Here is a 72,089-nt window from a genome sequence, read left to right as displayed (position 1 = left end):
CAAGCAAATAGTTCAGTGCTCCAGGTGCCAACAAATCAGCTTGTTCATGTCAGTTGATCTACATTCAATTTCTGCTCTAAATTGCTTTTGACTGCCATAGCATATACATATCCCCTCATGAGGCAGAAAATAGTTAAGAGTTCACCATGGTCAAACTGTCTCTGACTCACATCTTCCTACAAAGGCAATGGGAAATTGAGAGTGGGATTGTGGTGGTTTGAATATCTGCCTACAAGCACAGCATGCCGTGAGAGACAATTAGGCTTGGTCTGTCGGTTAAAGAAAGAAACCTTAGTCATTTTTTTAAACTGAATATTTAATCAATTAAATATGTATAAATTTGCACATGATGGTTCTAAAGGGAAAAAAACATCTAAACTAAGTTTGTTGACCTTGGAGTCCATTGAAATGAATGTGAAAAGTTAGTAGTGACTACACTGCGATGGAAGGGGAACTAAGTGCAAGTAGCTTAGTCTTGCTCCAACCCTGATATCTTTGAAAAATGCCAGCCGAAGGCGACCCACCTTCTGCCCCTGAAAGAATTTGTCTTGGACATTGAAGATCCTCCAGAAGGGGGCCTGCTGAAGTGAAAACAGCTGGAAGAGGGGCACCAAATATCAGGGAAGAGACACCTTCCATGACTAGAATTCCCACTCACCTGATTTTCAGCAGTGCTCAGCCTGCTCCATTCAGGTGGGTTTCCTGATCCTCTTGAGTAGCTTTTAGAAAGGATTTGGGGTATAAGGGAGAAGATGAGTCAGCACTCATCAGCTCCCACCAACCATCTTCTGCTGGTACTTCTAAGGAGCCAAATGATTGTGATTAGATGATGGACACAACATGCATTCTTTTTAGAAGTGGCATCCTTTGTTCTCTTATACACAGGAGTGAATGCTTGGGTTAAGCTGGCATCACCCATCCACCATGGAAAATAACTGAAAAATCTGACTATGGGGGGGATAGTTAAGTAAAACACCACCTATTTGATGTCAATTACTGACTAAACATGGCAGTTCCAGTCAAAACTAATTAAATAGGTTTCACAGAGGGCCCATATTAGACAAAAATCCTGGTGCCACACTTATGTAGCAAGAGCATTTTGATTCCTTTCCCTGTTTTCCCTTTGGACAGAACTGAAGCAAGTTTTAATTCCTGTGGAATACATTCAGACATTTAATGCGGATAAATTTATGTCAGTCAATCAAATGTCTCTTACGGTTGACCGACCAGTAAGGATACAATTGTGTAACAGGATCCAGAACCGAATTACTCGAGGCATCTCTTGTTCACTATTGTTAGGAGAGGCAATTATGTGTTAGCAGGTGCCTTTGAACAACATAGTAGAAAGGGGCAGAGGCACTCAGAAAACAATGTCACAGCCCCTAGAGCTTTATTTATGACAACATCCAATGAGTGATCTATGCTTGCTTGGGGTGGAAGTATGGTGTTAATTCGACTCTTGACATGAAGATCAAGCAGTGTTGTCAACACATATCCCTGCCTTTCAAACATTCCTCTGAATCTGGAGTCTGCCATCAGGCCAACAAATTGGATTCCTGCCAGTGGGATTCCATGGAGCTGGGTTGCCTTTGGTTTCAAATTAGTTTTTCGCATATTCCAACAACAGGTGCAAAGAGTAGATGAGTAATAAGCCTGGGGCTCAGATCTGCATGGACACCATGCACGGTATATGCAGTACAATGGATAAAAAAATATATGTTGTTCACTGGAGTGAAGTGATGACTATTCTGATGCTGTGATGGTTGCTAGATCTTTGCACATCTTTATTCCTTCTTTGTGTCTTCGGTCTCAAGAGGGAATTTCTTCCCAGTGCAAATAGCTGCTTCAGATGAGTGATATTGGTCAGGGCCACAGCAGGAGGGAAGGGTTAAGCTCCCCATCCCTGTCTGCTGTTCTCCTAATAACTATCCCACACACCTCAGCAGCAGCTACGGTATTTGAATTTTAAAACTCACGCACATTCAATGCAAAGCAATTTTGTCCGATATAGTTCATTTTAGTGTACTATCACGTATGTATGCATTTCTACACACACTTTACCCCAGTATACATTATTTAGCTGGAGAATTTGGAGCAGTGGCATAGCGTGGGGGGTGCAGGGGGGGCTGGCCGCACCGGGCGCAACATCTGGGGTTAGGGCAAATCCACGGGTTAGGGGGCGCAAATTACTTGCCTTGCCCCGGGTGCTGACAACCCACGCTACGCCACTGATTTGGAGCATTGCAGAATTTGGAGTTGTGTTTTGCTTCGCACATTCTTTCAGAAATTGGAGGGTTTGTCTCTAAAAGGGAACTGAATCAAATTTCCCCTCCATCCCTAGATGAGAACAGCACACAGGTGTGTCCCCAGTTTCCTATGTGACAGATTGAGAGGCTCTGTGAGGCTCTGTGAGAAAGATCTCCAACTACAAATCACTTTGGGCCAAAGAGGAGACCTGTGTATTTGATCTGCTCCATTCACAGATGAAGTGGGGAATGGAGGTTGGATTGTTTTTCACATAAAAAGGATGGCACATGAGAGGGGAATTAAACCCTGCTCTTCTCTCCCCACCCCCACAATATGGGGTAGAGCCAGCCTTCCAACACTGCAGCTCACCTGGACAAGGGCTGGGCAGTTGTGAGGTGGGGTCCTGCAGCTACACCAGTGGAACTGCCACCAGCCAATTCAGCATGGCTGCCACTGAAGCCTCACAGCCACAACCTCACCATTACCCCAGCTCAGCTCTGTCCAGGTAAGCAGCAGCAATGCCAATATCAGGAGAGCAGCACTGTGGCTCCATCACACCACGCCTTGCCGTGGCTACTGCCCTCTCCCCCCTTACCCCACTGCATGCTGTTGGGACAAGCTATTTCTTCTCCAGCTCCATCCACTTCCACTATTAGTTCCCCTCACCTGTATGGTCCAATTCATTAAAAAAATAAAAGGATCTAACCTGCCAGAAAGGAAACCATGCGGATAAATACTTGGGGCTGCCTCAATCGCATCTCGCTGAGCTCGGGCCACCTTTTCAATAAACAAGGTCCTGCGTGGCTTCCTGTGCCATTCATATATTTGTAAGTGTTTTACGCAATACTTTGATTTCAAATAATCTGTGCTTATCCAAGTCCCTTTGAATGCCTGGTGATATCTCTGCTGATTAATGGGAGCAGCCTGCGAAGAATTACAATACAAGTCAAATATTTGATATCTTTGTTCCCTTTTGTTATAGGTCATGGCTGTGCTGCTTAACCTTGTGAAAAGCCCAGCTACTGGGCTGAACTGCTTTCTTATGCCAAGCCATCTCAATGGTGTTGAAATACGAAAAACAGAGACTGCCAGGAATTTGGGTTCCTTGGATGTAAAGCACAGAAATGAGGAAAGAATGAACTTTAATAAAAGGAGGGAGTAGGTTCAGCTGCAGCAGCTCCTTCAGTTAGCCGTGCTTTCCTTCTGCAGCCCATCATATGTATCAAGCCTTTCTAGCGCTTGTGAGGTGGCTGTCATCTTAGATTCCCCACATAACATTCTGCAGTGACTATGAGATCGAAGACAGCAATGTGCATTGCCAGTGCTATTTTTCTAGAAAAAGAGGTGCCAGAACTCACCATGTACACTTCCCTTGTTCTTTTATAATGACAGTGGTGCCCACTGAGTTCAGGTGAGTTCCGGCTGAAAAGAAGCACTGCATAACATATGTGCATAACATTGACACATGCTAATTTCATAATTTCATTGAAATAATCAATTGTTATAATTTAAACAGAAATTGATGTTCCCATGGTGGCAGCCCAGTCGAGTTGCCATCCCACCCACCCCACCCCACCCCCATATCACCCCAGCGTGTCATCAGAAATTGCAAATAGGGATGGTGGCTTCCACAAAAATTAATATTATTATTTTCTTCTTAATATATTCTTTTAAGATTTGGACAATTATCTGAAATTGTGTAACTGCACCAAAACGCCAATAACTTAAATGGCTATTCTTCCTAGATTTTCACTATGCCCAAGTAAAATTCCTGAACTTGTTTCGCTTGAAGGGATGCAGTAGAAGTTAGCCTCAGGTTTGACTAAAATGTGAACCTACAAAATTCACACACCATAATATGCAAATTAAAATGCAGCTGTGCTTTGAAATCTGCACTTTCTTGAATTTTGGGGTACAGTTCTCCAAATAATAAGCAAGATATGCCTGCCGAAAAATGCATATGTTAGGGGAGAGTGGGCATGAAAACATATTATAGAAAACAGCAAACAAAATGTATTATATTAGTGGAAATCATTTGCAAAAAAATATGCATATCAGGCAAAATTGCATATAAAAATGTGTATATTAGGAACAATGTGCACTTTAGAGTTTTGTGAGGACCTTTCAGGGTGGGGTGAAATCTGCAATTGATGAGAAAGTACAGTGAACTGAAGTTTCAAACTGGGGAAAAACGAAGGAAACACAAAGCAAAACAAAAAACACACATCATGGACATGGTAGATATACAAAGAAAAAAACAGTATAAGAATAGATTATACAATACTGAATGTACAGTGGAACCTCAGTTTTCGAACGTAATCCATTCTGGAAGACCGTTTCAGTTCCAAAATGTTCAAAAACCGAAAACCCAGTACAGAAGCCTCAAAACAGAAAACTCAAAATGGAAAACTCAATATGGAAGTTGTGTGGCATGTTCGACTTCTGAGGCGTGTTCGAAAACTGAAGTATTTACTTCCGGGTTTACAGTGTTTGAAAACCGAAATGTTCATCAACGGAGACGTTTGAAAACCGAGATACCACTGTATAGCTAATGCACATTTATATGTATATAAACCAGTGAAAGAGAATTAACATCTAACTGTAAGGAGCACAGTGGAGTGGGGAGGGAAGAGGCAAACTAGAGATTTGCCTTTTCCTATTCATTTGATAACTGCAGACCATTTACACAGATGCTGTATCCGTTGGGCAGAAGTCCCACACATTTAATGCACTCAGTGTGAGGAAACAGCTTCCTTCTTCTGTGCTCTCTTACTGTTGGCAGACACTTCCATCTGAGGGACACACCTTTCCCCAAACACACTGTGGTGAGCGACGGCTGCCAAATGCAATCACACCAGCTTTAAAACCTACCCATCCTGCACAAGCTTCCTTATCGCTCCAGCCTGTCGAATTTGATGGCTCAATAAATCTCTCTCGGATATCCAAGAACAGCATTTCCTTTACACGTCAAGTACAGGAACACTAATGACACTTTCACTTCCAGAAATGCTACGGGGCACCTTTCAAAATCGGAAATGAATACCTTGTCAATCCCAGGCAAGGCAGAGGTGGTTTGGAGAACAATGATTCAGATGTTGCTTGTTGGGTAATATACGCTAGGCAGCACAAGCCCAAAGGCAGGGAGGCGGGGGTGACAGTCAAGAGGCTGTAAATGACTCTGGCAGCAAGAGAATGCCTTCCGCAGTGGAGTCGGAGGGGAGAGGTCATCACCTTATTTGCAGAAGGCAAAGGCTGTGCCACACACATCACTGACATTCCATTTCAGCAAAGGATTATTTCACTCCTTTGTGAAAGGATGCATTTGCATGTACAGACCCAGAAACCTCCCCCCTAAATAAATTCACACTTGACTCAAATTTTAGTTTGGTTTTTGGCAGAATTTAGGCCACAACTTTATTGATTATAGAAAGTGACTGGTTTCATAGGCTCTGGTTCGACTAGCTCCCTGCCATGCAGGTAGCGCTGACCCAGGGCACCAGCATAGGTCAGCCTTTAACGGAATACCCTTCACATAGGGATGTGAGAGTGTTCTCCCATCCCTATCACCTGAACCAGAGCCTATCCGCAACCTTACAAGTTGTGACGATTTGCTACGCAGCAGGTGAAACCCAAATGGCAACAGCCAATCAGCCAAGTGGGGAAAATTCCTGCCATGCCCCTCTCCCAATGACAGACGACACACAACAGCATAGCAAGGTCAAGCGCAAGCCCTAAAAGTAGGGAGAGATGGGCAGGTGTTCTGAATACACATGCCAAAAGAGGAAGCTCTGGGTCACGTGCATGGGCATAAATAGGTCCCTTGAACTGTTTGGACTGCGTCCCATTGGCCAGATTGCACCCAGCTTTGAGGGACCTACCAATCGGGTGTTGTGGCTGACCAATCATACCCACCCACAACACAGGATGTCGGTTGTCCAGGTCTCACCACAATATGTGCCCTCTTTAAGGGAGGACCCAATTTCACACCTATGTGCATGGACCCAAAGTGTGCAAGAAGTCCATCCGAACCCTCCATAAGTAGTCCTAAAAGATAAAAGCCTTTTAGCACAACACTTACCCAAGAGAGAGTAGTTCAAGGCACAGCATGGTTTTGACAAGCCAAAGTCAAGGATAGAAAATCAGTTTTAAGTCCAAAACATGATCCATAGACTAAGTCAAGCCACAGTCCAAGGTCAACTGGTGAGGGTGCTCGGGCAAGGCAGGGAACCCAGATTCAGGCACCAGAAACCGTTTCCAGCATCTGTAGAAGCTTCAAAAGGAGATCTTATGTACTGTGCCCTCCAAGAACATACCCTAACCCCAACTGATGGAAGGCCAGGAGTTCCAGGAATTGCTTACTCATGAGTAGAACCCTTCGCAATGGGAAGACTCTGTAAAAATGGGAGATGGGGTTTCCCCACACACACATACACTAATGACAACATGAGAGGGTAAAGGCAAAAGACATTCAGGTTGCAGCCAGGGCAGAGTTTCAGTTTACCACCTAATATTATAAAAAAGTTCAGAAGGCAAAACTTGGAGAGAGGCGTGGTGAGTAGCCGTGGAAAAGAAGATAAGGCTCAGAAGCCTGATCAAAACTGATAGAAAGGAGTGGTTTAGAATGAGTTCATCGTGTTGGAGGAAGTGTTTCCTCTTGTTTCATAGAATATTTTGAAGGCACAACTGACCTGCAGCCAGTATGAATTTTCTCTGTTAGGTTTAGTAACCAACTAAAATGCTTTTGAGGGAGAAAAGGTTGGAGAAGTGGATGGACACATCACTGCAATATCACTTAAAATGTCTTTGGCATCGTTCCCTTTAGCCAGGTAGTGAGTGCTGAGAGCATTTGAGTTCATTAAGCAAATAATTAATAAATAAGCCTACCCTTCACCCACAGGTCCCAGTGTGAGTTAAAACCATTTAAAATTCAGAATTTAAGACAGTTTGCTATTAAACAGATCATAGTCACAGGAATAGATTGTGCCCTGAGAAAACCCATCTCGGGTGTCCAAAGGCCAGGGTAAAGAGGCAAGTCTTCAGCATTTCCCAAAAGCCAAATAGTGAAAAAGCCAGATCCACTTCTGTGGGGAGGTAATTCTACAACTAAGGGGCTGTCACAGAGAATGCCCTCCTCTGGGCCACACACACAAACTTCTGAGGGAGGTGAAACTACCAAGAGAGTCCCCACTGTTGATTTTAACATCCAGAAGTGTCCACAGGGAAGGAGGAGGTACTTCAGATATTTGGGGCCTAAGTAATGAAGGGCTTTAAACATTAGCATCAGCACCTTGAATTGGAACTGGAAACAACCTGGCAGTCAATGCATCTGAACGGGGTTTTTATGAGTTCTGAAGGCAACCCTACCATCTCTGAGAATGATGGTCTCTGAGAAACAAGAGGAAGATATTGGGCAGTTCAAGGAAAACTTGAGCGGTGCAGAAATATTTCATTAAAATATTTTTGAAAGCCTAAGGGAGCAACCTACCCACAAAGTAGTTCATTGCAGTTTGAGGTGGAATCTATGCACATATATAAAAACCATTCTGAAAATGCTTTTTAAAAAACATTTTTAAAAATACATTGAATTTTCCATAAGGCTCATCATCGCTGTCTAGTGTCACATTGTATATTGCACTTAAAACGTTTTGTGTGCAGATGTACAGCTGAGTCCTTAGTATGCTCAATAGTTACAGAAAGTTCAATGCCAACTGAGAAAGGAAAGTAGTAAACCAAGACTTACTTGCACAGAGCATAGCTGACCTTCTGGAATTCTGAACAGAAGCACTCCTTTTAGGAGGTACAAATAAACTACAACCTTTTGTTGCACGTTCCACTTAAAGACATGTAATATTGCTCAGGTACAAAAACTGGTTCTTAGCCATTTTAAGCTGATGAAAAAGAAACATGGCAATCATTAGCTGGTAGGTTTCAAAGCTATTCACTGAGGTACAATCAACACAAGACCTGCCTTTCCATTGCAGCAGACTTTTCATTTGAAATGTAGGACACTCAAGTAGTTTAGAATTCTATTTCTGACTCAGGGAATTTCCTTCATGTTCTGGCAGTTTGTCAGAACAGTTAGGCATTAATTGGTATGGTTTTATAATTGCTATACATTCGCTGAGAGATTAGAAAACACAGGCGTTTATGACATAGCTGTAGAATGAAAAATGCTCAAAGGTTCTCTCAGCCAATGCCAGGAAAGAGCCATTTGAATCCACACACACACACACACACACACACACACACACACACCAGACAACAGAAGCTTCTGGGTAAGATGTTGGCATTATTTGGAGATGTTTCAGTAGCTTACGGCACTGGGCAGCCACCTTAATGCCTGGGGGCAACATGGCCTGTTCCACTGCTTGAGACAGACTCTCCCTGCACTTCCAAATGCTCTCCCAGGGTGAGTGCAATGGCAGGTGGGATTGCCCACATTTCCCCACCTCTCCTGCCCCCTTTAAAATTAGTTTTATTTGGCCAAGCACATCAAGCTGCGTTCGTGCAAATTAAATGTGCATAAGTTGCGAGTCGACTGTACAATAATGTTAGCAGCCTCTGAGCCAAGGTGGATATAAGAAAAAACTGGTGGGGCAGAGAGAACCAATGGACATGGTTATCTCTGGATATAAACTCTATAGGAAGGACAGGGAAGGATGAACTGGACGTGGTGTCGCTTTGTATGTCAACGACAGCACTGAGTCTAGCAAAGTAGAAATCCCAAAAGGGGCAGACCACCTCCATAGAATCATGGTGGGTCATGAAAACAGGTCCTAATTGTCATTTGGCTCTGGGGACATGCTATCGCTCCCTCCCCCCCCCCCCGGATAAAATTGCTCAAGGAGATCTTGTGATAAATAAAGACCAAATCCAGTAGGAGGCAGAGCTAAACTCAACAGGGCCACTCTTTTCTCTCAGTCTCTCTTCTGCCACCCCTTCTCTCTGTGAGCTGCTAAAAGAAAGACAGATCTATCTGTGCTGATTCATTGCAGACAGCTTTTAAAATTAAACAAAGGGCTGCACCCACTCTGCCACTGGTGTTGGTGAGGAGAATGGCCTGGAGTGCCTGCACTATGCTGGGTGATGTGCAGTGCATGTTCATGCACATGCAATTTACACATATGCATTTTGTACTTGAACAAAAAAATGAAGAAGCAAAGTGCTAGGGTGGTTGTTTAAAAAACAAAGCTGTTTAATATGTAATTTAACTATTACAAAAATATAACCTATTTATAATTACTAATAACCATCCCCACCCTGAATCGCCTTGTCAGCATTAGTCAGCAAAATTCCTGACAGGGAATCTAGAAAACAAACAATGTTCTATGTTCCTCGGGGAGAGCAAACACGAGCGTTTGGGTTGGCTCTTGGACTTCAGCTCAGTCTCCAGCTCGCAGTTAATTTGAGAGCTGCTTGGTTATGCTACTTGATTTTCATAACCTCCTGTTTGTCTCACCTTTGATCACAGCCTCTGTTTACAGTTCAACTGTTCAGGCAGGAGCTGTGTGTGTATATATAGCTCGTAAGGATTTGCTGAAGGGGTAAAGGTGAACTCCTGCTGGAGAGACCAGCGCAGGTTAAAAAGAGGGTGTCATTTTGGGGCAGTAGGCTTGCCTACTGCTTGTTCCAGCAGATGATCTAGCCAGGTAGTCAGTGATGCCAACAAGCTTACTATGAAATGTCCCGGCCAAACAGAAACTCTTGCTGTGGTGAAATTACTCTGTAGCTCCAGTTGGAGAAGCCATATGTCCTGTTTTCAGTAGTAAACTCAAGTGGTAAACTCTTTCTCTGCCCCCCTCAGGAAAAGGTCTGTGAAAGTGTTCCCAGCTGTGGAGCCATTTCGCAGGGCAGTCCTAGGCATGGCTACTCAAGTCTCATGGAGTTCAATGGGACGTGCTCCCAAGTGAATAGGAATGCCGCTCAAAGGTCTGTCACCTCTCGATTCTGAAGAGGAAAACACCTGTGCTTCCCTCCACACTGCGGCTGGTGTGGCACTGGTGCAAGAGGAATGAGCCCTCCCTCTCTCTGTGGCTATGTGCATGTGGACATTGGCAGAGAGCAGCCAGCTAATGGAGGTCTGCCAAGGCCTTCAACCTTGCCCAGCTTGAAATGTGCATGCAGTTCGCCTGTTTATTAAGTACGACAAGGCTATTATGTGTATTTCTTCTTGCGATATTTGTGCCAGCGAAGTGCATTGCTGCAACTAAATTTGGGCTCAGCACCTATTTCCATCCCATTTCAATCTCACCACCAGCACTGAGTCATGGGCCCACCCCACCCGTGTTTCATCTGTAGGATATGCATTTTGCATACATCTATTACATAAAACACATAAATGCCATTAGTATTACCCCCCCCCCTATTTTGGACATACTATCCATGAGGAAAAACATAGAGAGAGCCATCATTTTTGTGAGGAAAAAGAATGATTGGGGGGGGGGGAAGCCGGCTATCCCAAGAATTCACCTCTTATGTCCTGCTCTCACAATCAAAACTTGACCCGTGTGAGGAAAAAATCCTTTTATTTACCTCAGCATTCCTCTTCCCCAAACTACTCTGATTGAAGTGGCCTTGGAAAATGACCCATGCTGATTAAAAGCTAGTCCTGTCCACCAAAATAAGAGCTTCCCCAGAGACCCATACCTGCTCCCAACATGCCCAGTCTCCCCCACTACCAGAACACTGCTGGTAAGGAATCTACATCAGGGAAGCTTTTGTCAATGTATTAGGGACCTTCAGTGGGCTGAAATTGCAAAACCTTAATGCACACTATAATAATAGTTTTATATTGGGGGGGGGGGGCTGTTCTGCCAATCTGATATATTAAATAAATGGATCCCAGGTAAGAAGTTTATAGAAAGAGTTAATAGCAGTCCTGCCTATTTTCATATCATTCTTCACTAGGAGAGTCCAGAGGGGTTTTTTTTGTTTTGTTTTTTAAATCACATTCTCTGTATAGTGAGCATGTCGAAAGCTGAACTTTACTCTCTACTCTGCTAGCATTTATGAACACTAGCATGCCTCCTCCCCAACTCCTTAAAGAGCCCTGACACAAGCTCTGTTTATCCCAGTAAAAGTTATATAGGCGTTTTCTTGCCAGAATGGTCCCACTAGCCTTAAGAGTTACTGAAAAGTGCCTCATTTCCTTTTATTGCCCCCTTAGAGTGATTTGCTTCTGTGTATAGAAAAAAGAAACGAGCTGTGATCCTACCATAGCTTCATAAGATAACACCAAGGGTCTATGGAAATGAATTATGGTATGGAATTATACAGTGTATCTTGACCTTTTAAGACTTATAAAATGTTAATGGCAGGTATTGTCCCCCTCCCCCTCTTTAATACTTACTGGTGTGGATAACCTACCTTCAGTCAAGTGATACAGTCCAGGAAAGATTGCATGCACTGTGTTCCTTTCTGGTATATTTGAATCAGCGCCAAGACTGTCACAGAACTCTAGCCAGGTGCAGTAGAATCAGGACCAAACTGGATATGATGTTACTTATGTGATTGCAATTAGGTTTTTTTGGAGGGGAATTAGAAGTCAATACTTGTTGAAACATCTCAGCCAAGGAAACACATAGGATGATCTCCAACATTAGCCAGGCTCAACAGTAGATCTATTTGGGACATGGGTGGTGCTGTGGTCTAAACCACTGATCATCTTGGACTTGCTAATCAGAAGGTTGGCGGTTTGAATCCCCAAAACATAGTGAGCTCCCATTGCACTGTCCCTGCTCCTGCCAACCTAGCAGTTCGAAAGCACACCAGTGCAATTACCACGCACTCTGGTTTCCATCATCGTGTTCCGTTGCGCCAGAAGCGGTTTAGTCATGCTGGCCACATGACCCAGAAAGCTGTCTGTGGACAAACGCAGGTTCCTTCGGCCTGAAAGGAAGATGAGCTCCGCAACCCCATAGTCACTTTTGACTGGACTTAACCATCCAGGAGTCCTTTACCTTTTACCTATTTGAAATTAATGAACTTGAGTCCATTGATTTCAAGGTCTACTCTGAGTATGACCTAGTTGCTTGTTACCCATATTGTTTTTGGTTTTTTTCAAAACAGAGAAACATTACCAGTTCCATCAACTCCATCCACTCTTAATGAAGGGGCCATAATCTGAGGGAGTCCTAATCCTAAAGAATCCATGGTATTTGCTAAAAAATGCACATAGTTGAGGATTTTAGTGATTTTCCTAATGCTTCAGCTGTTCTTTTTAACTCCTGTGACCTTCTAGCTACTTAACTGCCATTTTTAATTTTAATGGGCAATAACACTTCGATCAGTGAGAGATAGAACACTGCATATTATTGGGTGTTATTTCAGATTCAACATCTTCCAAATCAGCCCTTATTTTGTAACTGCTGCAGTGGTAAACTGATACCTAATTATATTAAGGACCGAAGAAAATCTAGAAGAGACACTGGATATGCACACAATTTTAAAAGGCAGTGGCCCTTTGATCTGGAGGGCTGCCTTCCTCCCCATGACTTCCCCTCCAAAATGTTTGTGCCGTATTTGGGTAGTTTCAATTTCAGGCATGTCTAGATTGCAAATCTAACCCTGTTGCAAATGTGCTTAATTGTCATGGCTCCTAGCCAAGGAGAATCTTGTGAATAGTAGTACTGTGAAGGAAGGAAGTATATTCAAGAAATAATTCTCAGCACTGTAGTGCCTAGGTTTCTTGGAGGGAAGACTGTGTCAACCTAAGCTGGTTTCAAACCATTTCAAAGCAATTTCACATGAAGAGAAAAATAATTGGTGGCAAAACCATCACTTAACCAATGTTAATAGCAAGCAACTTTTTGAAAAAGATGAAATCTCCCAAATACTACAGGTTCCTTCATTCCCATTTTACTGTGAAGCAAAGTGAAGTCTGAAGTTCTATACTTATGGAGAGAAACTGCTTCCAATTGTGTCTCACTTACTTAGAGAAACAGCTCATTGGCATATTTTAAAGAATTTATTCCAAGTATTCTGTGCTGCTTCTTCTATTGAAAAAAGTCTTTGAAGTGACAGTCAGGCAGTAAAATTGCAATAACAGACCAGAAATTAAAATGATTTAAAAAGCAACAAAACATGCATGCAGTTTTAAGGTCAGAAAAGGAACCAAAAACAGTTAAAGTGCCTTTTCTTGAGTCCTGTTGGGATCATGCTGGCCTGGTGGACGTGGACACTTGCCCTCCTCCTTTTCATCTAGCCAGGTTTCCCCCAAAATTAGATCAATTCCTGAGCTAGTCTAAATCTCTTCCCAGTTTGAATGTGTGTCAAGTGGCTGAGATGGCTTTGGATCCAAGCCATTTCCTAACCCTCTGACATACTTCCTTTTCAGTCCTTGACATAAGGTAAAAGTAATGGACCCCGGACGGTTAAGTCCCGTCAAAGGTGACTATGGGATGCAGCACTCATCTCACTTTTCAGGCCATGGGAGCCGGCATATGTCCACAGACAGCTTTCCAGGTCATGTGGCCAGCATGACTAAACCGCTTCTGGCGTAACAGAATGCCATGACAGAAACCAGAGCGCACGGAAATGCCGTTTACCTTCCCGCCACAGCAGTGCCTGTTCATCTACTTGCACTGGCCTGCTTTCAAACTGCTAGGTTGGCAGGAGCTGGGACAGAGCAATGGGAGCTCACCCCATTGAGCATATTCGAACCGCCGACCTTCCAATCGGCAAGCCCAAGAGGCTCAGTGCTTTAGACCACAGCGCCACCCGCGTCCCTTTTAGTCTTTGACATAGGCTGGGACCAGGGCATCAGATGTTTCTGCTGTGGCAGAGAGAAGGATTCCACATCAGGGTCTTCATTTCCAACACTGGAGCTTTGCCTCCAGAATCAGAGAGGAAGACCCAATCTATAGAGTCGCATATGATAAAAAGTTGTATCCCAACACAGAAAAATGGTTAAAAACAGCAACAGTTGGAAAAACCAACAAGCCAAGTAAATGGCAGAAGCACAATTAAATCAAAAGCCTTGATGAATAAGACGGCCTTAACCTCATACCTAAACAGAAATAATGGAGGAGGCTCAGGAATCTGTCTGAGGAAAGGATTCCAAAGAAAAGGCACCACCACTGAAAAGGCCCTTTCTATACTGACACTAGAACATTCTTCGTGTTTCTCAAGCCAGAGGACTGACTGTTATGTCCCCTGATCTTGCCATGCTTTACCTCTAGTAACCTTCCAACCCCCCCCCCCTTTATTTTGAATCTGGCTCCTATTTTAAACATATATAAGGTGACATGTAGAAACTTTCTTAGAAAACGGTCATAAAAAATGAAGAAAATGCAAAGAAAGGCCCAATGGAAAGCAGAAAATTACAGTGTCTGGGTCAGTATTTACAATAATTATAATTATTATAAAGTACAATAGGATATAGAAACCCATAATTCTCATGGTACTCTCTGACTTTTAGACCTATCTTTAGAAAGCACACACTCATACAAGAGGCATAAAAAGAATGCTACGGAGTCATCTGACTCTGTGTTGCAAGTGTTGGTGGAAAGGAGGGAGGAGAAACATGCTTGAAGTGACAATGTGAAATACTGTGTGGTCTTCTGGACCCAATGTGGATAGACAGTGCTTAGATCTAGGTTACTTGAGTTCACCCTTTCTCACAGTGCTATAATGTTCATTTTCATTCAACCACATTTTAGAAAGGGAAGGTGCATCAGGCGCTATTTCTTCAAGCAGAAAAATCATTTCTATGTTGCAAAAGGGAATCAAATCCATTTTTTTAAAAAAAAAAAATAATTTATTATTCCAATTACTCAACTTTGGCAATCAGTAGTTCATCTTCAGGCAGATTTGCACAGAAAATTTTTGAAGCCATTGGCTAAGTACACACTATACTACCCACCACACACAAACACAATCACATTACCATAACATCTCACTCACTCTGAATCCGCACAATTCAATAGTCAATTCTGTTGCACTCTCTAAATTCTTTATTCCATTATTTTTCTGAGTTGGGATGGTTTGTCTATCTCTTATGCTGTCTCTTGCTGTGTATGTGTGGCCTAGTGATGCACTATTGTCACATCTGAACAGTGAGCTCTGACTGCAGAAGTCATTTGACAATCCGACTACCTCAAATTTCCCTTTGGCAATTTCTACCATGGAGAAATGGACCGAAGCTCATAAAATGATTCTGAAACGAGATGAAAACAAGAGATGAAAACATTTCCAGACCCTCCAAGTGTCCCTATTTTCCAGGGACATCCCTGATTTACAGAAGCCATCCCGGTTTCTGATTTGATCCCGGAATGTCCCACTTTTCCTTACTATTTTCAGTGGAGAAATGTTGGAGGGTATGGAGTTATATGTTGGAAGCTGCCCAGAGTGGCTGGGGCAACCCAGTAAAATATGTGGGGTATAAATAGTAAAATTATCATTATGTAATGAACGTCCCTATTTTCATCCGAGAAATGTTGGGGGGTATGAATTTCTACATTTTAGGTAGGAAGAATCAGATACACAAATGCAGGATGAGCGTCACCTGACTTGACAACAGTGCATGTGAAAAGGATCTAGGATTTTTTAGCAGATCACAAACTAAACATGAGTCAACAGTGTGGCATGGCAGTTTAAAATGGCTAAGGTAATTCTAGGTTGCGTAAGCAGAAGTATTGCGTCTGGATTGTAAGAAGAAATAATACTATTCTATTCTGTTTTAGTTGTTGGTTTTATTTATTTATCAAATTTGTATACTGCCTGAAATTTTTGAGCTTTTTTTATAGAAGAAACCCAAAATTGAACGAATCCAGATGTATGGCAGCCCTAGGTTCATGACATAATCATTGCAGGTTAAGAAGGACACCAGCACAGGGTAACAAAGTCAATGTGAGGCCTGGAGGCCAAGTTTGTATCCAAAGTAGATGCACACATTAACATCATACATTTAAAGCACTATGATGCTACATTAAACAGTTATGTCTTCCTCCAGAGAATTATGAGACCTGTAATTTGTTAAGAGTGCTGAGACTTGTTAGGAAACCCCAATCCCCTCCCAGAGCTACAATTCCTAGAGTACCCTAGGAAGAGAGATTGGTTGTGAAACCAGCATAGGAATGTCTATTAATTTCAATGAGTCTATTCTGTGTATGATGTTGGATACATCCACACATTCACTGAGGGGGGGAATAAAAGAGCTGGATATTTATTATTTGTTTCAAAGGGAGCCCAGGATGGCAAACACCTAAGTGGTAAAACAATATGATGAAAACTAAAATATATTTAAAACACTGAAAAACATCTAAAAACATTTACAAGTGTTAAGAACATCTAAAAACATTTGTTTACCCAGGCCTTTTCAATCTGGCATGGTAATATTTTCCCTGTGTGTGGATTTTTCTTATACATGACTGTTATTTGATGGATATTTGAGTTTGTTTTGGCCATTGGTTTAATTCTGTTATTTATCCTTTGCTGTGCATGGTCCTGGACTCTTGTTAGAAGAGGGGCAATCACAAATAAAACAAACAAACAAACAAACAAACAAACAAACAAATAAATGGGGGAGGGGAAATAGAGGGGTTGTTGACCATAAAAAACTCTCATATGTCATCGTCACTGATACCACTCACAAGGTTCCCAAAAATGCACTGCACAAGTGTGCATTTGACAACCTATGAGAGAGAGAAAGGATCAGAATGTGTCTGAGGACAGTCAACATGACATTGCTGATAGCATCCAACTTGCTATGTGTGGCCCATTTCAACACTGCCACGTGGAAAAGAACTATGTCACGTCTAAGGAGTATAGCATGTTACTGAAACATATGTGGGGAATAGTAGGGATTCCACCTTTAAGAAACAGTAGGAGTGCAAAAGGAGCTCGTGTGCAGCTCTCCTCTCATGTGCCTGTACAGTTTCCCCACCTGTCTGATCAGCAGGTCTGAGGCACAGTAGTACAGAGAAGGGTGAAGTCTGCATGGCAAAGACAAGACACAGTCTGCATAGGAAAATGAGTGAGCCCAGTCTATTTCTAGAACATGCACCACTATTTATAGAATATGATGATGACATCACAGTGCTATACGAAGAGACAGATGGATGGATCTGGAAAGTCAAAACTAGCTTTGAATAATCTGTTAGGGCCCTTTCTATTGACATAGGCAGACAAACGAAGCACCTTCAAATTAAAAGAGACTGAATAAAAATAATAGGGTTGTACCAATCCCACACACAACATAAGCAACAGCAACAAGCTGAAGTAAGCAAAAGCTGCAGTCTAACCTCTCTTGCTATGCTGTGTGAGAAAGCTCTGGTTTCATTTTATCAAAATAGCCGTTCTCAGGTCATTGGCTCAGCTGGCAAGGTGCTATGGAATGTTTATGAACATCCCAAATATTCAGAAGCTTAAAAGCTGTCAGCACGCATTCTAGCAGATGTATGGGGCTGTGTGCTACTGGTGGGAAGAGTTCTGCACAGAATAGAATAGGCAGCATTATTAACCAACCAGAAGTAACCAGCTGCTAAACTGTACATGAGTGCTGTGAATGTATGAAAGTGGTATTTGAGTACTGCATGAGAATAGTTTGTGGTATATATGAGAATAGTTTGTGGTATATACCAAGCCAACAAATGAAAGATAATATAAGAAATGTAATTAATTTAATTGAGTACCTGGAAGTAAGGAATGAAAAACAGGTTGCTTTGATCTTTCTAGATGCGGAGAAAGCCTTTGATAATATTTCTTGGTCATTTATTATCAAGGTTTTAGAAAAAATGGAGACAGGTAATTCGTTTCTAGGAGGTATCAATGACACACTGGGCAATAGATATAGGACACAATATAGACTTAAATCTCTGGGAGAAACTTTGGGAAATGGATTTGAATTTTACTGCGTGTTATTTTCTGAAAGAGAACTATTTGAAAATGATTCATAGATGGTATCTAACTCCAAGTAGGCTGGCTAAGATGTATAAAGCAGAATCAAATATGTGTTGGAAATGTAAAGAAATGGAAGGAACTTTTTTTCATATGTGGTGGACATGCAGAAAGGTGAAAGAATATTGGGAAATGATTTATAATGAGTTGAAAAAAATGTTTAAATTTATCTTCCCCAAAAAGCCAGAGTCCTTTTTGTTGGGAATAACTCAGACAGAAATTCCCAGGTGCCATAAAAGTTTATTTATGTGTGCAAAAACAGTGGCTCATGTTCTGTTAGCCCCAAAATGGAAAGTGAGTGAAGTCCCTTGTAAAAAGGATTACCATTTAAGATGTTATAATATGCAGAACTTGCAGGTTTAACTCACAGAAAAAGAGAGCAAGAAGAATGTATATTTAAAGAAGAGTGGGAAATATTTATTGAATATATGAAAAATAAAATAATTGTAGACAGCTGAAAACACTGGCAGCATTAAGTTAAATTCAACAGAGTAAACAATATTTGATTGATGTAAAAGTGGAAAATTGATTTGAATGGTTATAGTAAAATATGCAGTAGAGTATGATATATAATATGAACCATGGAAGGAGAAGGGAAGTCATTGGATATTTTAAAGTTTGTAAAATGTTTAATTTGAAATGTAGAAAAATGAAAACTCAATAAATTGCATATATATTGGTTTGTGGTATATATGAGCTCTGTGTATAAGTGGGTGCATATGTGGAAGGATACTAATGGGGAGTCTGAGACAATGCAAGGGAAATTGGCACAAAGAGGTTCTTACCTACTAAGAAACCACATCTGCAAATTTGTGGAGATTTCTACTTCCAAGGCAATATGGAGTCTGACATATTGAAATCAGTCCAATGTTCCAGCTAGCCTAATATTGTCTTATTTGACTGGCAATTGGATGAGGTCCTGTAAATCAGAGATGCCAGAATGAATCAGAAATAATGAGCTCTAATTTCCCCCTATAACAGGTTTGGCCCTCATTTCATGCAGGTAATAATATATTTAGTAAAAGGAAATATTAGTGAACGGACCTCATACTTATATGGAGAAATTGCTTGCCAAAATGCATATGTAGGGAGAAATGCAAGTGTAAATGCAGACTTATTTTTAAAAAAGAAAATGCGAACGGATGCGAAAATAGGGCAAACTGAACTAAAATGGAAAATGAGAAATAGAAAAACCAAAATTGGCAGATTTGTTCCCATCCCTACAAGTATGGCCCTCCAGTTCCCAGCATGGCCAAAAGTCGGGTCACACATTTCCCATCCTTACCATACACTTAAAATTTCCAATTTGACACAGCCATGTAAGCCATGGTGGGGTTTGGTCGTCACATTACTCTTCATTAGAAACATGGCTTATTTCTAGAGTGCCATCTTTATTCTGCTCAAAATGTGATCTGTTTTCCTCTGAAGTGTGAGGGGACCACAAAGCTTTTAATAACCCCATTCCTCAGGGAAAAGAAAGGTACATTTGCTTAAGTGGATGAAATTATGACTCCAAAGTAATTCATCTCTTCCTTCTGTCTCAAAGAGCAATGTTTGTTCCTGTTGCTCCCCATCACACACACACTTCCTTGTTCCTTCCAAGACCTTGGCTCCTTGTTTAAAGAACTTCAAATCACAACAACATGTGTATTGTTTTGTTCATGTGTGTATAAGAGATGAGGGAACGCAATGTATCCAAACAGTGGGGCAAAGGAGAGCATGTAAAATAATCATGGAATGATGCTTGCATTAACACACACCTCCCCCAGTCTGCTTCCAGGCCTTACAAACATGCATGATTCAGCTGACTTAAGTATTTCTTAGTATTTCAAAGAACCAGTAAGCATATCTTTAACCTCTCCCATTGGAATCAGTGTGGTATAAAAGGGTTTAACTTTAAAATGGATTGTGGCCCTCTGATTCACAGATTTCACAAATCGCAAAGGCTCTTTATGATACTAAAGGTACAATCCTAAGGAGGTGGCTTAACTGCCTTATCCTACGCCCTGGATCAAACCAGCAGGTGAAGTCACAAAAACACTCTAGTCACGTCCCTTCATCTTTTCGGCACTTTCTTCCCTGGCAATTTCTCTTTAATTGGGAACAACAGAGCCTCCAAATATCCTTGTTTTGCAGCGACAGTCCCAGATTTACAGAAGCCATCCTGGTTTCTGATTTGATCCTGGAATGTCCCATTCTTCCTTAGGACATCCCTATTTTCATTGGAGAAATATTGGAGGGTATGGAGTTATGCGGCCTGCAAGCCAGTGAGATAAGTAACTATACAACTATACAGCTATACATCAGAAGGCAGCCCTGAACAGGGATATTGTTTAATTTATATATATATATGTTGGAAGCCACCCAGAGTGGCTGGGACAACCCAGTCAGATGGGTGGGGTATAAAGAATAAAGTGGTGATGGAATATTATGTCCTTATTTTCATTGGAGAAATGTTGGATAGTATGGAACAATGGGAGGGAAATTTGCAGGGGAGATAAAGGCAAATCTTCTGAATTCCTTCATATTTCTTCCCATTTCTGAGTGCACATCAGGGGATTGGGCTGGATCTGGATCCAAGGCATTTTCGAGTTCTCCTGTAACACGCCGTGATACGCACCTTTTTGGCTGTCCAACTTTGGCTGGACCAGGGTGCTAGAGGATCCCTCAGCAGCAAGGAGGGAGAATTCAACAGGAGATCTCCCCCCAGAAAAAAATATGAGAGCAATGCTGGAGAGGGATATCCCTAGATACACCCACCCAACATGAAAATGGCTGGAAATGACTGACATCACTGTGCTTAGCAGACGAGGGCCATGCAGGCCTAACCCAGGATGCAGTGATGAGCATCAACTTGGATGGCTTAAAAAAAGAGGATTAGAGAAATGCATGAAGAAGAAGCTGTAAATGGCTACTAGCCACAATGGCTATGTTCTACCTCCAGTTGCTGGGAATGGCAGGGGGGCTCTTGCCCTCATGTCCAGCTTGTGTGCTTCCCTCAGGCATCTGGTTGGCCACTGTGGGAACAGAATTCTGGACTAGATGGGCCATTGGCCTGAACCAACAAGCTCTTCTTATGTCCAGTCTTCAAAACCCCTGACATACTTCTCCACGTTTCTGAAGAAATTACTTGAAAAAACAAAAGCATTCTTTAGCACACAGATGATTCATTCCTGATATGTGACCAGAGGCAGGAAAAATAGTCTTGTGATGTTGATGTATTTTGCATGAGAGTCCAAAGCTTTCTCGCTCCAGTATAAAATCCAGATCCCTTCTTTGAATTGCTTAAGAGGAGGCCCAGGGGGCCAGAACATTGGGTCTTTTGCATCAGACTCCAGATATCAATCCTTTGAAACTTTTTTTAAAAAAAAAACACTTTGCTTACAGGATAGCTGCAGTGACCACACAGGTCAGAATGGAAAGTGATGCCTTGCTACATCCCTACTGCCACCACCTCTGCTGTTCACGAAAGCGTCAGCCCTGGGGTGGTCTACAAGGATTGCCTTGAGAACCTGTCGTGAAGGAATATGGCATCATAATATTAATTGCTAAAATTAATTGTTCCCAGCATCAGATCGTTGAAGATATACTGACCTGGAGCTTAGTAGTTAGACTTTGATTTTTCATGGGTACAGGGACGCGGGTGGTGCTGTGGTCTAAACCACAGAGCCTAGGGCTTGCTCATCAGAAGGTTGGCAGTTCGAATCCCCGCGACGGGGTGAGCTCCTGTTGCTCGGTCCCAGCTTCTGGCAACCTAGCAGTTCAAAAGCACGTCAAAGTGCAAGTAGATAAATAGGTACCGCTCCAGTGGGAAGGTAAACGGAGTTTCCGTGCACTGCTCTGGTTCGCCAGAAGCGGCTTAGTCATGCTGGCCACATGACCTGGAAGCTGTATGCCGGCTCTCTCAGCCAATAAAGCGAGATGAGGACCACAACCCCAGAGTCGGCCACGACTGGACCTAATGGTCAGGGGTCCCTTTACCTTTTAGCCTTGGGTACAACTTTCTTCAGTGGGTCGAATCTTGAGCTCCATGAAATGAGCTCTGCAACAGCACAGGAAGTGGTGCAGAGTGGCCACAGGAAGAGGGTGAAAATCCACAACAAAAATCCCTCTTCCCAATTCCATTTGCAGAAGCCCTATGCATTTTTCTAAGGCAGGGGTTGAGAACCTGTGTCTCTCCAGATATTGTTGGACACCAACTGCCATAAAGCTCAGGCAACATTGCCAATTTCTTAGAGATTGTGGGAGTTGTAGTGCAGTGACATCTAGGTGGCCACATGCTCCCCAACTCTGATTTGAGTCCAATATGTTAATCCACATTTCATGAAGATATCCTTCCTCCCCACCCCCACCTCCTTCTTAAACATGCCATCTATCCATTTCCTGAATGATTCTGCTTGAAAGAAAATCTATTAATTATTTCCTTGTTTCTTCACTAATGATTTTATTCCCCCCCAGTCAGTCATCTTTTTCCTAAAACTAAAACAGCCTTTGAGAAGCCTTTAAGAACTCCCATCAACTCCAGCAGTATGGCCAACAACACCTGAAAGGCATCCTTATTGGGCTAAAAGTATCCTTAGGTTTAATGTTTATAGATGAATGCAACACATGGAGCTAAAAGTCGTGGCATTGAATAAGCTGTTGTTCAGGTCTCTTTTGTCTCATCTGAACCACCAAGGCCCAAACAGATTCCTTTTCACGAACACTTAACAGATTTACAGGCCTCAGAAATTCCCTCAAGACATGTGGAAAGTTTCTGGAACAAAGCCTATCATTCAGGTAATAACTAGAGAACATCAGACAGACTGTGACCCTGGCATTATTGTAACAGGAGGTTACTGTCAATTCCCTGCATCACTGAGAAGATATCAGTGTATCAACAGCGGCCTTACAGTAGGAACAAGCAGGGCCCTTTAAAATATCCCCTTTCGGCTGATTTATAGGCATTACGGTTTATTTTAGATGAAACACTGGCATTTTATTCCAGTATGATGATGTCCACTAAAGTTCATGGTCAATAACATCAGTGAGCTTCCTAAAAGTGACAACTAGATATTACACCATAAGGCTGGGTAGATCTCTGTTTCTGATGTCTTTCTGAAATGAACATGGGTTTTCTAAGGCAGCAAGCCTTCCAAAGCTAAGAAATCACACTGCATTTTTCATCTGTTGCTTGGTTTATATTTATCTTATTTACAAAAACAAGATAAAATGCAACCATAAATACAGCATGCTAAAAACAACATTAAAGTGTGTGCAAGAGCCTAGGAGAATGAAGATGGACAGTTATTATTGATGATTATTATTTATTAAATTTGCTAGTTGCTGTATCTTGCCCAAGGCAACACAACATAACTTATAACCTCAGGTATTTGGGTGTTAAATCGTTTAGGGATCTAAAGGTAAGTACCAACACTTTGAATTATGCTCAGAAATAGCATGTACAGTGGTGCCCCGCAAGACGAACGCCTCGCAAGATGGAAAACCCGCTAGACGAAAGGGTTTTCCGTTTTGGAGGCTCTTCGCAAAACAAATTTCCCTATGGGCTTGCTTCGCAAGAAAAAATGTCTTGCGAGCTCCTGCGGGTTCCCCCCCTTTTTTCCCCCTTTTCCTAAGCCGCTAAGCCGCTTATCAGCTGATCCACTGATAAGCCGCTTCTCAGCTGATCCGCTAAAAGCTGCTAAACCGCTAGTAGCGCTAATCTGCTAAGCTGTCAATGGGCTTGCTTCGCAAGACGAAGAAACCACTATACGAAGAGCCTCACGGAACGGATTAATTTCGCCTTGCGAGGCACCACTGTATATAAATGCAGTAAATTAAACAATGGTTTTAAAGCAGCCAATCCAAGTTACCAGAGCGTGGGTAACTGTGACCTGGTGCCAAAGAATTTAGGGCTCATCCAGACTTTGTTTTATGCTGCATTTCTCAGTACAGTCCAAGCTCTAAATCACGGGTCGGCAAAGTTTTTGTGGCTTGTGCCGGTTCATGGTCCTGCAGACGCCGCGGTGGGCCGGAATGTGTGTGTGTGTGCACGCATGTGCAAACGCTATTTCCAGCACTCCTTCTGGCACAGAGGAGGAGTGTGCAGCTTCCCATTGACTGCAGGAATTTCCTGCAGCCAATAGGAAGCCAGCCAGCATCACGGAAGGCAGTTCCCACTCTGCTCTACACCGGTTTAGTGCAGCGCACGGGAGCCAACTAAGCGGGTGGCGGGGGTCCATGGGCCTTAGGTTGCCGACCCCTGCTCTAAATCTCCAATTCCAAGCACATTTTCTTCCCCCTGGTGCTTTGCCAGCAAAAACTTGCACTTTAGAGAAACTGGCTCTCCATGGAAAACCCGAATTTAGGGCTGCCATACGTCTGGAATTTCCCAGACATATCTGGTATTAGTGCATTGGAAATAGCGTCCGAGCGGAATTTCCAAAAATCGCTGAAAATGTCCAGGAGAACCCGGGCGTATGGCAACCCTTCTTGTAAGTGTTGGTTTTGGGGGTGAATTTCCTTTAAAAAGTAGCTCAAAAACTTCAACAACTTTTATGTTTGAATTTTCACTTTTTGAAATATGGCAACCATACCCTTTATAGAGTGAGTTTTCCTGAGGAAAGTGATTGAGTGTGTGTGTGTGTGTGTGTGTGAGAGAGAGAGAGAGAGAGAGAGAGAGAGAGAGAGAGAGAGAGAGAGACAGAATCTTGCTTAAATGCTGGCAACAGGCCAGCATCCCTCACTACATGGAGAGCAGCGCTTAGGGGACACACAAAGATCTGCCTTCCAGTCCTTCACTGCCGCTCCCTGCCCCCAGGACCTGCTGCCTTGGTCTGCCTAATGGTAGAGCTGGCCCCATGAGGGTATCATTCCAGGGTATCTTAGTCTTACTGTACATAGTGTCTGAAAGTAAAATCAGGTGAAGATGCCCCTCCCAGAGGTTTTCTTTGTGTGGGATACATGAGTAATGGAGGAAGGTACCTAATCAACAAAATAAACAAAAGTAAGCTATCAGTTTCACATCATGCCTGAGGAGACAAAGAGAAAGCAGTGAGAGGTGTGTAGAAAAAAGCTCCTCTAAACAACCTGATTTGCATAAAAAGCAGAACCAGGAGAGGAGACACAGACAGGCCAAAGGGTAAATACTTAAACAGGTAACTGCTGATTCACTTCAATGGTAGAGAAGCCGCAGGAGTAGAATTCTTGTCCCTCTTCTTGTTAAATTATTATGTTTTAGGCCACAGGGAATCCAATGTGTGTGTGTCAGCTTAGTCACTCTGACTGTGTTTCCAGTTAATGTTCTTTTTCATATAAAGGATTGCTATCTGGTATTTATTATACTGACCTAACCTTTTTTTGTTTTCTTCCCAGGCTTTGGCAGGGAGGAATGTGCACTCATCAGCAATGCTGGCCATGAATTGTTTTTTAAAATGTGCATTTGAATGAATTAACATAGGATTGGGATAGGGGGTGGGGTTTCAGTAGGTTGCCATTTCATAGGCTCCCAATGCTGTAATTCTGGGTGCCACCTTGCTTTACCCAAAATGCAATGCCCTGGATGTTCTTTCAGTCTCTGACACTGTAAGAAAACATGGTGGCAGCCATGTTTTTGTGGTGGGCACTTTTTTTACCCACAAGGCCATGGAAGATTTCATATTGGAGGACCTTACATGGCAGAGGGGGGAGCTTTAGATGGTGGGCACAACCACAGCTGCCCAGAGTGCAGGCCCCAGCAGGTGTTACCAATGGCAATGAGCTAGCAGGTGTCAGAACTGCCAGTGGTTTCTTGGAAGCTGCTGGGAAACCCAGCCAGATGGCGGGGTATAAATAAAAATTATTATTATTATTATTATTATTATTATTATTATTATTATTATTAAAATGTCTTCTTTGAGTCCCATGGCTTTCATAGCCACATCCAAGAAACTGGCAAACAGATGAAGGAAGTCAGAAAGGTTTTTATTTTTATGTATTATTTATTTAATTTCTATACCACCACTCTTCAACAGATGATCAGGTGGCAGTTTTGTAAAAACGTGGATGGTGGGCAGAAGATTTCATAGTAGCAGCTCATTTCTTGATCAGGAAACTGTGGAGCTTCCTGTACCAGGAAGGTATACAGCTCACCATGGGAAGATATGCAAAAGTTCTACCTCAAGCCATGGTAGTGAAGCACCACCCCAGGAAGTGTGGGCACCTGTGCTTCCTGTTATTCCACATCTTCTTCATGTCCAAAGCTCTGCTCATGGGGCAATCCTAATCATGTCTACCAAAGTGCCAAAAGTGTTGTTGGACTATGATCCCTTTCATTCCTGGTCGTTGGCAGGGTGGCCAGTCAGGCTTTGCCAAAATGAGGATTTGCATCAACAAAACGGAGATCAAAAGCGACGGGCAATTTTCTGGTGGCAATTTATATGTATAGCTACAAATTTACAAATAATTACTGTCATTTAAATGGAAATACTATACATCTCACTATAGTGGGGAAGACACCAGGTGACATCTGTGTCTGCTCAGGCTGCTCACCACTTCAAGGCACCTGCTGTCCTTATTTATAGTTCATTCTCTTTAAGCCAGACATGAGCTGGACACCTTCCAATGGACAAGTGTCCCCTGGCAGCCCTTCAAAATAGAGGACCGTTCTTGATAAAGCAAGGCATACGGTCACCCTAACCATTGACCATGCCGGCTGGGGCCATTGGAGTCCAACAAGATCTGAATAGCCATCAGTTCTCCAACCCTGCCCTATACATGTCAGTGGGGCTTAGCCAAAGCTGGTAAGTGGGTTGTAGCCTTAGCCAGATTTTAGCATAGTTCTTCTTTAACACAAGGCAAGGTTACGCACTTCCTAGGCCTAGAACAGGCTTAACACACAACTGCATCAGAAAATGAAAGTAACCACAAGAACAAGCAAAAGGGTGGAGTCTTAGTTCCAACCCACAATAACTAGAGGCAATATTTAACTCTACAGTTACCAATTACTGCATTGAGCCTAACAAAACTTGTAGGCATGGCGAGTAACCATGGACCTTTGATCACAAACTGCACACCCAAATAGCTTAATCTTTATTACCACAACTTGCAGGCATTTGTGTCTGTAAACACCTGCAACATGATGTGTTGTATCGCCTTTCACAAGGCGGCAATGTGTGGGACATAAGGCTTTTCACACAGTCACCCCTGTAACAGGTGGCAGAGGGTGCTTGGAAGATGCTGAGGTGCTTTTGCTGACTCATGCTAGCCAATAGCATTTAATAGCATCCCTCTGATAGGATGAGGGGTTTGCACGTTCATGCCTCTTCAAGGCAAAGTCCACTAAGAGGAGAGTTTCCTGCCAAGGGATACCCTAGGAATAGCCAAGTATAGCTGAATTGATGGACAATTATCAGGAAGGACTGCGGTGCAATGACATCCAGTGTGTACATGCCGTATTTACAGCAGAGTGAGACAAACACATGATTGCATATACACAGAGGAAGCACTGGAGCAAGGTGTAGGTTACACCAGCTTCAAAACTCGCATCTGAATTTAGCCTTCGCTCTGCACACTAGGGCACTGTGTCCTAATATTACAAATACCAAGGTTGACATATAGGGTTTATTAATAGTGTGAGAGGTGTTTATTGCTCAGCAACAGTCAGTAGCAAGGAGGATATGACATGCCAAGGTCTGAGATCTTTGTTGTTATGGAGTCGGCTCACTCCTGTTAATACTTACTTTAGCTCACAGGAGGATCAAGGCCTGAGGAAGCTGGGTTGGAGTAAAATGAGGCAGGGAACCTTTTTAGGATAAGTTTTTTCCACATACAGGAATTCCAGAGTATTCAAGCATCCCTGACAGAAGACCATCTTGCCATTGCTTATAAAACCCTCTAATAAAGGTTCTGAGGTAGTCACTTAAGCAGCTTGCACCATTAGGTTCTTTTTGCTGAATGCTTAGTTCAAATCCATTTTCTTGTAATTCGAACACATTGCTTAACCATCAGGAGCAACAGAAAATAAATTTGCTTAGCCATCTATGTGACAGCCCTTCAGATATTTGAAGGTGGCTATCATATTGTGCCTTAATTGTCTCTCCTCCAGGCTATACATACCCAGTTCCTCCATAGGACTTTGGCTCCAGGCACCAGATTATCAGGTTATTACAGTGGTAAGTACTTAATTCGTTCCGGAGGTCAGTTCTTAACCTGAAACTGTTCTTAACCTGAAGCACCACTTTATCTAATGGGGCCTCCTGCTGCTGCCACACCATCGGAGCACAATTTCTGTTCTCATCCTGAAGCAAAGTTCTTAACCCAAGGTACTATTTCTGGGTTAGCGGAGCCTGTAACCTGAAGCGTATGTAACCTGAGGCGTACGTAACCCGAGGTACCACTGTATAAGTAGTGTGTTTAATATTATTAGTGTTATTTATTGGATTTCTTACCTGCCTTACACCATGTGATTCCAGGTCAGATTACAACAATGTTAAAAGACAACATTAAAAGCCAGTTAAAACAATTTAGCGAGGCCATATCCAGTACTATTATACCACTTTAACAATCATGGCTTCCCCCAAGGAATCCTGGGAACTGTAGTTTATTAAGGATGCTGAGAGTTGATAGGAGATCCATATTCCCCTCTCAGAGCTACAATTCTCAGAGTGCTTTAACAGTTGCTTCCTCTTCCCATATAACACTCTGGACATATGTCCTACTTTACAGGATACAAAAGAGGCATCTTCTCCAGGGAAAGGATATCTGGTCCAAGTCTAGTATAAAGATAAAGAGTCATAAGAAGGTGAGAGCCTTGAATTTCGTAGAACTGAATCCTTCATCTAAGTCATTTATAAAGATGTTGACCAACAACGGACCCAGGACAGAACCCTGCGGCACCCCACTTGTCACTTTTTTCCAGGAGGATGAGCAATAATTAGTGAGCACTCTTTGGGTTCAGTCAGTCAACCAGCTACAAATCCACCTAACAATTACCTCTTCCAGTCCACACTTTACAAGTTTCTCCACAAGAATGTCACAGGGGACTTTATCAAAAGCCTTACTGAAATCAGGATACACTATGTCCACAGCATTCCCCTGATCCGGCAAGCTTGTATGGCATGACTTGTTTTTGAGAAACCCATATTAGGTCTTAGTAATCACAGCAACTTCTTCAAACTGCTGACATACCAACTATTTAATGATCTGTTCTAGAACCTTTCCTGATATCAGTAACAAGCTCACCAGTCAGTAGTTACCTGGGTCTTCTCTCCCATCCCACTGCCACCTTTTTGACGATAGGGACATTTGCCCACCTCCAGTCTGCGGGGACCTCACCTGTTCTCCAAGAATTCTCAAAGATTTTAAACAGAGGCTCTGAGATTACTTCCACAAGCTCCTTTAGCACCATCACCTTTCCTCAGAGATTGAAATTCATTTAAAGTAGTTAGATGTTCCCTTACCACCTCTTTCCCCATCTTCGGCTGCAGCTCCCTCCTTGCATCATTTATTCTGTTACCACCAGGTTGAGTTTGTATAGGGATGAAGAAGACATTTTCTTTTCTTTTCCCGACACTGTTTGTATTTGTCCTTGGTGGCCTTTATATACCTGTCCTATCTTTCCTGTAGGATGCTTTGCAGGGGTGGAGGACAAATTTTTCAATTTCAATGAATGAGTTAAGCTCATAGCTTTCTGTCTCTTGATGAAATCAACCCACTAACCTGTGAATAATGGACAATGAGGGACTCAATGGGTCTTACATCTGAGAAGACATATATAGGGTTACGCCATAAGGCTGGAGTCTCAGGCATGTTTACTTGGGGGTGAACCCCACTGAAATCAGTGGGACTTATTTCTCAGTGAACATGCTTAGGATCACACTGCAAAAAGGCCTTAATTTGAGCGGGGTTCTTTGTATCCCACACTTAAAATATCCAGTGTGCTTTCTGTTCTTGATTCAGTGCAGTCCACTTGTCTTTCAACATTCCACGTGACTTTCCCTAAATATGCAAGTTCAGGGCACAAAAACTGAAACAAGAAGACGGCACACTCCTAGAAGTTGCATCTGTTGGTCTTCTTCTTTCTTTAGTGCATATTATTGTTTTTCAGAAGCTGATTCAACCTTTCTAAAGCAACTTTTCTATGTATTAGTGAAAGTGGTATTTGACAGTTGCATTGTGGTTTGCCGTTGTGTTGCAATGCATATTGTGTAACGTTATGTAACAAATTAACAGAAAGTTCTTGGCCTAGGAGGCAGTATTACTAAATACATATCCAGTAAAAGTGTGTAATAAATCAATTGGTCTTGAAACTGACAAAAAGGCAAGGATTTTTTATTTTTTCTTGTATTGACCATGCTTCAGCTGTTGGAGGATCATGAAGGGCTTTCAAGTTCCTACACCACTTGACTTTTAATAGAAAATGTCAAATTTACAAGTTTAACAGTGCCATCTTCATAGATGTCTTCTTAGAAGTAGGTCCCACAGATTGAAAGGTACTCCCAGTCTGTATTCTCAAGTACAGATAATTCTTTGGTGACCAATGTAACATTTGTAAGCTTCTTTAAATAATATTTTATGTTTTAGCTATTAACTCCAATTAACATTAAACTATTTGTTAACTGGTTTAATCTTCCCTACAAAAATAATAATGAAATATGCACTATTGTTGGCTAACTCTTGTTTTGCTTTGTATTTATGTACTTAAACATTGATTTGGCAGGGGTTTTTTGTTTGTTTTGGTAATGCTGATTTATTCTGCATTTGTTGAAATGTTGATTTTTGTCATTTGAATTTGCTAACATGTTCTGTATTTTTGTATGTTTGTATTTTCAATATTTTGATGTTTTTGAATGCTTGCTGTGAGCTGCTTTGGGCAAAACTCATTGTGGAAAAGCAGCATATAAATAAACTCAACCAATCATTATGCTACAAGTAGTTTAATTTTTTTTTCATTGTGGGTTTTTTTTTTAAAAAAATGTGACCAGTGTAACTGTTTTGCAGCCTCAATAATTCATCTGTAACTTTGATTCCCCCCCCCCCCAAAAAAATATATGGATCAATAATTTGTTTTCCATCTGAGCTAATGTTTCATAGACGAGTCTCAAAATTATGGTAATGTTTATTGGAAACTGTGGGAAATAGGCTCTCTGGTAAATGACCTGGAACCAATGTATCATGACCAATATAACATGTGACAATTCACTGATAGACATCCACGAATAAATAGCTCCAAAGCTAAACCCTCTTGCATTCACAAGTTGCCAGTCAGCATCAAGTCCATGAGGGAAGTTGTAATTCCCAAAGGAATTTATACTTAGCTGCAGGCAACACTCAAATGATTTGCTTCTTTCCAACCAAACATTTGTCATTTTCAGGAAGGCAAATGCCAAAAAAAGTTCCTCTTTTTGAAGATGACTTCATGTTAATGAATATAATATTGCATCACCCAGTCCACTTTTTAAAAAAAATTCCCAGTCTTAAACCCCAAAATAACAAAGTTGCCAACTGACACTAGTAGTTCACTGGTTGTTTCTGCTTCTGCACTTTCATTCAACATAATCACATTTCTCCTAGGGACATTATTCCCCATGGTTGTAGCATTTATCTTAAATTATGTTGAAATTCATTAATGCTTTGTATTCCAAGGTTGCCTTCAACATTTCACAGGCAAGAGACCTTCAGTTCCTGAGGTGAAATTTCAAGATCAGGGGTCAGGAAACTCCAGAACACGGCCCAGTCTTGCCCTGACAGGCTTCCATAATCGGGCCATGAGGCCATTTTGAGCAAACCATAGCCACCCAACCTGCAACTGATGTCATACAGGTGTGTGACCAAAAGAGTGGGGCTTGTCCAGCTTCCAAAGTGCCAAGAGCCTGACAACCAGCTGGTTGTCGGAGACTTTGAAGCACTGCCCGAAGTGGGAAAACCAGTTTAAAATCCAACATGAAGTCCTCTGGCCACGATTTTACCTCACTTTTGTCTCTAGACACCCAAACATTGTAACCTTTCCTCAAAGGGGAACTGCTCCAACTTCATGTTAATTTCAGTTGCAGCTTTGACATTTTTATTTTCCCATTATGTGTTGTAAGCAGTTTTTAAAGATCTCTGAAAGAAAGGCATGGTGTCCATGTTTTAATAAAATGGAACCCTGAACCAGCTGGAACACCCATCCAACGGCCCCGAAGAATCATCTCACCTGCAGTTAACCAAAGATTGTGATGCAACTGTATTTTCTGAAAGCCCAAACTCATTCTTGCTGAGGATATGTACTTCAGGAAATCACTAGGTGATTGATAAACTTAGTTGCGAATGCCATGAAAAGACTGGCATCTGTGGCATAGGTTCATATGAAAGAGCCTTCAATAAAGTCCACCACAACTAGCTTGCACAGATAAACAGCAGTCGTATGAAAATGCTAGGTTGTTAGGTCTTCCAGCAACCTCTGTGTTCATTAGAGCCTTCTGAGTGGACATCTTACTTTCTGACTGAACTGTTTGCTAGTACAGTGGTACCTCGGTTTTCGAATGTAATCACTTCCAGTAGACCGTTAAGACTTCTGAAACATTGGAAAACCAAGGTGCAAAGGGCCGTCTGCAAACTCAATAGAGAAAATTGGGGGGGACTCAACGAAAGCCATTTGACTTCAAAGGTGCGTTCGAAAACGGAAGCATTTAATTCCAGGTTTTCGGCATTTGAAAACAAAAACGTTCGACTTCCGAGACGTCCGAAAACCGAGGTACCACTGTATATAGGAATATTTGGATATCTTAAGAGCACAAGTAGGGAGCATTGAAAGCACACAGTGGTACCTCGGGTTAAGTACATTATTCGTTCCGGAGGTCCGTTCTTAACCTGAGACTGTTCTTAACCTGAAGCACCACTTTAGCTAATGGGGCCTCCTGCTGCTGCTGCGCTGCCGGAGCCCGATTTCTGTTCTTATCCTGAAGCAAAGTTCTTAACCCGAGGTACTATTTCTGGGTTAGCGGAGTCTGTAACCTGAAGCGTATGTAACCTGAAGCGTATGTAACCCGAGGTACCACTGTATTGGTATTCTGCCCATAGATCAAAGAGGGCTGTTTTGTGGCCTTAGGTCACTACATAAGACAATTTTGATCCCCTATGACAGTTGAGATCCTGGCCATTCCTGTGCATTTTTCATTTAACCATTAATTAATTGGCTACTTGTTACCTCCCAACCTCACATATACTCTCGATTTTCCTTTGACTGGGCTACAGTGTATGGATTGTCCTGGCATGCCCAGAGTGTTGATTCTGTACATTGCTTTTTCTCGCAATGCACTTTCACAGCTATACAAGCCCTTCCCCCCGTGACCCCCTGCCCACAGCCGATTAGCAAAATCAGTTCAAAAACACCAGCAGAAAAAAAAGATGCAAAAGAAGTTTGGGAAAATAAACCAAGTGAGAATTAAATTCTTTATTACAAAAAAAGCCATAGATGGTGGTTTTTTTAAAGATATATTTGTTATTTTTTTGTCTAAAAATAAATATTTCATATGGAATCTTGAGATTAGCCAGTGTGGCAAATGTATTCTTTTCTTGCCACATTACAGATAAACAGTAGCACCAATAAATAAAATGATAGTAAATTTTTCTATATTTCTGGGGCGCAGGAGCGGGTTACATATATAAAAATCGTAGTGTCTATTTATTCCGAATCACACATATACATAAACATATATATATATATATATACACACACATACATATAACCAAATATATATATAATATGTAGATGTATAACCCTTGCCTCAAAAGGAATGTGTAGGGGGAGGGTGTTAAGAGATATTAATTAAATAACTGATCATGCTACTGACTCTGTCAACAACTGGGGAGAGATTGGATGGAGCAGAAGAGTTAAAAATTTATACATAACAGTACAAAAAAAGAGGTACGGCTTATAAATAGTAAAATTAAATATTAACAAAGAATACTGAAAAATACCTAGTTTAAATTATTATTTTTAATTTCTAATTTTTAAAAAGGGATATTAAACAAGTATATAGAACAATGTTTGTCACCTTGCACAGCATGTATACATTTCAGCTGTGTGCGTGTGTGTGCACGCACAAGCACACACACACCCCTGCACGCACACACACACTCACACATACACCACACTTGCTATTGGGTAGAAGGGAATTTCATAGTGGTTAATCATCAAACTTGCAACAAGTTGATTTTTTGCTTGTCTTGAAACAGACAGGCATTTGGCAGCATTCTCACACAGACCAAATGTAACTTGATTTTTTAAAAACCCAAACTTCTGAAACTGAGCACCAGGCAATTGGAAGAAAGCTTCCATACACACACACACACACACACACGGTGGGCACATGGTTCTAGACCTCTGCATTCACAGCCATCCACCACTGAATTAGGAAACAGGTCTGCAATGTGAAATGGATGGCCAGCGCTAAGTGCTGAATTTCTTGGGGGGTGGGATCCAGAACCTACAGCTACCCCAATGCAAGGGAAGAAGTTTGGATTCATTCCGCCCACTCACCGAGCCAATCAGAGCTGGCCTTACTACCTTTTGAGCAGCCAGGCAGCCACAGGTCCATGCATGCAGCATCACTCAGGTGCGCGTGCACACATACACACTGAACACCAATGTATTTTACATAAATTAAATAGGAATAGGTTTTCAAAGGCAACAATGCTGCTTCAAATCTCAAAGAGTCTGCACCACCTGCACCTGCTTAGAAGGCAGCAGAAGCCGCCCACAACGTCACAGGTGCTGGGTTCAATCCGACTGGGGGAGGGGGGAACGGAAGTGCTGCCCTTCCAGGATCAAACCAAGTGCAGGAGCACCAGTTCCACTCACCCACCATGTAAATTTCATCTAGAACTAATGAGCGAGGGGGGAAAGGCTACCAGTGGATTGTATCCATGTTGCACTTGCCAAGTCATCAATATGGCCCTATTATCATCAGCACTCATTTGCTGGCCAAGGCCAGGGTGCATTTGGGCAAGTCAACAAACTTCAGATATTTAAAGTACATTGCTGCCAGCTCCTTTCCAGATCAGAATGTTTACTTAATACCTAGTGGTTTGGTGTGCTTTGGTGTTTATAGTGTTTTATCTTGCAAAGGCACTGAGCATTATAGCCTGATCTCACAAGAGCACTTAGGCATCCGTTACTCAAAATTTGTGCATTATATCTAGGTGACTAGCCCAAGCTTCTGTGTTGTAATGCAGTCCCCATACCAGTGTTACAATGGAACAACTCTTGCCAGTTTTAAGAGTTGCAAAGCTTTTTTCTACTTTCCCAAGGGTTGTGCACACATGGTCCCGCAAATCGCAGGCAATGCACATTTATAGTGGCTGTTGACTGGGCCTGATTTTACAAACACACACACACACACACACACCTTTAATTCAACAGCCTTCCCCAACCTAGCTGAGTTAGTTGTAATCCCAAAAAAACTTAGTTGTAGTAAAAACAACAGTAACCACTGGAAAGCACCAGGTTGGGAAAGCTGTGCTAAAGGGAGTTAAACGATACTGCCAACATCTAGAGAGCCTGAATATATTAGCCACTCTAGGGTGCTACCAACTTTAACCAGGTTCCACATAAGAATGTTCTGAACCTTGTAGTGCAGAAGCATGATGAATGGGGTCAATTTGAGGCTATCTTTGTCACATCAAGCCAAGTCATACAAGTGTTTTCTGAACAATTCAACACTGAAAATTCAAGATTCTACATGGCACATTGCTCAAGGTTATTGGGGAAGGAAAATTTAAGATGGGCACCCCCAAAGTCCAGATGAGAGTTTACTTCAGGCAAATAAACTCATTATGAATTATCCAACGTTTGGTGGCGAATGCTTCATAAGTCTCTTGTTAAATAAGTTTCTGTTGCAACGGAACACGTTTTCAAATAAACAAGACCGTGTATTGGTAGGATAGGCAACATTACGCCACCAGCATGATGGTGGAAAGGAATAAAGTTACAAAACTCCAGCATAGCACAAGATGTCTTGGCACATTCATGTTACAACAGATTGAGAATAGTAATGAATTCACAAAACGAGAAGTAATCTCTCATCGGATACTGCCCAGCAGGCTGTAAATGCCACTTTCCAGTTTTGAACCTGTATATTTGTGTGCATATACTCCCCACACAGACACACACTCACCCCCCGCCCCAATCTATTGTACATATATACTTCAGATTAATATCCCTTTCCAGAGATGTTCCATAAGCATCTTCAATGGCAGCTCTGTGCATAAGGATGGCAGACAGCACTGCTCAACTGCCTGGCTATATATTCTTGCTTCCATGTACTGCCAAGCCCCTATATCCTTGATTTAAGTAGCAAAGAGAGGTTGCAAGATTGTAGATCCCAGCAACGCCTGCTCAAGTTGACAAGCACCAGCCACTGACAAGCACCGTTAAGGCCAGAACATAGATCCAGGGCAAGGTTCCTGCAGCAAAGTCAATTCGACAACATACACCAGTGTCCCATCAAAACAGGCAGGTTGCAAGACAAGTTGGGGCAGATCGTTTTGGAGAGGAGGGAGAGGGAAGTTGACCGAATCCTCAGACCTAGTGGCTAGAGTCACTTCCTTGACCTTTTGACCCATAATATTCCAAGGCCCCATCTTTGGAATCCCCTGCCACCTCCTCTCTGGTGCCAATGTCTCTCCATACAAGACAGGGCCTGGGGAACTGAGCTTGGTGGAGCAGCATGCTTAACAGAGTCAGCAAGAGTATGAAGATTACACTGAGCGCTTTTGGCTGAAGTCCAGTCATCGTTTCTTTCTTACGCCCCAAGTAGCCCACTTGTGTCCACAGCAGTTGAATATATCCAGTGAAGACACCAATAATGTTAGCAATGTTTTTTCTCTCTCTTAAAACTCAGAATATATATGTATATCTATATTTACAAACATATATATTTTTATTCGTGTGAAACGGGAGTCCCAAAACATACCACTCCAGTCTCCCTGGCTCTATTATTTAGCAGCATGAGAAGGAAAGTCTCTATAGAAAACCAGTTCAAAACCAAAAGGTGAATCTTGTGAGGGTCCTCGGGGAATGTTCCTTCCGGAGTCCATCGTCCGTACTCAAAAGTGCTGTGCTCTACTGATCCTTCATTTTAGTGTTCATTTGGATTAGTGTTTTTTGACCAGGCGAGATATCAGGCTCCAGAAACCAAGGCTCTCTTCCCCCACTCCTTTTCTTCTCTGCTGCTCACCGTCTCGGTTTTTCACATCTGTTGAAGAGAGTGGGTGGGGAGAAGAGGTTATGGTTAACTGAAGTAACTTAGGTGTGGGATTCTCTGAGGTGATGAAGGCAGTGGTAGGGGAAGAGGAGAACTACAGAGCTACTAGAAGAACAGCCAGTCCCATTGTTTCCCCACATAAATCCATACAAAGCAGGTGAGGTGGGTGACTTGAAATTTGTCTTAAAAGAGCAATTTTTTAAGAAAAAAATTAAAACACCACTGCGTTTCCATGTGATCCCTGCTCCCAAATAATGACAGAAAACTACTTTCCTCTCCAAACTGTTATACCTCCTTGCACGTCGCAACTCACACACACACAAATTATCCCCTCCCAATCTAGATTGTTTTTTGTTTTGTTTTTTTATGTGGGGGTGCAGCCAAACAAAGCCGTGAGTGTCTCACGCAGGCAAAAGGGAAACAAAAAATATATATTGTTTGTCATTCCACTCTTTGCCAAGAGACAGTGGTTAGTGCCTGAACACAGCAGCAACAGTTTGTGGCAGAAGCAGGAAGAAGATGAATTTGCTGTGCCCTTTTAAGGTCCAGATTTCATAACTCGGTCGGAATGAAAGTTCATCTGAAGCAGCTTTCCACACTCACACAGATATGAGGTTGCCAGCCCCAACGAGTACAGCCTCTCCTCCCACCCGATGCACTGACAAGACACTCTGAAAATCAGCATTTCACCCTGGCACAGGGGGGAACCTAACCATGGGGTGAATAATTTCCAAATCCTAGAGCATTTTCCTTCCTCCTTTGAGAAACCTTCTGAGCCTTAAGCTTCTAGCAAGGATGGTTTTCCAAAGCTGCTCTTTGGAAAGTTTGAGGAAAAACTATAAAGGTCAAGGGCAAGAAGATGCCTGGTTTCTCTCCAGGGACTACTTCTGCAGGGTGAACTGTAACCCAAGAAGAGCTGGCTCCCTTCTTTCTGCAGCAAAAGGCATCCACACTCAGGTTACAACCCCTCACAAGATTCCCCTGCATAGAGAGCAGTGTCTCTCAAACTCCTCCACTAACAGAGAATGGAGCTTCCTGGCCAATCATATAAAAAAGCCCAACGGTATCCAGCTCAATATCTGCAAGCACACATGGTCGACTGCGGATATTGTAGGTCAGTCTTCACCAATCTAGTGTCTTCCAGATGTTTCTGACTACAGCTGCAACTCTGCAGAGTCCCAGCAAGTCCAAAGCATCTGCAAGGCACCAAATGGACAAAGCTACTGTAGAACCACATGTGCTATTCTCAGAGAACTAAATGGACTCCTGCCCTTCTAGCCTTGGCTGCAGGGGACCCTTTCTATCGAGGCAGAAATGCTCGTTTCCCAAACGTAAGAACAGGGTGTATGAAACCTCTAGGCGACAAGAAGCTCTGGGATCTTTGTGAAGGGTTGGGTGGTATTTGTGGTTACAAAGTGGATACAGAGATGATGACATCTTGTATGCACTCAGTCAGACTTTGAGGTGGTGCATATCATTGGCTTGTGGCATTGCTTCTCTGCCTATTCTAGTCCACGCAAGTCACTCTTCCAATTACACCACAGATGGAAGGACTCAGTCCTAAGGTGGACTACCGCTGCAAGCCTTAATAAAGATTTTAAAGAGCTTGTCTAGTTACACTTCAGTTCTCCTTACAGCCCTGTGTCTGGAGCAAAAGGGACTTCTGTTATGATCCAATAGCCTATATCCTATTATACAAGCACTTGCATCAAAGGCACCGAGCCCTTTCCCCTGGTTTCCAGCAGCATGAAATGAGCCATCTTGCTAGCCAAGGAGCACGTTCTATCTTAACACCGCCCTGTCTTGTTGTCATTCCAGCCCAGCCCTACCATAACACAGAAAGCTTGTGACATGAGACTCATAATAGCCCTGTCCTTTTCCCTATCCATGTCAAGCAGGGGAAAGGAGGGATCATAGAACATTGGCAACAGAAACCAGCAGGAAGCAAACTTTCTCTTGCTCTTTCTCAACTTGAGAGTGTTTGTGTGTTTGTGTGAGCTGCACGCACGTGTGTGTGTGTGTGTGTGTGTGTGTGTGCCCATATGTTTGTGGGTATTTTCTCTCTCTTTCATTCTTCAGGACACAAACCTGCAAGTGCGCTCGTTTAACTCAAGCTGCCTCGACTTGCAACGTGAGTCTGTGAATTTGCAGGAACATTTACAGGTCTGGGGATCTTGTTTGAACAAGTGCTTTCTCCTTTCTGAGCAAGGTTCACAGTGACTGCAAAAAGGCAAAAGGAAAGAGGTCTAAGCTACAGCGCTTTAGCGGAAAGAAATTTACACATGCAACACCCTAAACATTGAAGCAATCCCTGCCCCCAACCCCCACTCGCTCAGCACTGCTCATTCAGAACACTGCTGGCTGGCAGACAGTCCCAAAGGCGTTCCAACACTTACTTGCAACAGCTTAAAGAGAAAGAAACCGGCTCTCTGCAGCTGCACAATTCACAAATCCTGCATTAGTCCAATTGGCCAAGGTAAAAATGGCGAGAGCCTCCTCATGTTAACAGAGGTCCCCAAAACAAGAGTGAAAACATGTTAAATACCCAGTGGCAGCTCCTCCTACAAAGAAAGTCTTGCTAATGTCAACTGGGGCAACAGCTATACCAAAACGTGGAGAGGAGAGGAGACAGTCTCCTAGATTCAGCTGTTTTGTGCATGGGGGCCTTAATAATAATAATAATAATAATAATAATAATAATAATAATAATAATTTCCCCCTTAGGGATTGAATCAAAATAGCTCCTTTTCAAATCCCTTTCCTGCTCCAGAACTGCCACCAGATTATTAGCAATGCAGGATTCTGTGAATTGAAGAGAGAGAGAGAGTAAAAGAGGAACCACCAATATCCAGAAGAGAGAGAGAGAGAGAGAGAGAGAGAGAGAGCGCTCCTCATGTGTTTCCCAGAGTCCTCTAGCTCCTCACTGGTTAGTGTTACCATCAGATCACACACAGAGACATAAACATGCATGAATGGCAAGCACCAAGCCCTTGTTGCCAGCCTCATTAACAATGACAGCCTTAAAGGGAAAGCTGAAATTAAGGGAAGTGAGGAGATGGGAAATCACACAGGGGGAATTGCAGGGTGCAGCAACAGTGAAGCAAATAAGCCTGCCTGTCCCTTCATGTTGTTGTGCCTTCAGAAGAGAAAGAGTAATCCCAAGCAAGAAGAAGAATCGCTCCTCCTTTTATGCCTCTGCGTCAGACGTGCCAAAGCTGCTACGCTACCACCACCAGTGAGGCCACCCCAGCTCTCCACGAAGGAGTGATTTGGAGAAGTGGGTGGGGAATTGTCTCCCTTCTGTTGTAATTAGGTGTATCGCAAGCAGGTGTTTTGATTTGAGGGGTGATGGGAAGAAATGGGAAAGGGGCAGAGTCTACAAGCACATGATGCAAACGTACAAGTTTTGTGGTTTATACCGGCCTCTCTTGCGCTTTCTCTTTTGACCCTTCCCCTTTCCTCGCTTTGATTTTCTGGAAGAAAAACAAAACAAAAAAAAAGCAGAAAGAAAGAAAAGAGAAGGAAGGAGGAAGAGAAGAAGCGGGAAGGAAACAGGGAGGGAGGACAGGAAATGGGGGAGGAACTGCCCTGTGGGCTTGGGCGAACAGGAAGCCCAGGAAGAAGAGAAGGCTGAAAAGCCTTTAGCTCAAGGTTTCTTTTTTGCCACCTCTTACTCTAGCCCCCTTCACACCACCAGCACAACCCCTGTCAGGGCTACGGAGCTGAACCATGGCAGACCCAACAGGGTCTCAGCATGCAACCCTGCCACTGGCCCAAGAGATGGGAGGAGCTACTTCTCCCCACTTGGCAGAGGGGCTTGCTGAAAGAGGCCTGGAAACTACCTGTGCCCAAATGAAATGCACTATTCACCATCAGCTGGTAAGAGACAGTGCAGACAGGCATCCTTGATAAAGCATTTGCGCCTTGCCCAGCATATGTCTGGATTATTCTGACACACAGAACTTCTGACCTCAGAAATCCAGTTTGAAGTAAAATTATAAGAGTGGAATTCAAAGTAGCACTAAGGAGACCACCCATCTTTGCCCCTATTCTGTGGGTTGATTTGGCGGGCACAGAAGGAAGGAAGCCCCATTGCATTAGCTGGACTTCTTGTGTTGGCTCCCGCTAGCCCAACTATTTAGTTGAACTCAGCCCTAAGTGGTGCTCAAAAGTAGGCAGGCAGCAAATGGAACTGCTGACTAAAATCTCAACCTCAGTCCCTTTGGCCTTACTCTGGAGACCATGAACTCTGGGTCCATTTGAACCTAGCATGCTGTTCCACAGCAAAGCAGCCAGTTCTGCTATCGCTTTGCTGCTGGGGTCATCCACAAAGACTGAAGCCATAACTGATGCTGGCAGGTGAACAACGATGCAAGAAGAGGAGTCCCAATCCAAAGAACCGGCTGCTGAACTTCTCTTGCCTCTCAATCCCTGCTGGGACCAAAGACCTGCCAAACAGCCTATTTCTAAATGAAGAGATGGTGAAGTAAAGCCTCAACCTAGCTAGCACTCTTTGGGTTATGGCCCAGTCCTGCCAGAGAATTTGGAGCCACCTTCCTGTAGCTAAAATAAGACTGATAACCTGCTAATATGGGAACTCAATATGGGAAGCTGCCTTATAGCAAGCCAGACCACTCAGTATTTATTATGCTGATTAGTAATGGCTCTCCAGGGTTTCAGGCAGTCATGTTTCCCAACCCTACCTGGAGATGCCCAAGACTGAACTTCAAACCCTTTGGGTACAAAGCTTATGCTTCCCTGCTGAGTTACAGCCCTTCCAAATGTTTGTTGATAATGTGAATTGATTGAGATCCGCAGGAATGCTCAGCTCCAACCCCATGACCCAGGTGGATGTCTGGGGAACCCTGATTCCCTGTGTTAGCAGCAGATCAAGGGAGAGGTGCACACAGAAAGAAGCAAGAGCATTTTGAGAGGGTTCCTACATCTCGCTCCCAAGTTCCACCTCCTTCCCTCCCACAGGTAAGTCCACATCAATGGGATGGGAAGAAGAGGCGGGCTGTGGGGGTAACTGGCTGCATCTTTCCCGGGACTTGTTCAAGCCTGTTGGTTGGCACCAGTTTCTCTTTTCCTTACTACAGGCAGAGTAAGCACCCCCAGATCGCGGCTAGAGCTACAAACAAGACAGAGGGAGTGGTGCCTGCTTGAGGAAAACCTTTCCACAATGCTTGACTTTGTGAAGGACACACTCCCCAGGAGGAAAGCAAAACCAACAGCATCAAGCGCAAGAGGAATTTCAGCTTAACTCAAAACAGAGTGCCCCATGTTCTGCGAAATTTGCAAAGTGAAGCAAGCCACCTGAAGTTCAGCCAAAGGTGAGGAGTGGAAGTTTCAGCAGAAGGTGAGAGGACTTTGGCTACACGAGCATTTTCTCTCCATCGCAGCAGCACACCCTGATCTCTTTCAGCCACTCCATTGAACAAGATATTCCAGAAAGAACAAGCCAAGCTGAAAGTGCTTTGCTGGGCTCTCCCCTCTTGATGGTTCCGTGAAACGAATCCCAAGGAGAAGGTTAGAACATGGTAATGGCAACATAGCTGGCCATTAAGAGTCTCTTTCTTCCTTTCTCCTTTCTCTGTTTCTGCCTAGCTGCCATACCAAACCAGAGACTGTCCACTGTCCTACTCATGCCCTCATAATGCATGTGTAATTATTATTATTTTTAAGCCAGGAGTGGGAGGAGAAAACATTACATTTGCCCTTGTTCGGTATGGTCTGGGAGATGGATAGAGAGGGTTTTTTTCCCCAAATCAACACTGCTGCATTAGTCCACACAAAGCTGAAAGCAGATTGCCGTTCACATTATAACATCAGCTAGTCCCTTTCCCACAAGGCAGCCCATCCAATGTCAAGAAGGTTCACATGTCAAGAAGGTTCACTTTATTTTATTCTACCCATTGTGATCAATTTGCGAAGTTCATTCACATGTATGTCATCTTACCACCCATACTCTGAACAGGCTTCTACTTTCAGCTTTTCCCCCTATAGCTGGCAGAACTCCTCTGAGAGAGACAGCAAAGCTCACATGCATAGCCTTGGTGTTAGGAATCTATGCAAGCGGCTATGAATAAGTCAGCAAGTTTTCACCCAAGCAGCAAGAGAGAGGCAATGATTTCCAGTGTCCACAACAACAACTGCTCATGGAAGGAAACTTTAACCTAGAATCCATTCCCAAAGGGAAGGAGGGAGGGGGAGATTCTGTTGCTTCGTTGTTGTTCTTTACCAATTTTGTCCTTGCTATTCTTTACAAATTTCTATGAGTAAGCCGTTTCAGTATGTTATCAGGCAGGAAAGAAGCAACAGTCATCAAAGCTAGGTGTGTGCATGTGTTATCTGCCTACAAAGAATGGATTCAGGGGGCAGCCCTTATGATGGCAATTTTGTTTGTTTGTTAAATCAGTTATTGTTTTCCATGATTGGAAGGAAAGGAGGGAGGGAGGGAGGGAAATTACCAACACCAAAAGAGAAAAGGAACTTAAGCCAAGTTACTTACTTTTCTTGTCTAGGTTTCACTTCTTTCTTTGGTCTCTCTCTGTGTGGAAAGACAAGAGAAGAGATATCAGGAGGGAACCAAGAATATATACACAGGTATCACACACCCGCCTTCGCCATGTTAAACCCCCTCTCCCCCAAAAAATGATTACAAGGGTGCCCTTTCTATCTTTCAGCATGTTGCTTGTGTTCAATGTTGTGTGCTAATTTGTTTTTATTCACACTTCTGTAAGCCATCCTGGAATCTCTCAATCAAGGGCCATTAACAAACATTTTAAATAAATTATCACAGCCAGATGCAAAATAATTCCTGGCCACGATGCTAAGATGTTTCACAGCTAGCTATTGGCATCTAATGGAGTCTCATGCTGTGTGCAGGTATTCTGCCTGAACATGTGATGCTCAAAAGGAAGAGATGGAGGCAGGGGTGAGCATACAAGCTCCTCCCCCCCCCCCAGCTTCCCTAGGCACACGGGCTTCCCTTTAGATTGGGAGTGGGGAGCCACTTTCTGCCCAAGAGCCTGATCCTAACCTGGCTAGCCTTCTTCTGGGGGCTGCAATACAACAGTAGGCAGGAGCAGAGGCAGAAGGGGGTGGGGCTGGTTTCAAAACATATCTTACATATTTTTATATACTGTTGTATATAAAATATTTCAAAAATATGTAAAAATGAATGCAAAATACGTAAAATGCAGCCTTAGGAAGACTGTGGAAAGGATCGTAAAATGCAGCCTTAGGAAGACTGTGGCGAGGAAGGTCAACATAATTGTCAAATGCCATCACATGGCTGGGAGGTGGGTGGTGTTTGCTAGAAATGACCATTCAGAGAGGCCTGGCAGGCCTCCTTCTCCTTAGGCCCGTGCTTCAGAGGTCACAGAGAGCTGTTTCTGAGCTTAACAGAAGATTCTGAAGAGGGTTTCGCAAGTGTGCTCCATTGAATGCACTTAGAAACCGCCCCACAAGTGGGAGACACAGCTCAGTAGGGCTCCTGGTTGTGGGAAGTTTCTAACCATGTTTGATTCAACGTACCTATAAACCCTTTCCAGGTGTTTACAACTAGTTGAGTGAAGATCTAAAGGGAAGCCCATGTGGCAAGAGAAGTTGGAGGTGGGAGTTTAACTAGGTGTCCCTACCCCAACTTTGCGAGCACTATGCATTCACGGCTTCAGTCTGCACCATCCTGTGAACATACCTACCGTAATTGGTGGCGAGCAACCTACAACTATTATATTAAGAACATAATACCTCTGTTGAAATATTCTCCTTCAAGCAATCATCAAACAGAGGCCCCTCCGTACTAAGGCTGTGGACCTTTTTTGCCTTTTCTTTTTTTAAGATGCAACTGTAAAGCAGTCAGTTCAATTCCAAGAAGGTATCCACTCTCACCTGCATTCACATTCTCTGTGCTGCTGGAAGCTCATCCGGCTTAAGTGCTGGCCTTGAAAGTGTTTAATTCTCAGGATCTGAAATGAAAAGGAGGGGAAAGAAAGAAGGTAGAGGCTAAGTCTCATTCACCAATCACAACCTCTCAAAACAAAGAAGCAAACAGCACTATGGCAAAACAAAATTAAGAGAGGCTGCAATCCTATACCCGCCTAACCTGAGAGCAAGCCCCACTGAACTCAGTAGGACTTACTCCTGAGTAGGCATGTATAGACTTGCTTTCTAAAGCAGTAAAGAAGTATAAAACTGTGTAATTCCTGCTCCGGATGACCAGCGCAAGAACCCTCAATCAGCAGTTTGTTAAAAGGGCATGTCTATACATATTTTTCAATCATCTTCCTCTTACTTGAATTTTAGCTACCAAGCAACCTACTTGCCCACAAAAATGACATGCTTCTCCACAGGTGGGGCAAAGGACCATTTCTGGAGGCATATTGGTGCCTGGATTCAGAAAGACACAATGAAACATGACTTGAGCAAGGCAGCTACAGACTCAGGAGACTTTTGGCAGCCACAATGATTTCAAATGTCTGTAGAGCACACAGGATGATGAAACTTGAAGTGCAGGTTGCTACTGAGTGCGTGTGCATTTGCAATACTAAGGAAAGAGAGATGTGTCCAGGAGCAAATCACACATGCAGGGCTCATTCCATCAGCCAACTCTATCGGGCCTCTTCTCTCGCTTGTCAACTGGAAGCAGCCAGTCCAGGAGTCTGCCTTAGCAGAAGAAACGGGAAGCAGGACTCAATCCATCTGCACTGTTTCCATTCCAGCTGGTCACTAAAATAACTATTCAACTTTTAGGAACTGGCATCTGTGTTTGCTTTTCCTCCTTCTCTTCCCTCCCTTTTCCTTTTGTGTTGGGTCTTTCAGATTTCACACCTGCAGGCAGGGACTGTCGTGTGTGAACTACTTGCATGCAAGTGACTTTAGGGTGGAGAGCAGGGTACTAATGCTATATAGTCCTGCAGACTCTAAACTGTGTCTCAAAGACAGGCTTGCCAGTGTTGTCTGTTTGGTGAACAGCAGGTTTAGGTGATAAACCCTTCAGCTTGGGGGCCTGTTCCTCTGCCTTGTGCAACAGTACGCAAGGGTGGCACCGCCGAAATGATAACTGGCAGGAATGCAAGCTTAACTCCATACTTCACCAAGGTCATTAGTAGAACTGGTTTCCTTGGAATACACATTGCCACTTGTGGTCTTGGGTCTGTATACCAAAAAACCACCATGGCATTTACGCCCTCTGTTTGGGTGAGGCCAGGTCTAGAATAGCAGGTTGACATCTGTAAATGGTAACTGGGGGGCATCAGCAGTCGTTTTCTTAGGCATGGATGCGGATGCGGATCAGGATTCAAGACATTTTTGCAAAGCTGAGAGGAATAGACAGGAAGCAAGTTCTGGCAGAGGTGTACTGGCTGTGCTCTGTGTGGAAAGCGTGCATCCTCACAGTATGCTTTGGCCTTAGCTATTCTTTCCAACCACTTCCCTTCAGGATGACTAAATTCAAAGTAAAAGAGAGAGGAAGCTCTTCCATTTGTCTCTGCATTGTTGTTCTTCCTACCCCTGCAGTTCCTTTGCAACTAACAAGTCAGAACTCTAGCTTGGCCAGTGGACCCTGACCTGGCCAACTTTTGATGAAGAAAGTTCACAGCTCCTTTTGTATGCCACAGTCTGCTGCACTGGGAGATGGGGTTGGAAGATACAGAAGCCAAAACAAGAATTAAGCAGAAGCCTGAGTGGAGAGGGGCCAATGGACCTGAGGGGATCCCTGTCTACACATAGATCCTCAGTTTGTAGCTAACGGGTTCCCTCCAGATATTGCTGGACTCCAGCTCCCACCAGTCCCAGCCAGCATGGTCGATGGTCAGAGATGGCGGGAGTTATAGGCCAAGAGGATCTCAAGGTGCAGAGGCTCCCCATCCCCAGCTTTTCTATGAGACTTAATGGGGACAAAAAACAACAAGCTCATCTAGTGCAAGGGTAGTGTGTAAGCTAGATTGGAGTGGGCAACATATTCAGTCAGGGAGTAGATGGATTCTCCCCATTCAAGCTGCTCAAAAAATCACGGACACTCCAGCTGGGCAGCCCAGTAGCTGAGTGAAGGGCAACAATTCACATGCTGCTTCTAAACCAGCTAGCTATTTCTCAAATTATTATTATTATTATTATTATTACTACTACTACTACTACTACTACTACTTATTGAATTTATATACTGCCCTATACCCAGAGGTCTTAGGGCAGTTCACATAAAAAGATCACAGTATATAAAATAAAAATAAAAGAAATAACCCAGAAATACCCCCCCCCAAAAAAGAGCCACATTTCTCACAGCTGCTTGGTACCCTTCCCTCAAGTGGAGAGGAGAGGTCTCTGTAATGCTATATAAATCACTAGGTCAGTTCCCCATTTTGTGATGCAAGGAGTGCATGTGCTCCTTTTGACTTCACCAGCACTCCCTAGCAAGTATAATCGCTCGAGGAAGGAGTGCCACCCGGCAGGCAAAAAGCATAGCAAAAATAAGAATAAAGATTCCTTCTACTCCAGTGCTTTGACAGCCGACAGCATCAGTAGACGGAGGAGGCTGATAGATGTGGTTCAAGAGCTACCAGATGACCATTCCTGATTTAGATAAACCACCCATGGTCCTGTGTGAGTTACACTGAAGGAAACAAGCAATGTCACCTCCCCCTCTGCTCTGTCCCCCACCTCCAGTTCCTTAGCTAGAGCCTCACCTCCATGGTGACATTGTACGTCGATGTGGGTACACACTCCAGCGCCTCGTCATTACAGCACCCTGCACACCTCATCAGGGGCACACAGGATGGCTTGAAAATGTATTCCACCTCGTCAGGGTATTCTTGGAAAATATCCACCATGGTCTCAATTGTCCTGCAGGCACTGCGCTCAAAGACCACCAGAAATGAGATAACTACAAAAAAAAAAAGAGGTGAGGGGAGGGAGAGAAATTAGGAATTAAGAACATCTCTGTTTTGCACTGTGATCGTTCATAAGCTGTTTCAAGGCAATGTAGGAAACAGGGCTGTGGGTGTGTGGATTAATGGCTCTGCACTCAGTGCTCTTTCTGCCTAGATACCTTTCCCATTATCTCATGGGCTCACTGAAACATGCTGTCAATAAATGCATTAGTTCAGTTAAAAAGTACTTAAACCCAAGGAGATACAGAGTAGAACAGGGGTTGTAGAAAAGCAAGATAGGGCCAAATCACTGGCAGGTTCAGCATTTGCCCGTTTGAATTTTAATGAGCTAGATATCCTGAACGCATTTGCAAGGCAGAAACTAAAGCGAATCGTGAGCTCAGAAATCAGAGCAGATCTCAGAGAGGACCATGGCAGACCTTCTTAGAGCAGCATTCCCCTGAAGCTAGTGGAAGTGGCACGAGGAGTTTGACGCACTCTGCTCAGAAACCAGTTTGCCAAACCCAGATAACTCAACCCAATAGCTCACCATATGAAAAACAAAAAAGCCACTACAAGTCCTAGACATTGTGCATTTCAGGGCCTCTCTTAAAAATTGGCATTTTTCACAGAATAAAAGGCAGCTGTTGGGGAGAACCAGACATCATCTCCTAAGGAAGCACTTCTGCGGTGGGGATATTTTCCTGGCACTCATCACATAATGTTTCATCCCAAGGAAAATGTGCTTTTTCCCTTCAACTACAGTATTAAGCTTATTGCGATTGGCATGGAATCTGGAACAGCGGCTATGCAAGTTCTAGAGTCACCTACTGGATACCTGTCCATCACTCAGGTAAACCCTTAAGGCAAAGTAAAGGAAGGAATGACCTGCCATTTTTCAAGCCTTTCAGAAAATGTTCAGGTTACTTTTTTCAGAGCTGTGCTCTCACTCCTTCCTCATTTCAGCACTGGAGTGTTTGTGTCCCAGGATGTTCCTCCACCCCACCCCACCTGGCAAAGAGCAAAGAAGCTACCAGCACCCTCCAACAAGGCTGCTTCCATACATTACAACGAGACAGGGTGTATATTGGTATGGCATTAGCAAAATTAATACACTTTTCCTCCCGCCCCTTCTTCCTATTGCTTGTGTTTCATGCTCTATACTTTGTGTGTTTGCAGGAAGGATCCTACCTGACTTCCAGTATTGGGGGAAAGCTTTAGCCTGGGTCCAACCCGTCATCACCATAAGCTTTAATAATGTGTTTCATTATCCAGACCGGTTATTAGACTTGTGTCACCATTTTTTATAAATATAAAAGGATATGTTGTATTTCAACAGTATTGAAGACATGAACAGGACCACAAATATGGAGCTAGTAGAAAAGGTGCAATGGGCTGAGGTGCACCCAGATTTTCCATGCTATACAAACATAGGAAGCCGCCTTCTTGATTTCAAGTAGTTATACATTGCTTTACGTCAGAAAAGATCACAACTCTGTTTTACAAAAAAAAAAAAGCAAAGGTATGTGCAAGCAATTTAAATTATAATTTTTATACTATTAGCCCATTGGTCAATTTGGCTAAGTATTGTTTACACTGACCAGCAGTCCAGGGCTTCAGTTAAGGGATTTTCCCAGCCCTACCCAGACACCCTGCAGACAGAACTGGTGACCTTCTGCATGCAAAGCAGATGTTCTACTACTGAGCTGCAGCCCTTCCCCAAAGACCTTGTGCATATGCCAAGAGAGAGAAACTTAACCAATTTCCACACACACCAATTTCCCAATGTTCCCAAGTGCACAGCAGAGCTTGGACTTGGGGAGGAAAGGCTGCAGAACAACACAAAAGGAACACATGCAAGCATGCAAAGTCCTCATCCCAAGATTGTGCTGCATACTTCCAAATATACTCCCAGCAGCATGGGATTGTTCCTTCTTCCTCCAGCGTGCAACTGTTTTTTAAAACAAGCTATTAGCAGGGCTCAGTTCACAGACACAGCAGATAGCATCTGACCCGAGCTTTCTTGCCTTCAGATCATACGCCTGTGCCGTATGCAGAGTCCCTGCAGTAGTGAGGTTGATAACCCGGTGTGATAACAAGCACAAACTGCTTGCATCATGGGAAAAAAAGGGACTCCGGTAAGCGTTTCTGAAGAGCCCTGAACCTGTGACAAACCTGCATAAAGGTTGTTCCATCGAAGCAGTGGAGGTGCAGGGAGGGAGGGAGGGAAGAAAGGAATGTACAGAAGCTGCCAGGCTTTGAGCTCAGGGCTTCTCAATTAATTGTCAAAAGTTAATTCTCGGTCATGTGGAGCTGACAGTGCCACAGTGCTGCTGGCAGCAGGTATAACTAAGGAGGAGGCTCCGCCTGGGATTTCTATGGGCTGCCCTGCCTAAGTGCCTATTAAAGAGGCAGTTGCTCAGGCAGCAAAAATGCAGAGTACTGACTGGCAGTGCTCATGGAGGAAATGCAAGCCCCTTCATTGCTTCCACCTCCCCCCTCCTTTCTTCACCAGCCCTCTGCCCAGTCCAAAGTCTGGAATCAGCCTCTCATATCCTTTCTTGCCTGGTATGGGGCCACCTCCTTCTCCTTCCCCTTCAGAGTGACCTTAACCTTAAAATACAGCTATCTATAAACTGGAGAATTAAACAATTCAGCGCCTGGGAAGCTTGCAGGCATGCAGCCAGACACGTAACCACATTGCTGATTATTCACACCTTTCCTAGCATGAGGCAGCAAGGAACCCATTGGGGTAAAAATAATTTTTCTGCTCAGTATCCATCTGCGTACAGTGGACTCTCCGGATACGGACTTAATTCGTTCCAGGGGTCTGTACGTACTTTGAAAAGTCCGCATCTAGAGGCACCGCTTCTGCGCACACGCACAGTGTAATAGAGTGCTTCTGCGCATGTGCGTGTGGCGAAACCCAGAAGTATAGACTTCCAGGTTTGCCACGTTCGCAACCTGAAAGTTACATTACCCGAAGGTAATGTAACCCGAGAGTACACACACATACACACACATATATATGTATATGTATGTACACACACACACACCAGTGCTAAGCAGCTATGGGCACAGAGACAGAGCATCTCAAGATCCCTTCCATCCATGCTGCAAAAACACAAAAGCCAGCAGGTGTGGGGGTTTTTTACAGAGTATGCAAAGTGGCAGCAATTAAGTGTGTTGATTTATCCACTGTTCTTACATGAGCAACCTCTTCACCCCGGTCACATCAAAATTCATCAAAATCTGGAGGGCTGCACTTAATTACACAGGACAAAATGTGCAACTGAATATGCAGTCTGCATATCACTCAAAGAAATATGCCAGGTGCCCAAATATAATCGATAGGCATCATGCTCTCCTTTTTTTATTCTGACATTTTCACCTTTAAATGGAAGGGGTGAAGAGAGGGGTTGCCTAGCCTCTAAGAATCTTGGAATCTCAATAGACAGCCACATCTACAGCACAAGAAGCAGAGATGTAAACCAGCTAGGAGCTTCCAAAGAAAGTGGCCTGACAGTTCCCATTGCCTACAATGAGTTACACATTAAGATGAGGAATAAGAAAGGGAAACTGTGAATATAAAGAATTTTGAGAATTAGTGCTACTAAATCATAAGATGTCAATCCCAGATGGCAGAATCAGGCAGCTCTGTGGAGAAAGTGATGCACAACTGAAAGGAGAGAGCATGTGTTGTAGAGTCCCTCATTTGTGGCTACACATACAGTTGTGGTGCTTTATAGATAGTGCATTATGATAAATTTCATTATTAATATAGCAGTGAATCTGCAGGTGAGCTTTAAATGCAGTTGCCTGAATCTAGCTCAGTGACTGTACCACATCTGCCCACCACTTATATTCATCTGTGACAATCATGACAATGCATAGTGATAAAACACTGTCACAAGAAATTTCCTATAGAAGCTGCCACTTTAACTGGCTGCTTCTTGAGCATCTGAACATGAGAGGCATGTTCCACAGTCTTTAAACAGCATTTGAAATGTAATTAGGATAAACCTACAAAACCAGGAGCCTGCTTTTGACAGCAAAGCTAACTTGGCTGGACAGTTTCAGTACATAGCATTCTGTAGAACTGATATCAGGCCTAAAGCTAAAGGATGAAGGAACCCAAACAATTGCTTTGTGATAGAATAGCATCAACGATGAACCACAGCTTGAGCCTCTGCTGCCATTGATATACCTGCAGCTCAACATAAAGGGCTATACAATCTAAAGAGCAATCACAGCAGCCAGAGATTTCCCTTATATACATACTACAGGGAGGAAGCATTTCCCCTGAAAGCAAACATGGTTTTTTGGATTCTCTCTGCGCTGGTCCATGTATTTCAGAGGGATATAAATTCTAAATTCTACCTCCACTGTCAGAGGTAATACGTCTCCGAATACCAGTTGGTGGGAATCACAGGTGGGAAAGTGGGTCCTGTTTGCTGATTTCCCACGGGCATCTGGTTGGGAGTAGGAAGCCAGACAAGATGGGCCATGGTCTTGATCCAGCAGGCCCTTCTTATGTCTGCATGTTCTTATGAGGTCTGATCTGGCCCTGTGTGTGGAGCTGCCGCTGTCTCTGTCACCCACACAGGGACAACCCAGGGCCTGCACACATACAATCCTATGCAGCATCGGCCTAAATAGGTCCATGGATCCTCCACAGAAAAATTAATTTGATCCTCCACAGAAAATTAAGAGATCAACCCCACGACTTTGGCCTACCCACACAGAGTATACAGGCTCCACAGGTGGCCAATCCCCTTGTGGGTAGCAGAAATTAAACCTGTCGCGCTTACTTCCGAGTATGCATGTATAGGATTGCCCTACAATTTACTGTACTCCTAAATCATGTAGACCGACAGCTAAGTGGTAGTTGCCCAGGAACAGTAAAATACAAGTGGCTATCCCCAGAATAAATCATTTTAATCAATGAAGACCAGTGTATGCCTAAGCCCATATAAAACCCCAAGGGAACAAACTGATCTTTCATCCCCAAACCAGTACATGTTCTGTGAACATTAAGGAATAGAGGCTAAGCATGAGTACGCAATAATTGGGAGGAGAAACTCAGAATTCCGGTCCTACTCCTTCCTCTAGAACTCAACAATTCTCCTCCCATTTAGTTAAAACAAACCCCGAGAGCAACAAATGTTCAACTGTCCCACCAGGAAATAAATCCAGCTACAATATAAAATGGGTCTGTTGTTACAAACTTGCTCTCCTATAAGCCTCGGGCAATGCTCCTCTAGTTTACCCAGCCAAAAGAAATTGTTGCAATTGTAACCTACTGTGGCAAGATGAGAGGCTGCCCCCTGGTGCCCTGCACTAAGAACAGCAGCCCAGTGCCACTCCCTGAGTGTCCCAAAGCAGGCAGGTGACATTGCCGTTGCAAAAGTGGTACATTGCAAAGCTGGAAAACAGCAACTTGGTGATCTCACTGTGGGTGGAGACTGCACAGCCTAAAGGTCCAAAGTTTGCATCATGTATTGTTATACTGAGGTCCTCACAGCTAGGAAGTAAGTCTTGCAGAGGTGATTCAGTCACCTATCAAAATAAGCTCTGCTCTCTTTACTCACTAAATCCTCCTCTGGCTCCACCTCTTCACCCAATGCTATTCCTGCCTCCAGCATCTCTCAACCTTCTCTTTTATGATGCACATTCATGCAAGATATAAGACTTTTGCAAGGAGCAGGGAGCTGGCTGCTCCATCTCTCTCAAGAGGCTTGTTGTGAAAAGGCTACACTCACTTCCAGAACAAGACCTAATTGCCCAGCACTTGCTGAAAGTCTAATGACCAGGAAAGTCAACATGGTGTCCATCAGATGTTGTTGGACTGCAACTCCCATCATCCCTCAACATTGGTAAGCTGACCACAGCTGACGAGAGCTCTAGTCTAAAAACATCTGGGGGGCAGCACATTGGGTCCCCTGGTTCAGAAAGCAAATGCATTCAGACCCACCACCACTACCCTCCAAATCGGTATAGTCACAACATCCTGGCCCCAGAAGTGGCTGAATTGCCTGTTCCAACATCTATAACGTCAGATGCACCAAGGAGCTTCCATTCACCCTTTGCCCATATTCCCAGCTATACTGGACTCTGATCCCTAGCAATGTATTGACTGGAAAAGTTCAGCCCCAATGCCCTGCCTTGTGCAGAACAACTGATCTAAAAATTAAAAACATGCCCACACACCACCACATGCGTTTTCCCTCTTCCCAATACATTGACAGTGCCATCGTGTGCATGTTTCCTCCAAAGTAAACCCCACTATGTTCAGTGACATTTGTCCCAAGGTAAGTATGCCAAGGATGGCAGCATTTGAAAAGATGGTCAACTTTCTGATAAGTTTCACTGCTGCTAAGGATAGAGAGGGAATTGACTGGAAAATTATCCCCTCTTAATTCCCTAACTCAGGTTTGCCAGCGGCATGATCTTTGGAAGACTCAAACACTGGTTACTAGTTTGGTGTCTTGCTTCTGTATCTGAACAATACAACCTGGGTCAAAGGCTTGCCAATGGGAAAGATGCACAGGTGCCCAGTGATAACAAAAAAATGCCAAACCTTCCACAGAAACCATGGCAAATTTCTCCGTACGTCTTCAAAGCGTTGCTGAGAATGGGGGGAGGGGCATTAATTTTATTTTTAATTCATTCAAATTAAAGGGCAAGCATCCTGGAAACTGAAAAATAAGCTTCAGACAATATGTTTTATAGGGTTTGGTAAAACTCAGGGTTTCACACTGTCTGTGCTCCAAAACAAAACAATATTTTTCTTGGTTGGGGCAATTTTAATTGGGGGGGGGGGACACAAGCTGGGATATATTGAAGCTAAGGCAAGGTTAAATCTGGTCGTTAACTGTTCAAACTGTATTTCCCATTCCTTCCTTTTAATATGTGTGCTTGATCCCCCACAGTTTATACCCATTTTCCAGAAGGTGGCAGAATTAATGAGGCTCCCCCCCCCAGCAGCCCAGCAAATGGATCCAATCCACCTCCACAACCTGCCATCCTTCTCCCATAATGTATCTGCACCCACCATGCCAATTAGGGGAGCAGAAGGAAGACAAGCCACTTACCCTCACTCTGTTGCTTTTCCCCATCTCCCTGGGCAGGAGCAGCCTGCGAGAACTGTGAAAACAAGAGAAAATTCATCAAAACACAAAAACACTGTTAACCTGTCTCCAGGAAAAAATGCTTCTAATCAAGAGAACCAAGTTGCTTCCCAGGACTCTATAGCAAGGCAAAATCACGCCACCATTTTAAACAGTCATGGCTCCCCCTGCAAAGAATCCTGGGAAGTGTAGTTTTTAATGGGTGCTGAGCATTGTGAGGAAAGCCCTATTCCTCTCACAGAGCTACAGTTCCCAGTGATCTTTAGGAAGTTGTTAAAACTACTCTGGGAATGGTAATTCTGTAAGGGGAACAGGGGTCTTCTAACAACCCTCAGCGCCCTTGACAAACTACATTTCCCAGGATTCTTGGAGGGGGGCCATGATGCTACAGTTATGATAAAGTGCAGAAGAGGCCTGCTATAATTTGTGGTATTATTACAAAAATGTTGATGGCAAACAGTTGCAAGTCCGCAATTCTTCTCTTCACTGGGAAATGAGACATCCTCAAAGGAACGTGTCTGAATTATCAGCTGAAACACTTCTGGGGTATGGCAGGGCTGCGTGGAATTGTTTCTTTCTTTTCATTTGTAGGGTGTATTTCTCCAGTTTCCATACTGAAGCACCCAGAGACCCTTCTCTTTCCCTCAGACAAGAAGGAAAGTGGGCTTCAAATGCCGCCCATCAGGGCAAGGGAAGGGCAGGGGCGAAGGAAGGCCCAAGAGAGCCAAGTTCCACAGGCTCCGTCCATGAAAGGAGGGGAGCTCAGGAAGAGAGATCTCACAGAAAGCTCTTCTCCCTGTCACTTTAACAGGCAACAGAAGTGCAACTAGCTGCTCTCAAAGGCATTTCAGATTATTAAGGTCGAAACACAAGAGAGCAAAGCTGAACTGGGGAGCGGGGTGGCTGAGGAGAAAACAACATTGGTGACCTTCTAGCGCTGACATGACAAATATGCCACGAGATTTGTACACGTCCCTGTTCCATGGAAAGTCAGTAGAAGGTATTTCGAAAAGGGGCCTGCCTGCTACAAAGCACTCCAGGAGCAGAGCGCAAAAGGGAGCTGACAGAGCCGTTAAAGGGTCCACAATCAAAAAAATTTCCCCTTCCTAGTTTCGTAACAGGATGGGCATGGCGTGATGCGAGGCAAATTCAGAGCAGAAGTGTCCCTCAGGTTGGAGACTCTACCTGTGCTACATCTGTACAAGAGTGGTGGCTCCTAGCTAGCCTCAGGGCCAGCATGTGGTGTGGTGCTTAGCATTGGACTAGGACCTGGGAGACTAGGGCTATAATCACCATAAAGCTCACTGGGTGACCCTGGGCCAGTCACTTTCTCTCAGCCTAACCTACTTCACAGGTCTGTTGTGAATATAAAATGGAGGGAGAACATTCATGCTGCCTAGAGCTGCCTGGAACAAAAGAGGAATATAAATATAATAAATAGTCTTAAATGCAGTATCACAAAATGTTGGGTTGTTTCCCCACAAGTCTTTGAAATTAGATGTCCCATTAAAATCGGATAAGTGTTAGTCCTCACCATCCCTGCAAGTACTTCCATCTTTTTTTCTCAATCACTCCATCGCAAACAAGCACCTATCTCACATCTAACCTGCCCAAGATACGCTCTATAGTTCTTGTTATCAGAGAACTGTTTAAATGGCATTCTTCAAAACCAGCTCCTTTCTCAAGTGCTCAAATACTAAAACCCTTAGGAAGTCACTATTAACAGTCCTGGTTTTCCAGCTAAGCCATTCTCTTCACTGGTGTCTATGTGTTTTGGGGTGAATGTGCGGCGTATATATACAAGCAACACACAATTTGCAGGTTCCACGTTTAGTCAACAAATTAATTTCTGTAGCTGCATGAATGGAAATTCAGCCAGAACAGTGAAGAAGGATAGCACAGGCAGACAGCAGGTGGCCATATCTATATGCAAGCAGTTTGCACATTTATTTTAGAGAGAGTAATGGGGGTTTAAAATTGAGGAAGGGGGGAAGTATTCACATAAAATTTCCCCTTCGGTTTGCATTTGCTACTGATATGCCTCCAAGTCTCTCGGTTTCTGTCCCAAAACTTCAAGGAATTTGAGTGATGCTTAGTTTCAGATCTCTGAGTTACTCAACCAAGGTCGATAATCCAGTTTCAGTGAGGAGAGAAGACCATCAGGCCATTCCATTAGTGTCAACAGTCCTGATCTGCAGATAATGAATAAGAATCCACGAAGGTGGCTGCAGGAAAAGTGAAAGGAAAGCAGCAGAATATGCCCGGCCTGCGCTCTTGAACAGCTCAGCTGCTGAACTCACATTTACATCCATGAAATCTAAGCAGCCTTAACTGTGTGCTGGCCAAGTGGACAGAACCACCTGTTCTTAAACAGAAAGAAAACTCACAACTGGCTGGCTTTCTTAGCAAAGAGAGCTTGGTAGTCAACAGGCTACAATGTGAAGAACAGAGAAAGGTTTCTATTCAAAAACAGGGAGCGGTTTCTATCCCAGTGTGAAGGTGACGACAACAGGTATAACCATGATTTGGGAGGAAGAGGCCACACCTGAACCCCAGCAACCATCCAATGCCAGCAGGCAGCTGGAATATACTCAAGGAAAAGTTGCGTCCGAGGCCTCAGATGCACAGCCTGCAAGTGAGATGGCAAGCTGCCACAGCTGTCAGGCAGGTGTCCACCCACCTCGCCGGCACTGCGTATCGCACGTAGCCCTTATGAGCAAGCATCAAGTGGCAAGCTGTCCTGGGACTCCTCCAGTTTATGATGGAATACCACACCTGCAGCAAACGTGATCGCATGCACCTGTTCCCACATGAGTAGGCAAGAACACAATGCAGGCCAAACACATTCAGGGCCCTAGTGAAAGAGCAAAATGTCTCAGCTTGCCATCCTTTATTTCCTCATATTCTTCTTTGGGAGATTCTGAATCAGCTACAAGCTGCTCATTACTTTTTAGCTAAAGTTGCCTTTGAGGGACTTTTTGTTGTTTTTTCAAAGTCCTGTTAATTTCGCTTGAAATAGTGCTCTCTCTCTCTTGCTCTCGCTCTCTATCTTCAATGTTCAAAACAAAACAAAAATACATTTAGGAAAGGGACTGCCAACTAAGACACTGATGTGGAACCTGTGGCCTGCCATGTGTTGCTGGACTCCAAATCCCATTAGCCCCAACCAGCAAGCCAACAGACAAAGATGATGGGAGCCATAATCCAGCAACATGTGGAGAGATACTGGCTCCCCATGCCTGGGCTACACTATTGCTTACAACACTCTGCTCTGCTAAAACCTCTAGTTTCGGAGCTGGCTGAAAGGCCACTAGAAATCATTCCAGACACTAAATGGAGATTTACTCTGGGTTGTTGTTTTTTTTAAGTATGTGTTAAGACGAGACTGAATTCTGCTGATTAACAGAGATCAGATGTATTACATCGAGGTATTCTCCCGAAAGGGATTGCCATCTATCTCCATTGCTCCTGTAACGACACAGTTGTTAGCCATCACGTACAATATTTTCACAGCATTGCTCATGCCGTTTGCCTTGGGATCGAGACAGCCTCTTGGAGCTATTTATACAGCAGTGTCACCTTGAGTCTATATCAGAAACATGAAGGTGCTTTGCTTGCCTACAGTGCTGAATTATGTTCTCTGCTGTTGTGACTGGGCAATCCTCAGCTAACCAAAGCAGCAGTGCTTAGGCGGAGGGGAATTTGTCCCCGTTTACACCAAACTTTTCTCCATCGCAGGGAAGACACTAAAGGGGGGGCGGGATCCTTCCGAGGGACAAAAGGGCCTAGTGCCCTTCTGAAGGTCAGGCTGCTTCCACCCATCTCCTTTGCTGGCTTGGGGTTTTACTCATTGTTTCTATACGATGGCTATCTTTCCACCTCACTTCAGAGTTTCCCATTAGACAGATTCTGCCTTAGAGAAAAGACAGAGCAAACTGGGTACTAGGGAAAATGAAGTCACCAAGAAAGACTCTCTTCTTGAAACCACTACCTCCTGCTTTTACAACAAGGTGCCCGGTTCCAGTTTGAACCAAGGAAAAGGTTAATCCAATAAATTACACACACACACACACACACTTTACTCCTTCACACCACAACTACCCCTTTCCCTCCTCCCCCACCCCTCCCCCTAATCTCTGCAGCCTCATTAAAAGAGCTTTGTAACTGTTTAGGACTGGAACAAACAATCCAGCTACTTTGGAAGGCCCCCTGGGACAGGAGTTAAAACCCTTTTCCATCTCAGGCGCTAAAAAAGTCTTCTCAGAGGTTTCTACTTAAGGAGGAGCTTTGGTCTGCAAAATCTCTCTCCTTCCACCCCCACCCCCCATTATGCATACAAGGGCAGAGAGGCCAGTAATCCAGGCAAGCGGCAAGAGGGGGATCTCTGAAATGGCACATTAAGAGGAGAAAGAAAGAGAGGCTTGGACTGTTCAGAAATGACAGGAATATTACCAGAGGAGCAATGGAAGGGGGGGGGATCTGCCTTTTGCTGAGAATACCCACTCTGTTCCTTTCGAGCTTAACACAAGGAGTTGGGAGGAAAGCCCTGTCCCCAGTGTGGCCTGATCAACAGCAAGCGGCTAGTGGCTGCAAGATCATTAGCAGTCTAGTCACACGCTCTTGTCCCCTCCCCCCCTACTCCTCCCCCTGCGTTTGATCTTTGCCTGATCCCACTGGAAACACATCCTGGGAAGGAGCTCCAAGGCATGTTCACTACACCTAATTTAACATCAAACCGCACTAAGTAAGATGATGGCGGAAAGGGAACTGCAAGATGCCAGTTAAGTAAAAACCAGGACAGAATAGAACTGTCCAAGGTCTTGGACGGAGCCTAGATCCAAATGGTCTTTGAACTAGGGCAAGAAAATCAACAGGAACATGAAGTACCCAAAGTCGTAACTTCACAAGTTTGGAGCAAGTCATCTAACCCTCTTCCCACCATATCCTGACCAGCAATTTCAGAACTGGCTAATCGCTGGGGTAGACAAGGAGCTGGGGAATGGCCACTGACTGCACCAATATATCCACAGGAGGTACATATAGACATATATTGGAAACCAACACCTGTGGTACCTCTGCCAGGTCACTGACTTGCAGGTTTCCTGGACTCACTTCACAGCCTCCATCTGTGGTTAGTAAATGTATCTTTCCCTTGACAAAAGGAACCTTATCACAACCCGGCACCTCCCCTTTTGTGCTCACTTAAAAGCAACTGCACAGAACTCCGATTCTTCTCCCTCAACACATCCAGCGGCAGGCAGGTGTGTGTAGTCAGAACTGCAGGAAGTTGATAAATATAAATTTATCAATTTCCCTTTCCCAGCAGAGACACAGCTTGCCAAGAACGTGAGCTTTGGCTAGCACTCCTATTACTCTCCTTTACTATAGTTCCATACAATCTACCCAAGGGACTGTGCAGTCTTCACAGCTGAGCATCCCATCACCACACCTCCCTGGAAGAAAAGGCATCTCTGCTTCCCCCTAACTATCTCTATCTACACTCAACTTTTCATTCACCTTGGAGTAACGCTCCCTCTTTCACTTCACCTGCAGGACCTCATATTTAAACAATGCCATTTTAAGAGCGCTTTCCAAAGCGAGCATGGAAATGGTATCACGCTGCCTTTGCTGCAAGGCTCCCCAAAGAAACCGGAGCCACGTTTCCCCATCAGGCACAGCCTAATCTGCTGATGTCACTTGAAGACAAGTGGCAGGCTAACAGGTTAGCAGGAAAAGCATGTGACCCCCCTGGCAACAGGACATCTGAAATGGCTCCTAACTGAGGTCTTACATTTGGTGCTAAATTAAACAAATGCAGATTCATTTTCCTATGACACACTGATTCTCACATGTTGTTGCAGGGGTGGTCTGTGCCCACACTGACCTCCCCTAGAATTTCTCAAGACTAACAGCAGAATAAAACTTATTCTGTACTAATTATGACATGAATCTCTACTCAACAGCACACACGAGCCACCTCAGCTGGAAAATCTGTCTAAACTCCAATGCCCAACTCTAGACACTCTCTTTTTTAAACAAGGAGAGTTCAAACAAAAGTCCGATGAAAGAGCAGGATAAAAGCCCTTTATGGTATATAATAGGAGTAATGGGGTGGACTTCTACAATCAGAAGTACCAATAAACTGATATAGGAAAAGAGTTATGAGGGCAGAACAAACTTCCTACTTATGGTAGCTCAGCAGAGCCGTTTATTTTGAAAATCAATCTGGAAGAAATACAAGGATCCATTTTGTGGTCTTTGATCTCTATTTGCTTTTCCAAGCCAGGAATTTTGAACTCCGGTCAGCAAACCTGCCTCTACCTAAAGCAAACAGGCCGAAACAGCCCCCCCCCCCGCCCCATTTTGCAATGTCAGGAAGGAGAGCGCGCGCGCGCGCGCGCGTGTGTGTGTGTGTGTGTGTGTGTGTGTGTGTGTGTGCTGATGCAAGAAGTCAGCGCGCTCCGCTGCCTCCCCGCTCGGCGATCGATGACGACGCAGAGCCTGTGTCGTCTTCACGCCTGGTTTTCCAACTCCTGCTCAACTCCGCAGACAGACAGAAGGGAGGGCAGCCCAGCAGGAACCGTCTGGGCAACGTGCGAGGAAGAGGAGGTCCGACCTGTCCTCCTGGGGGATCCGATCCCGCGCCTCCCTTCTTGCCACAGGCCCCGCGCGCCCCGTTCGCGCGAACGCCAGCAGGGAAAACCTCCACGCCTCGACCCTGCCTCGCTCCCGGCCTTTTGTTGGCAGCCGCAAGCGGCGCAGACACCGCATGTCCGCGCCAGGGCAAGCCGAAGGCGGCTTGGCGCCGAGGAGCACCGAGGCACCTGGATCTGCCCTCCATTTGCGCCAAGGCAGCTTCCGACACACGCGCGCGGATTTCTTTCTGGTCCGGCTGACGATCCCCTGAACCCCCGCGACGCGCCCTGGCCGCCAAGCGAGCGTGCAGCGAGCAAGGCCACGCGGGGGCAGGAGGAAGGCTTCCCCGCCGCCCCGGATCCGCCCGCCCGCCCCCTGCTTTACCTTGGCGTTCTGGAAATAGAGCAGCGCGGCCAACCCCCAGTGCATCCAAGCGAGCAGAAAGTTCATGATTCCTGGCGCGAGGCAAAGAGGAGCCGGAGGAGCTGGTCGGAGCCGCGCTGGCTCGCTCTCTTGAACTCCTCTTCTTCCTTTTCCTGGGGCCGCTCCGATCAAGGAAAGCGCAGGGGTGGGTTGTGGGGGGGAGGGGGGAGACTTCAGTCTCTGGTTTCACCCGTCCATAAGCCCGGCTCCCTAGGCGCCCGAGACGCAGACTCCCCTCCGCACACCTCTCGGCTCTCTTTTCGGCTTGCAGAAAGGCTCTCGGGGCTTCCTCGCTTCGGATTCGGAGTCTCTCCGTAGGAATCCCACCAGATTCGTCAGAAGGTTCTGAATTGTAACAGATTTCCAGCCGCCCACTCTCTCACTCTCTCTCCAACCCTCGGTGGCAAGACACCACACGCGAGCGAGCGTGCACTGCACAGGCAGACACACACACACACCAAAAAATAGAGAGGGGGAAGCGAGGAAAGTTTGCGCGAAGTTTCAATGCATTTTCTCTCCCCCAGGTCTCTCTCGAACGCACGCGTGGGCTTGGATCCTGCAGCCGCTGTCGCTGCTTCCAAGCAGAAGTGGCTGGGTGGTTTCGGGGGGGGGGTCTCTCTCTCGTCTTAGCACCACCTTCGGGGCCCGGGATCGCTCAACCCAGTTCGATTCGGGACTCTCCTCTGCTAGGCGTGAAGAAGAGGAGCAGAAAATGTCCCCCCTCTTTCTTTCCACTTAACCAAAAATTAAAAATAAAAAAATCCAAGTTGCTTAGCGAGGAAAGCGAAACCTCTCAGCCGATCGTGGTGGTGGAATAAATTAATAGAAAAAAGGAATAGCAGATCCTAAATGCGTAGGATACAGGGAAGATCGCTCCTCCTCGCCGGAATCTTTTCTTTCTCGTTCTTCTGTCTTTATTGCCTTCCTTCCTCTTTTATTTCTTCCCTTTCCTTTCCCGAGGGAGCCTGCACTTTTCGCTCTCTGTGCGTCCGCGGCTCCCTTTCTCTCTCGATTGAATGTCAGGCAGCAGCAGCAGCAGCAGCGACGCTCTGACTGGCTGGCGCGCTCGGGGAGCTTTGCCTCTCGCGACTCTGCTCGGAAAGAGACTCTTTTTCAGGCTCCGTAGTCCCTCCCTCGCCCTCCTCCTCCGCGCTCCTCCCTCCTCCCCCTCCCTCCCTCCCTACTTATGACACTCCGTACTTGTCACCTGGAATTAAAAAAGACCCTCCTCTTTACCACCGCCCGCCTCCCCCCGCTGCACACGCAGATTCTTCAGCGAATCCGGGATCAAGGCGCATGGAAAGGCTTCCGCGCGAGTCTATTTCACTCAACGAGTGGAAAGAGCGCAGATGTCCCATTCATTTACGCGAGGGTTTCTGACTGAATTGTGCCAGTGCGGTTCTGACCATCATTATAAAAAGGCTAAAAAAACACACACAAAAACCCCACATTAAGAAATGAAATACCAACTCCATATAGTGACCGTGGCGCCTGTTCACGGGTCGGTTGTTTTTTAAAAAAAGAGCCAAAGCTCTTGGCGTGGGACAAGGAGAAGTCGCGGGTGGAGTTCCTTCCTTGTCCCCGTGTTCCCTGAGGAAGAGATCTCGCTCAGTTGTAAAGCGTAGAAAAGGTTCGATCCTATCCATCTCCTGGGACAAAAAAAGGAAGGGGGTGGTTATCTGTTGTGAGCCGCCTTGTGATCTTCGGGTGAAAGGCGGTATACAATTTCAATAAATAAGAATGATAATATCTGAAACGCTAGAGAGCCGCTGCCAGCCAGTGCTGACAGTGTGGAACTAAACAGAGCAACGATCTGGTACACGGCGGCTTCCTTCCCGCCCCGTTTTTTCTTGAACTAAGGCTTGCGAGTTTTTAAAGTTCTGGGCAGCTTTTGTAAGCCTTTCTTCTCCCGCACGCTTTTGCCTGCAAAAGAGGCAAGCATGCCACTCCTGAGCGCGCATGTGGACATACTTTGTGCTTTCCAGGGAATTGGCCTTACTGTCTGCTCCATAGGTGAGCGTAGGCCAAAAGCTGCGCGCACCATTCTCTCTCCAAGTTCATCAGCCCCCTCTTGGCTTTGGAAAGCCATTCCCAGTGTATTCCCCACTTGGGAAGCCCAGTTTCAACCCCCTCTTTCTGCCCAACCACTTCTGAATCAGGAATCTCTCCCTGAACTCTGCAATGGTTTCCACACTTCAGAAGTTCAGCCCGGGCAAAATGCAAGCTCTTCGCCGCAGCTGAAGGAAGCAAAGCGCGGTGGGGGGTGGGGAGGGGGAGAGGAAATATCATTAGAAAGCAGTCGGCGCTAAACCTAGGGACCTTGAATGAAATGGGCAGAGCTGTGACTGTAGCGCTACCTGGTGGCAGAAATTTGAAGAAACTAACTCCTCACAGAAAGTGTGGGGAAAGGAGTTGCTTGGATATTTGCAGCATTAAAGCTTTGCACATTGGCAGAATATTTTTTAGTCAACGAGGTTAATCGGAGGCATGGTTATTGCGGATTTAAAATGACATGATTTTTTTATGTTGTATTTTTTTGCACAAGCCACATTAAATGTGACACTTTTCCTCTTTGGGGGGGGGGAAGCATTTTCCCATTTAGGGAAAAGCATGAAACAGACTTGCACTTTGTGATCGCACGTGATGTTCACACCTGTATATAATATTTCATTAAGAAGATAAGAAGAGTCTGCTGGATTAGGCCATTGGCCCATCTAGTCCAGCATCCTGTTCTCACAGTGGCCAACCAGATGCCTGTGGGAAGCCTGCGAGCTGGACGTGAATGCCATACTGCCTCTGACTATGCAAGCAGAGCATAGCCATCATAGCTAAAAGCCACTGGTGGCCCTCTCCTCCATGAATTTGTCTCATCCTCTTTTAAGTCCATCCAGGTAGGTGGCAATCTCTACATCCTGTGGCAGTGAGTTCCATAGTTTAACTATGCACTGAGTGAATAAGTACTTTCTTTCACCTGTCCTGAAACTTCCAGTAAAGATAAAGGGACCCCTGACCATTAGGTCCAGTCGTGGCCGACTCTGGGGTTGCGGCGCTCATCTCACTTTATTGGCCGTGGAAGCCGGCATACAGCTTCTGGGTCATGTGGCCAGCATGACTAAGCCGCTCCTGGCGAACCAGAGCAGCACACGGAAACGCTGTTTACGTTCCTGCCGGAGCGGTACCTATTTATCCACTTGCATTTTGATGTGCTTTCGAACTGCTAGGTTGACAGAAGGAGGGACCGAGCAACCGGAGCTCACCCCGTCACGGGGATTTGAACCGCTGACCTTCTGATCAGCAAGTCCCAGGCTCTGTGGTTTAACCCACAGCGCCACCTACGTCTCATCAGAATCTTCCAGTATTCAGCTTCATTGGACATCCTCGAATTCTAGTCTTATGAGAGGGAGAAAAACTTTCCTCTCTCCGCTTTCTCCATGCCATGTCTATCAGGTCACCTCTTGCTCACCTTTTCTCTAAAGTCTCAAATGCCGCCAACTTTTCCTCATTGGGGAATTACGCCATCCTCCTTATGAGGAGGCACACAGGTACTGGGCAGTTTCATGCAGTTGTATACATGCTGAGCAGCAGGTTATACACATCAGGATCATCTTATATGATAATGTACATGGAGGTCTTCTATTTTTCCTCACACATTCTCAACCTTCAACTCTATGCACAGATACCTGAGAACAAGGGCAAAGCAAATTTCCCTAGTCAGGCTTTAGAATAACCAAAGTGTTTTCTTTGAATTTTTGAATGTGGCTTATTTGTGTGGCTTATTCAAAGCCAGATTCCTAGCCAAATGGGAACCCATTGTGCCCACAATGATGGATGAGGGCTCAGTCCTCCCTTCATCTACCTCCATTGAGCTTCCAAACTGCTTTCCTCACTTGCCCCTATACCTGCCTGCCTGCCTCCTGGCTTGCTGCTTTGGCGCTTACCTGCGGAGTACCAAACTAGTTGTGATGTTAACTGTATGGATGCAATTAATGCACACATGCAGTAACTGCTGGAAAAGCCTATAACTGCTGGAAAGCCTATAATAATTATTATTAATTACTTTATTATTATTTTTCTTCCCTTCTTCTCCCCACCCTTATGGCTCATGGCTACCCAGACTACCCCTCACTAGCTTTTTACACAAAGAATTGCATGATTATTGGCTCCAACCCATTAACACCATGCAAAAGCTTCAGAGATTCAGTGACATCAGATTCAGTTGAACTCAGATTCCTCCTCTTGACTCACAATTCTGTAAATTTCTTATGAACAGTAAATTCGTTATTAACTTGTCCTGTTTATTGTGAAATCGCTCATTAGTGGCTGCTGCAATATTATCAAAATGGAAAGAGTTTCAGTGAGGTAAGAAACTTACTCGGAGTAAGAAACTACTCAGAGCTAGGGAAGGAAGACTTTGGGACAAATACAAAAGAAGAGGAAATGATATAAACCAACAAAAGCCACCAGTCCCATTCCTATGAGTGCAGATCATTTTTTAATTATTATTTTTTTGTTCCTTTTGAGGTTCTGTGGAAACTACAGTCATACCTCGGGTTGAAGTCGCTTCAGGTTAAGCCTTTTCTGGTTGCGCTCCACGGCAACCCAGAAGTAACTGAGTGTGTTACTTCCGGGTTTCACCACTCGCGCATGCGCAGACGCTCAAAATGTTGTTGCGAGCATGCGCAGAAGCAACGAATCATGACACGCGCAGACGCTGGTTGCGTTCGCTTCAGGATGCGAACAGGGCTCTGGAACAGATCCTGTTTGCATCCAGATGTACCACTGTATACCTATTACGGTCAGGGAATTAAAAATATCTCTGTGTGTCATCATATACAGAGGAAAAAGCCAAAAGTGAACAAAGCCAGTGATTCGGAAAAATCTGTCCTGGTATGCTAGGATAGGAGAAGTGTTCAGAATTACCATGTCAGATAAGTTAGTTTGGTATTAATCAGAGATGCTACATTAGGATTATCCAGGATCTCAGTAACAGTGAAACAGTTTATCCAAATATTTTCCTTCTAAATTGTCCATAGTTTCCTTTACTTTACAAGTGTGATTAAAATCCTGCCAGTGTTTTAACCTGCTTGCAGTGGTCTCGTATATAAATTATAAACTTTCCCCATTCTTTTTTAAAGTTCTTGTCTTCTTGATTTCTGAGCTTCCCAGTTAGTTTTGCCATTTCGGCATGGTCCGAAATCTTGATTTGCCATTCTTCTCTGGTCAAGGTTGACTCTTCCTTCCATCTCTGGGCCAGTAGCATCCGTGCAGCTGTTGTCGCATACATAAATAATCTTTTCTGATCCTTTGGGATTCCTAGTAAGAATGTGTCTGGTTTTTAAACAAATGTTATTTTGAACATTTTAAAAATTTCATTATATATCATCTCCCAGAAGTTTTTTACTACTTTACACATCCACCACATGTGACAAAAAGGTACCTTCTTTTTCTTTGCATTTCCACAAAACCTTGGAGATTTCAGGACCCAGACTTGAGACCTAGGGGCAATCCCTGGTGATGTCATGGGGCGGCCCCTGGTGATTGTTCCCCAAGAGACTCTGCAATAATTTGCAGCCAGCTCGTGCCAGGCTGAAGCTTGCAAGCTGCACACATAGTTTTCTTAATGTTAAAAAAACTGCAGAGGCATTCTCCCTCACCTGGAGATTCAAGCCCTCCCCCTGCCATGGGGGTGGGAAGGTAAAGCTGGAGACTTTGGGTCAGCCCTAGAGGTCTGGCAACCCTAAGTCCTGCTGAACTCAATGGTGCTTGCTTCTGTAGACATCCATAGACTTGCACTGTAAATGTCTTCTTTGGAGCTGAAAAATCTACAACAAATGCAAAGGAGCTGATAAATCAGCCTTCTCAAGGCGCTTGGTCATCCAGTTAAAGAAAATAAATACTCCCTTGTAATGAGACTCGGGGTAAAAATAAAAGAGGCAGAAATCAACAAAATACAATGAGCTAATAAATGAACCTAGAGGTTACTAATCAAATAATTTCAAACAAATTCTCAGCAAACCGCAAGTTGTCTATGAGTAAATCAGCATCTGAATCGTGGGCCAGGTTTCTCAAATAAATTCCGTATGTGAAACTATACATGAAGGTGAATATAAAGGGGAGAGAAATCATGCTGGGGAGAATTTCAAGGTAAAGTAATCCATCAAAATAGTTTGCTGTCCACTAAAAGGGGATATCCCTGTAAAGCTTCAGTGCAGCCTCTCTTCTAAAATTACCACTATGGCTTTGCTTGGCTGGTTTTATATTTCATCTGGATCTCATGGGCCTGACACTTGCCACAACATCCTGTACCCAAAAAATCAGTCAACGTTAAATGAGTTCGTGCAAGTGCATGAATTCAGTAAAAAAGCCATGAAAAGCCCAATTCTTTTATTTCGTTCCAATTCCAACAAAAACTCTGGTGTTGGAGACAGCTATATGTTTTTCCAGGGATCTTAAAATGCTGGCATTCAGCATTACAAAGTAACAAAATAATGCCGTTTTTAAAAATATGATGTGCATTATTTCTGCTCTCTCTCACACACCCACACCATTGTTTCTGTTAAATTATTATTTTATAATGTATAGCATTGTAGCGTGCAGCCCAATCCTATTCATGTTAATTCAAATGTAAGGAGCCTACCTGTGCAATCCTAAACAAGTTTACTCAGTCTAGAATCCTATGCACACTTCCATGGAAGGTAAGTCCCACTGAACTCCATCAGGCTTACATTTGAGTAGACATGTCCAGGGTTCCTCTACCAGCCTCACTTTGTTCAATGGGGCTTATTCCCAGGTTCTGTGTATAGATTTAAAGCATAGCAGTGAATGGTAGACCAAGGAATCCACAGTTCAAATTCCATCATAGCCATAGGTACCCATGCTTAAGTCAGGGCTTATCCATACTTCCTCTGGCGATGCTGCTTTCCACCCAAAGAAAACTGTTCTTTAGCACTCAGTCAGAGCAAACAGCAAGTTAGGGTTTCTCTGGATTGCCCTTTGCTCCAATTTAAAGCTAAAGAGTGAGTCAAGCAGAAAGCCACTCAGACCCATGCTTTCCAGACAGGACAAACAGAAGTGTAGATGAGCCCTTACTCTTTTCAAACTCATTCACCAACTGCAATGAAGAGATAACAGCGACCTGCCTTACTGGGCTGCTATGAATATTAACACAATAGGGTAGATGAATAACTTTGAACACTCTGTGGCAGGGGTGATGAACCTTTGGCCTTCCAAATGTTTGCTGGATTCCAGTTCCCAGCATCTCCATCCAGCATGGCCAATGGTCAGGGATGATGTAGTCGAGCAACATCCAAAGAGCCACAAATTATCCACTCCTGCTCTAAAGCATTAAATAAGCACTAGGGGGGAGAAGGAAGAAGAAGAAGAAGAAGAAGAAGAAGAAGAAGAAGAAGAAGAGGAGGAGGAGGAGGAGGAGGAGGAGGAAGAAGAAGAAGAAGAAGAAGAAGAAGAAGAAGAAGAAGAAGAAGAAGAAGAAGTGTAAGAAACATTTGCTCTTTTGTACATTTAAAGGTAAAGAGACCCCTGACCATTAGGTCCGGTCGTGGCCGACTCTGGGGTTGCGGTGCTCATCTCGCTTTACTGGCCAAGGGAGCTGGCGTACAGCTTCCGGGTCATGTGGCCAGCATGACTAAGCCGCTTCTGGTGAACCAGAGCAGTGCACAGAAACGCCGTTTACTTTCCTGCTGGAGCGATACCTATTTATCTACTTGCACTTTGATGTGCTTTCAAACTGCTAGGTTGGCAGGAGCAACGGGAGCTCACCCTGCTGCGGGGATTCGAACTGCCAACCTTCTGATCGGCAAGTCCTAGGCTCAGTGGTTTAACCCACAGCGCTAAAAGGCATCTGTGCAAGAGTACTACCTACTCAGAGATAGTCCAAGCCATGTAAATTGTCCTGCACACTGAAAAGTCTGAGGCACTGCACATTAGTAATAACTTCTGAATCTTATCCCATGAAACTATACAGTCGTACCCTGGAAGTCAAACGGAATCCATTCCAGAAGTCCATTCGACTTCCAAAACGTTCAGAAACCCAAGCCAGTTCGAAGTTGCAGAAGCGCCATCAGACATTTGAGTTCCAAAGCACATTCGCAAACCAGAACACTCACTTCCGGGTTTGTAGTGTTCGGGAGCCAAAACGTCCAAGTACCAAGGCGTTCAGAATCCAAGGTACGACTGTATTCCCATTCTTTGGAAGCAGTTTGATCTGTGTCCTCCAAAAAAAGTCCAAACATTTTTAAGGGAGTCCTGTGCAAAATTCAAATGTCAATTTCTATTTGAGAAAATTTGGGCTTTAGAGAAACCAAACTAAACACTTATTTTCTTAGAGTTCCATCTTGTGAAGTTATTTGGATTTGGATAATTCAGGAGAGAAGTCAGGTAAACAAGAAGAAGAATCGTGTGATGGTATTGGTGTGATGCCAGTTTTATTAATTCTCAAACCACACTCTAATTTCGTATAAGATCCCTGGACAGGAAACCCAAAGCCCAGCACCAGAAAAAGCAGCCGACATCTTAGGTTTCTCAGCAGATCAAGGGAAAAGGCCAAAGAGCATTCACTTCCGAGGAAAAGCAGTCCAGAAATCCTCACATCTCAGAAATGCTTCAGGTCACTCATACTAACCAAAACTGCAAAATAAATTTTTAAAATGCAATCACATACAGTAGTTGTACAGTATTATTGCATAGTACTGGGACTCTTGCAGAAAGCAAGATTTGTTTCAGCTGCACTTGCATGAGTAGCTTAAGATATCAGAGATACTTTTTTTACACAGCATGACTAACGCTCCCTCTGGTGTGTTCAAGGCAGAAATACACTTTGTATTTGCCCAGTATCATCCTTGGAAGTGTGATTTTCCTTCAGATTCATCCCTGTGTACACTGATGAGCAAGACATTTTTGTGACTGCACTCACTTGCATGGAGTAGCAGCTCCTCTTTTGTTGCTGCTGATGGCAGCCAGTTTGTGATGGCATCCACGGCCCTTTTCTTATTCTACGAGTACCAGCACCTCAATTTTTTACCCACCAACAGCATTGCCTATGAGTAAGCCCCATTGAGCACAGTGGAATTTATTTCTGAGCCAGCATGCATAGAAGTGCATTTTTTAAAGTATATTATGCAAGCCTGTTGCTTTTGTCTGTTTTCACACGCACCTTTTAGTCTATGCTATTCATTTGAATATAGAAATCAAATAGGATTGTTTTCAGATCAAAGGTACAGTTGTAGTTTTATCAACCCATTTATACATGTGGAATTTCTTTTTAAGCATTTAAGCATTACTGATGAATCATAGAATTGTAGAGTTGGAAGGGATCCTGAGGGTCATTAAGTCCAACCCCTTGCAATGCAGGAATCTCTGCTAAAGCATCCATGACAGATGGCCATCCAACCTCTGCATAAAAACATGCAAGGAAGGAGAGTCCACCACCTTTCGTGGGCATCTGTTCCACTGCTGAACAGCTCTTATTGTCAGAAAGCTTTTTCCGAATGTTTAGTCAGAATCTCCTTTCTTGAAGCCATTGGTTCGAGTCCTACCCTCCAGAGTAGGAGAAAAAAAAGCATGTTCCCTCTTCCATGTGACATCTAGTCATCTAGTCCAACCTTCTGCAATGCAGAAATCTCAGCTAAAGCATCCAAAACAGATGGCCATCCAACCTCTGC

General features: G+C 44.1%; 1 protein-coding gene across 5 annotated transcripts; it reads right to left on the bottom strand.

Moving 5' to 3' along the window:
- Positions 1-34,063: 34,063 nt before the first annotated feature.
- Positions 34,064-63,509, bottom strand: VEGFA (vascular endothelial growth factor A). 5 transcript variants are annotated; one of them, XM_081856095.1, is made up of 8 exons: positions 62,371-63,508; positions 55,315-55,366; positions 48,038-48,234; positions 45,246-45,322; positions 43,861-43,899; positions 40,773-40,822; positions 39,438-39,569; positions 34,064-37,340 (listed from the first exon to the last, which is right to left on the bottom strand). In XM_081856095.1, the coding sequence occupies exons 1-7, from the start codon at positions 62,434-62,436 to the stop codon at positions 39,454-39,456; spliced, it is 597 nt and encodes a 198-aa protein (XP_081712221.1). In that variant the 5' UTR covers positions 62,437-63,508; the 3' UTR covers positions 34,064-37,340; positions 39,438-39,453. The 5 variants fall into 5 exon arrangements, with proteins under 5 accessions (XP_081712221.1, XP_081712219.1, XP_081712220.1 ...); XM_081856093.1 differs by having other exon boundaries at positions 40,751-40,822; positions 62,371-63,507; XM_081856094.1 differs by having other exon boundaries at positions 40,769-40,822; positions 62,371-63,507.
- Positions 63,510-72,089: the final 8,580 nt, after the last annotated feature.

The sequence above is a fragment of the Podarcis erhardii genome (genome assembly GCF_964252035.2).
Source record: "Podarcis erhardii genome assembly, chromosome: 3".
NCBI lineage: Eukaryota > Metazoa > Chordata > Lepidosauria > Squamata > Lacertidae > Podarcis > Podarcis erhardii.
Note: the sequence above shows the minus strand (reverse complement) of the source record. Positions and strands in the feature narration are given on the sequence as shown.

Coding starts and splice junctions, on each gene's coding strand:
- VEGFA (XM_081856093.1), bottom strand. CDS start 62,436: ATGAACTTTCTGCTCGCTTGGATGCACTGGGGGTTGGCCGCGCTGCTC. Junction 48,235..55,314: donor GGAAAAGCAACAGAGTGAGG/GTAAGTGGCTTG, acceptor TTTTTTTTGTAG/TTATCTCATTTCTGGTGGTC. Junction 39,570..40,750: donor CGGTATAAACCACAAAACTT/GTACGTTTGCAT, acceptor GCCTTTTTGCAG/TCACTGTGAACCTTGCTCAG.